We start from the raw sequence: 69040 nt of genomic DNA on the forward strand, positions 1-69040 counted from the left end.
CCGACTATGCGCACAATTTCCGTCCCCAACCAAATAAAATTCATACAGTTAAACTCCTAATAATTTTTTTTTTTCTCCTAATAATTTTTTTTTTTTTTTGAACTATACTAACCTAGATATCAGCCAATAAAAAAATAGGCTTCAAAGGAAACCAGGGGAAAACCTTCTCAATCAAATCCAACACATCCTGATTGTCGATGAATTCAATGTAGCTCCAATTTATTTCCTCTTTGCTATACTCTTCCTGCTCCATCTTAAACACATGCTGAAACAAGTGGAAAAGTTTAAATTCTAGTTCACCATCAGCGTAATGTAAAAAACAATTACAAAGCTGCAGACCTCATTAAAATGTTGCTGAAGCTTTTCATTCGCAAAATTGATGCAAAACTGCTCAAAACTATACAAAATGAATGTGTTATTAATCAAACAATGAATAACAATGATGGTACACCAAGATTCAAATCAAAAAGATCAACTGTGATCACAAAAACAGTTCATTTTGAGTTGTTAAGCTGGGTAGGTACTTGATTCAAACTCTTAGAAGACCAGAAAAATACTTTTCTAAGCTAAAAGGATGCATGAGGAATATAAAATTAAAACGAAAAAAGAAGCAGTGTAGAGTACTTTATAGCTGATCAACAGTCAAGTTTCAATTACAAGGGTGGGAACCATGCAAGAAATAAAAATTTCTTCAAGCATCAAGATCTCATGCTGGAAAGAAACTCAAAGCACCATATAGAAATACTGAAATACAAAGACCTACTACGTCTATTTTCGCCTCTTCAAAAAAATATATATACTTTTTGAAAAACACGCTGATAACTTCCCATCGAGACCCAAGATAAAATCATGTATCTATTACCATTAGCAAGTATAGAAAGATATGTACTTTGGTGTGCACTATAAATAAACTTAAAGATCTATACTTAAAAATAAAGCCAGCAGCCCTAACACGAAAATCTTTGAATATAAGCAAAAAGAAAGTTACACTAGGCTACTTAAAATGCTCAGGTACAAATTAATCACAATAACCTGAGGCAAATAAGCTTAGGTTTCTAACTCAAAATGGCATACATAAGTCCCACAATACCAAATATTTTTTCAAAGAGAATTTAACATTCAATACCAATCTCCTCTCTCTTGATGTATAGTTTGGCTCTTGATTAATTAAAGCTATTCTCAGTTTTTTATAAAAAAAAAAAAAAAAAGAATGCATATCAGTTCCATGTTTAGAGCCACAGATTGCAGGATTGCTTCACTTCATCCAAGATTTCCTAAAGTCTACTGATTCAAAATATTTCACACCATTTTTCACTTACTACATCATGCTATACAAATTGAGATCTTAATCAAGAAGTTCCCCATCAAAACAGATGCCAGTACCAAAATATATTACAATTATTGAAGGTATTTGGCAAAAAATAGACAAAGTAAACAAGTAAAGAGGAGAGAATATAGCTAGTTAAACAAAAAACCTTCTCAACATTAAAATGTCAAAAACTTGTAAGCTTAAAAAACAAATGAAATGAGCTCTAATGAGAATTTATAAGGTTCAAAACAAATGAACTTTTTCATTTCACATTCAATGCACCATGAAATGAGTATTTTCAAATAAATCATAAGGCTGATGGTGAAACTCAAAATGTAAGGAAATAAGATTAAGGGTAAGGAACTACCTATTGTCCTTAAAGCATTCAAAACCATAAATGTCCAATAACCCAATTTGAAATTGAGAATTTGGATCTTGTCCGACAGATCGGTTGATCTTATCAACAAGCCTGAAACAAATGCCAATACATGAAAAGTATGTGATTTGGTCATAATTTGTGTAAAAAGTCGATAAAAATTGAAGTTGCAGTAACTATCACACCAATCAAACAGACGAGCGTAAACAGTCTTTGCCAATGCATCTCGACTAGCAACGGCACCTTCACAATCTAGCGCTTTGACAATAATTCCTTCATGAGTATGAATTGAACGAGTACAAAGGGCTGAGACCAAGAGGTTGGAATTACACCTAATTGTGAGAATGCATATTTAGCAATCCGAAAAGCAAGTACATCAAGAAGGAAAGTGAACATCAATAACAATGAATTAGTCATTCATATTAACATAAAATTCCTAAAAGAAGCAATAGATTGTAGTCAAACAATTCACTGATGCAAGTCCTAAAAGTGATTGGAGAAACACATGTAACACAATCATCCAAATTAATCACAACTATCAAACCTTAATCATCAATTAAACTAAAATGAAGTAGCAAAAATTGAAGGGCCTAGAGGCTGGGCAGAATTTTGGGCAAGCTAAAGGCTAATGGGTTGCAATGGCAATAGCTAAGAGAGTGTTGATGCTTGGGAAGAAGCAAACTCAACCGCACTAGGAATTGGGAAATGGAAGGGTAGTAGGCTTGTGAAGTAGCAAACCAAAGAGATTTCCCAATTTTATGTCCAAAACTGATAATTTAGTGTCTTATAGATCTTTGAACTTTCAATTTAGTACTTGACCTATTAAAAAAAAATTAAATTAACAAATCTATTATATACAAAATTAAAAGCAAGGTTTCTATAAAAAGATAGGCAAAAATAACTAACAATTGAATTTAAAATATTGTAATCAGGTAGAGTGTGATAAGTATTTTTCAAGCTTCCCACAGTCACCTACATGAGAAGATTAGAAGCCACCCCTAAATGAAAGGTAGACTTTTCATCCTTCAAGATGGAAGAGTCGTGTTCTTTTCCAGGCAAAAACTCAATGTTCCCCAAATGCAAAATTGCAGCCAAGGTACGAAAGATAGCTTCCTGACAAGATGATAGAACCAGAATACAATAAGAGATTGTGCCTTGTATAATCTACCGTGAAAAGACAAGGAAAACTCGTACTGTTATATTCCTTTCAAACCTGATCCTCATGGCTGATACCAACTATATCCATTGCCCTCCTTGTCCTAATATACTCCTCAGCATTGCTCACTCCATCTAATTCATAGGTCTTGCTTTGATTTAAGTATCGAAAATGACTTGGGTGGTCTAACTTGTACTTCTCTGCATCCTAGACATGAATACACAAAATATATATACATTTACGGAGAGCACACTAAACATCAAAAAGCATGATATATTGTTGATACGATATTTATATTAAGAAAACAAGCATAATAGCAGAGACATTAGAGAAGAAAACATAAAAAGATAGACAATGCTAAACAACAGAATGATAAGAGATACAAGGAATGCGGGAAAGGTATTACCCTGCCAGATGCACATAGCTGATAAAAACAATGATAGTTCCTCTCAGGGTTCGTAATTTGCACAACACGAGAACGTTCTAGAAGATAAGTTCTAATTGCAGCACCCGATATTCTACCATTCGTATCAAACTGAATTTCAACAAACTTCCCAAAACGACTGCGATCAAAAGAGAACAAAACAAGTATTTAAGTAAAAACAACTTGGGTTGAATTAAATTAACACATCAGCAAATAGCATCAAAACAGTACAGTCAGACTAACAAGAATTGCACATAAAGCCTCTAATTATTCACATTATCCATGTATTGGAACTATTCTGTTCACTAAGATTGGGAGCTATACCATATGCTTTTTCCAAATAACTTCAGATAAGTAAATGTCCCCATCATTCAAGATTATATAGTTTTTATCCAGAGTTAGCCTTCAAGCAGGGTTTCCCCAAATAGAAGCAATCAACAGAAACAAGCACCAGGGCAGTGAAGATATTGCATTGACAAGTTATAAGAAAAAGTAACAGATATAACTAAGATAGGCAACAAAACTATGATATACGGGGAAAAAAAGAAGAAGAAGAAGAACAAAAGAACAAAATACACAATAGCAGCAAAGTACTTAGTGATCTGGCCTTTAGCAACATTGCATTCCTATTCATGTGTGCATGAAATTAAAGAGAATAAAACAGTACATCTCTTCGACAACAAATAAACAGTAGGTGATGGAGAAAATCTAACAAGGTTTCAAGATTTAGGAGGCTGGTTGTGACAGACTAGTATGATGTAGCAGGGTAAAGATTCACAACCAGCAGAGTCTTCTTCAGAATGGTATAGCATAAATGATACTCGGCCAAATGATGGTTAGAGAAAAAGTAAATAATAAGAACAAGTTCAAGAAAAGATTTTCCACCTTGAATTATCGTTTCTAACTGTCCTTGCATTACCAAATGCTTCCAGTAAAGGATTTGACTGCATGGGGCAAAAATTGAACGCGTTGAAACCATGAGGAAAGCCAGAACTAACTGAGTATTATTACTATGATTTGATGAGGAAAGCAAACTTAATACAGTACAAATACATCAACCCCTAGAATTTTAACGTAAATGTGCAATTTATAATTTTGGAATGAAAAATAAAATGATGCAAAATCAGACTTACTACGTCCATCCAAAACCTATTTGATATTTAACATATCTTCTTCGCAACAAAAATCACCGGTAAGGTAAATAAAACTCCCCTCCAGAACAAATAAAAATAGTAAGATTATTGTGATTACATATAAATCTTTACCAAAATGGAACAATATGGAATTGGACTGACAGACAGGGACCCTTACTTCAAGAACTTGTTGCTCAACAGTTCTGTCATTGCCAGACGCTCGACCTCCAACAAATGTAAGATACTGCATAATCAATTTTGTTGTCTCGGTTTTCCCTGCACCACTCTCTCCACTGACCAATATTGACTGGCTTCGACCCTCACTAATCATTGCTCTGAAAAAATGAAAGAAAATAATTGAGGGCTTCATAATGCTCCATCATGTGAAAATTGCTGATGATGCATTAGAAACTGCAAAACACACATACGCATGCACACACACACACATATAATCCGGGTATCAATTAGATTGATTTCCCTACAACTTGACCTACCTATAGGATGCATCAGCAACTGCAAAAACATGGGGGCTCAGTTCCCCAAAAGGTGCTCCCTTGTACTGCTCCATCATGTGAACATTGTATAGATGGGGAAGCTTTGTGAATGGATTAACAGCAATCAAAATGCTACCTGTGTATGTCTAACAGAAACAAAAGACAGCAAATATATGTTATATATTATATATATATTAATTCACAAAAGGTTTTACAATGATGCCAAAATATATTAACTTAAACAAGGCATCTGAAAAACTACAATGGCAGATTAGAGTAATTTGTCCAGAGTAGATTCTTCCATGATTCTGGATTGACAGAACTTGAACATTGATGACGTTGTAAACACTACAAGTAGCAAATATTTGAAAAAAAAAAAAAGAAAACTTTCTTTCACTTTTAGGCTTTCCTGCTCTTTTAGCATAAACCTTGCCCTATAAGCCAATATAAAGCCGAGCATGGCAAGTAAGAATATGGCCCCAAATAACGTTGAAGGCAATTCTAACAAAACCACAAACCGAAAGAAGATTCAAGTAGAAAGCTCTATATTTCAAAATTTAGAATAATAGTTGGAGTTCAATCACATTGTGATCGAAAGAGAAACAGAGCTATATAAATGAATTTTCAAAAGTAAATTGGGAATCCAACATTTATCAAAGATATAAGTATTTCAATAGTCATGTCCGATGACATCTTAGCAAATAAAAGTCATGCTTGTCAAACTCAAGCACTAACATCATTCCGCGGATGGAAGAGATGCTAACTCTGTGGTCTTAAGTCATTAAATCAAAACAGAAATCACACTCACATGCCAGACAGGGGACTACTGAGAAGAAAATACTCAAAGAACCTTCAAACCCAATCTCTTATGTGACTATTACTCCTTGTGATAAAAGAACTAGCAAGTTAACTTATCGTGAATAAATTATAGCTAACTATACATTTAACCATAATTAATATCCTAAAGACAAAACTCATACTAACAACTGATTAATCTACCTATCAAAGTACTGCTTAACAACATCTTACATATATGTCATTGAGAGAATATCTTCTTCGAAGATTATAAAGCACCCCAGGCTCATTCAAATAGGTCAACTTCGTCATATCATCCACCCCTCCATGCTCGTCCTCATCCGCATCCCTCGGCAAAAGCTTCTCAGGAAGAGCCAAGACCTACAGTTAACAAAACAAAAAGAATACAATAAGAACATCATTTCCTACCGCTTCAAAAACCTGAAAAGTCGCACAATAAAAGGATGTGGAAGGAAATCACCTTCTTTCCAGTAATAGTTGCAACTCGAGCTTGTTTACCGCCGAACTCGATGACTTCACCAGCCACCCAAGCAGAATCCCTGTCTTCCACCCAAACCTTAGAGCCCTTGCGTAGGCTCATTTTTCCGGTTGCTAAAGTGGAAACGTGAGCAGAAAGAATGCAAAATCAAAAGGTTTGGTAGAAATCAAATTTGAAATTGAAACCCTAAGAACAGAGAAAAGAGAAGAAGATAGCGAGACAGGCAGAGAGAAAACGAAGTTGCAGAGGCATTGTTTGGGTTCCCGCTCTAACAGGTGTGTAGACTTGAGTCTCTCAAAAAAGAAACCCCAGAAAAAATTGAAATGTTAAACTGAGCAAGATATTTATAGCGTTACCGACACGTCACCCCCCCTTTTTTTTTCTTTTCTTTTTTTATTTTATTTTTAACCGCCGTTTCACTTAACGGCTCGCTTTATCCTCCATTTCTCCCACTATTTTTACGTTGAAAAGATTTACTTTCTTTAATTACTTCAAAACGACTCAGTTGAATTCCACCACGCGCCACCAGGGAGCGTCTTCCCCGCCAAACTGATTTTTATGTAAAGTAGATTTTGAATTTTTGAATTTTTGAATTTTTGAATTTCTGAAATAATTCTATTTGTACTTTTTCAACCTACCACCCGTTAAAGAATCTGTCTCATTCTCAACCATGTCTCGCCCAATTATTGTGGGCATACAAATTTAGGGTTTAGTGTTTAAGCCTTTCGGTTTTAGGCCCAAAGCCAAAACGTCTTCGATATAATATAATTAATATCTTTGACTTATGAACGTGACGTCTTGAATTGTGACGATGACAAGATTACAAGTTGCAAACATAACGTAGTTATTTAACAATGGTAATTCCTTACAGTTAATAGCTGCTACTGATGAAAACGAGGTATAAAAGTGGTGATGATGTACAACTCTGCAACACGAGCACAGTTTTTTTCATTCGCAAACTGCATAACTCTTCAGGTAAATCAAAGAGTTCTTATACTAAAATCAGGGGTCAACAACATTCTCCTAGAGCCTCGATCGTCATTTGCTACATAAGCTCAGCATTCAAATTAATGGGTATGTGACAGCTCAAGTCTACGCTACTAGATATTGTCCTCTTTAAGCTTTATTTTTCAGATTTTCCCTTAAGGTTTTAAAAACGAGTATGCTAGGGGAGGTTTCCACACCCTTGTAAAAAAATGTTTCGCTCTCCTAGTTGTCATTCACTCCCTTCTGTAACTGATGTGTAACTGATGTGGAGTAAATTAGCCTTAGTGTATAATTTTTTCTTTTTCCGACATAAGCCATGCCTTACTTGGACCGGGCCGAGTAAATGAACTTATACTGGGCTCATATGTTGGGCCATCATTCTTCTTTGGGCCGGGTCGAATGGATAAGAATGGGCCGTAGCTTCGAAATCACGGCCCAACTTGTGAGAGATAGAGAGAGAAGGAGAGAGCTCTGGTGTTCGCTTCTGCATCTCTCTTCAATCCTTTTATCCTCTTCTTCCTCGGCTAGCTCTCTCAGAGACGAGCAAAGCAAGATGACTCCAGACGAGTCGTCGGTTCTAAACCCTAGACGAAGTTCCACGGCTTTTAGCTTCTTTCCAAATTGCATATCGTCGTTCTCACCGGCATTTTCTCAAACACCTTTTGGAGCGTCCAGGAGAAGGCACGTCGATTTTGTTCCACCATGTAAATTTCTTCGCGATCTCCATGAGTCTTTCGCGTTAACTGCTGAAAAGTGCATCGTGTTTTTTCACTCTTTAGCTTCCGAGAATCCGTTTCTCAATAAATTGATGTCGTTGTCTTCTGAGTTACAGAGTTTTCATCACCAGGTAAATAACTGCAAATTTCATGCTACCAACTGTATTTTGACGGTCTCGCGAAATTTGGATTCGTGCTTGTAATGCTACCTTCTCTTGCACTTCCATCCGTTTGTACAGTTTGATTTTCAGCTAGAATACGACCTGCTGCTTACGGTTAATTTTTCCTGGGGGTTTCGATTTTTCTAATTCGGTACTTCTGTTGAATTCTATTTCAGATCCATGGTTTGAACTCCAGGAATTTCCGAGCTCTCTCCAGTCACAACTTTGCGGCAGTTTTGCCTGGGGATTCGGTGGCAGGACTTTTGGTCACGAATGGTATTCAGAATTTCTTGAGCATCTACAACACACTGTTGGTCGTCAGGCTAGTTTTGACTTGGTTTCCGAACACACCTCCCGCCATTGTTAGTCCACTAAGGTAACTCTTCCTTGTTTTTGACATTCCTATAAAAAAAAAAAAGACGATAGAAGATAGACGCTTTCACAATGATTGACTGTGAACCTGGAATGAAATTTCTGAGCTGAACATAGAAGTTGAAAGTTGAAAGTTGAAACTGTATGTTGTTTAAATTGTTAGTTCTACTGATCCAACTCATATTCAAATTCACATATACAAAACTACTGATTCAGTCATATGTCATCTTATGCTTAAGAAACATATCTTAAAAACTCTTCTGTCAATCAAATATTATGGATAAAAAAGCTGAAGAAAAATTCTTTCTTATATATTAGAAGAACAATAATTAGTTGTTAAGAACTTTAGAACCACTTTTTCTAAGGTTCGGAAAGCATCTTTTGTCGAAATTTTAAGTATTTAGTGCTGGTTTAGAACGAATTTTTAAGTGAACGGTTAGAAAGTCATTTCAAATAACCTCAACCTCATTGATCCGACACTGACAACAATCTTTGTGTTCATGGGTATTGCTCCGCGACTGCCCTTTGTTAGTTTGTGTACATAAAAACAGTTGTAATGTAAAATTTGGTGCTAATTGTCATGGTTTGATTCTCTTTCAGCACGCTATGTGACCCATATTTGAACATATTTCGTGGGATTATCCCACCTCTTGGGGGGACACTTGATTTGTCTCCAATATTGGCATTCCTGGTCTTAAACGCCTTTACCAGCACCGCCGCTGCTCTTCCTGCCGAACTTCCAGTCCCAAATTCGTCTCTCGCAAATGCTACTCCTTCAAAAGGCTCATTTGATCTTACCTCATCCCAAAAGAAATGGATCAGAAGGCTTCAGGGAAGTGGGGAAAATAAGGCTGATAGCGCTCGATAGCCCTCGAATTCAGGTTTGTATCAGTTCATTCAGCTCAATTCATTTGAAACTGTGACACTTTCATGCTTAAAAACCTCTCTGTTGTAAAGTGCGGTTGATGGGATTACTATTTTGTGCCACTTCTCTTGATTTTGTACTGTAAATCTTTTAGTTGAGTCATTTGGTGAGTTCACTTTCTTCCATCTCCAATGTTCAAGGCATGTGATGTGCAGATAAGAAATATTTTTTTTAAAAATTGCATGTAAATTTTATATTTTGTAGAATTTTCACACTATTTGTCTCCCCTGATTTTGTTCTATTTAATCCATTTCAATTTCGGCTAAATTAAATAAAAACAAAAAAACAATTGAAAGATTAAATATCCTTAAATTCAAGAATTTGAGCATCTTGAATAAGCCTTTTTGAGACTCATAAATTTTAACAATTAAAAATTTTGTATTTTAATAGAGTTAATCTAGCAAGTTATGGCTTTTTTGTGTTGGGCGCCGAAACCGGAACAAATGTACTCACAGCACCAATGAACACCAAGATATTTACGTGGTTCAAAGAGAATAAGTTCCCAGAATAGCAACCAAACACTAATAAACAAAGTGTTACAAGTGAATAACTCACCATCATACACCAATATGTCACACAAAAAATACAACGTGACATACAAAACTCTCCCAAATTCCAATATCATCAACCTCTAGATAAGCCCATTATATACGGGCAATTGTTTGGATCATCAAAGTTATGGAATTTGTCACCAAACTCTCCCAAATTTCGATATCATCAACCTCTAGATAAGTCCATTATATACGGACAATTGTTTGGATCATCAAACGTTGTGAAATTAAATAAGATTAATATTAAAATGGTTACAAATTTAATAACGAAATTAATAATATTTTTATGAGAGTTAATGACTAAATTAAAAAAAAAAAATCAATGATAATTTACAACATTTTGTTCTTTAGGGATGCTTCTTAATTGTGATACATGTTCAAGCGTAAGACCATTTAAATAATATTATTTGATTAACATTTTCTAATATTGCTTTAATTCGTATATTTAAAAAATGTATTATACATCGTAAAAAATGATGTATTAAGATTTTGACAGGCAATCCTAACCCTATGTTATAAAAGTTTAGAACTTTAAATGACAAATATATTCGTATATGAATTCATTTTTGTCCTTTTTTTAGTCCAAGGAGTGTTGTTCAAATTACAAATTTTATTATGAATTTTAAATTTTAAAAATTGATTGAATAAAAAATATACTAATTACTTTTTAAAGTTTGAAATAAATAAATAAATAAGGAGAACGCACGTTGAGGATAAAAATAGGATCAAAGAATTACTTCGTTAATCCACGGTTACAGATCTTTTATAATTTGGTCACGATCATATTCTAGGGTTTTACGTATTTAATCCGCAGCAATCTTGAAGCCGCCGATTCCATTGTTTTCTACTTCTTTGCTGTTCTGGTTGTTTCTCTGGCAGCGCGGTGTGGCTTAGACAGATTTATATCTGCACATTTTTGCGTAATTTCGACATCGGGGTTCTACATTCTAATGTTTCTACACTAATCAAGCATTGCGCGATCGTCGCGAGTGCTAGATCGCTTTCGGTAGCCGATGGGGTTCCCTCGGCAGTGGTGGTGGTGGTGGTGGAGGTTTCGGTCGCCGTCGAACGAGCTGGTCACGGGATCGGTATATTTGTGTTGCTGCGGTTGAATCTTTGCGCTCCGTCGGACTTAGCTGTCTCAAAGTGAGTTCAAATGGTAATTCTTTTGGATTCTGGACTTTCAAAGTTAGTTAACAGAGCATCTATACTTTACTGATGTCGTTTCATTTGCAAAAGTGCTATATGATTTAGACCTCCGAGATTGTGATTTAAGTAGGATTTTGTGTTTCACCCATGGTTTTTCAGGGCTGAAAGGAGTAAAGGACGTGGAGATGACCTATCTGATAAACCGTTAGGGCAAGTCCCCTAAAGGTCTAGAAAGTAGAAGGTCAAGGGTCACTCTGCAACAAGTTCTCTCGGGTCTGTAAGATCCACATCAGTATTCATGGTAAAGGTATGGAAACCTCTCTCTAATAGACGCGTTTTAAAATCGTTAGATTGACGATAATAAGTAACGGGCATAGCGGACAATATCTACCAGCATGCTTAAGCTGTTACAAATGGTATGAAAGATAGGCATCGGGTGGTGTGCCAGTGAGGACGTTGGCCCACAAGGGGGTGGATTGTGAGATCTCACTTCATTTGGAGAGGGGAACGAAGCATTCAGTTCGTGAAAACCTCTCCCTAACGCTTTTCGCTTTTTAAAATCTAAAAGTGTGAGGGGATGATACGTTTCGTAAAAAACCACTATAGAAAATCAAAAGGTACTCCATAGATAATGGAATTAGGCAATACATTTCAAATTCCCAATTGAGTAGATACAATAGTTCATCAGTGATTTTCTGTTCTTCTTTTTTTTATTAGTTAACAATGATTGATGAATCTTACAGTGAATTTTATCCTTAATTCGTAAATTCAAGTTGCATTCCAAGTAATGCTACAATTCTATGACTGACTTCACATATGAGCATATATGTCTCCCCTTCGCCTTGCTTGGTGGGCCTCGGGGAGTTATGTATTAGTAAAATGCTCACATGAATGCCATTTGGAGTTTGTCAGGCTTCTTGTGCTTCTTTTAATGTGCTTGGAGTTTGGAATATTCACCAACATTAGTGCTGAGGCTGCTGTTCTAGTACTATATGAATCACTATACTATTCGTAATTAGTAGATATGCCCATTCTTGCATTATACTTATTGATCACAATTTTCTTTCATAATTATTTGTACTTAATTGGAGTCCCTTTCTTTAAGATTGCTTCCTTTTGTGGGCTTTGTTTTTTTGTATATATATATATATATATATATATATATATATATATATATATATATATATATTTTCTCTTAATGAAAGTTGGTCTTTTATTAACAAAGAAGAGTGGTGTCACTGTTGATGAGATTGCTTAGATAATTTTAACATTTTTTTGTTGGCTTTGGGCCATAGATCCTTTGCGGTCTATTGTTTTATGTAAAATGGTATGTATTCCCAGAATCTTGTCATCTGGTTAATGAGTAGAATCCTTCTTCTTTTCATGGGAGAAATAGGCTTTGGTTTGAGTTATAAATGAGTTTGAGAACCACTGTGTATTAGGCCAATGAGATACCTAGCGGTGCCCTTGGAGGATAATTGGGCTTTTTTTTTTTTTTTTTTTTTTTTGGGTAATTTGTCTTAAAAATACTCCTCATCTTTTAAAAATTTCAATAATGCACCTAAATATCGTTACTCTTGGATGGAAACGGTTGGTATTTTGTTTCAAAAATACTCATGAACTTTTAATGGTGTTTTAAACATTCATTAATACGTACTTTTTTAAAAAAAAGTTCAACAATATACTTGTCGTTAGTACTATGTTTAAAAAATACTAACGATAGAAGTATATTTTAACCTTTTAAAAAGGTTTAAGAGTATAATGAAACTTTTGAAAACTTATTTTGAAACCCTTTTGAAAGTTCAAGGGTATTTTTGAAACAAAGTATTAACGGTTTTCCTCCAAAACTATCGGTAAGGTTAACCTTTTTTTAAAGTTCAAAGGTATTATTAAGACTTTTTCTCGAAAGTTTGGAGTATTTTTGAGACAAAGTATAAAGTTTGATAGTATTTTTATGAATTTAACCTTTCTAGAGGAAGAGGTGCACAAGTCGAAATGGAATGCCAAGGAATGTTTGAAATTAATCATGGAACTTCTTTTGAAGCATGATATTATGGAAAAGAACCGTAGTGCTTTTCCCATGAACATGAATCCAAATAGTGTGAATGTTAATGACCATTTGTAAATGTTCAATGGACCTTTAACTCCACACCTTGGTTCTTCATCATGGGAATATGCAGTTTTGTTAGTAAAGATTAGAATTCTGATCTGAATACTTTCTGTGGCATTTGACATTTAGTTTGGCTGTCGAAAACGTTGGCCTCGCACTACTGAAAGTAGTAGTAGTGGAAGGCTGAGTAATAGATAAGGGGTGTCCCAAATTCTGAAAGAAACTCCCTCTCTGTTGTTTTTGTCTAAGATTATTATTGGGTTGTTGGTATCTTGTTTGTGCAATGCATTTATTTATATATGTTGTATTACAAAGTGGGTTGCGTGTTGTTACATACCTTTATTTGCTTTTCTTCACTCATTATCGTCTCCATTTACTCTTTTTATATTACTTCTAATGCTAACATATTGGTTTCGTATAGGGGTCGGTTTCCTTCTTCAAGAAACAACCACGTGTGATATAAGAGGTTTTTTTTCCTCTTCTTCAATATTATGAATAAACCACGAGGGACTTAGGACTTAAATATTTTAACAAGTTTGTACGTAGTAGATAAGTTTGAGTTAAAATGTTTGGGTTTACTGCACAAAAGAGATACCCGTTGAGAATTCGAGTCATAAAAACAAATATGTATATTGCAAAATTTGTTTATTGATTTTTATTTTTATTTATTTATTTTTTTTTATAGTTCAAATTAGTCTTTATGATCTAATATGATATCTAAATGTTTAGCTTTGCCTCTACAGTAACTCAAGATTATCACAAAGTAACGTCACATTGTATTTGACCATCTTAGTTCTCCCAACAACACGATCTCTCGTGCTTCTACACTTATTGGGAACTTTATTGTGTTGAGCTTGGACCTTTCGTTAGGTTAAAACAAAGTTATTGTACTTTATCTATTAAAGTGATTCAAACAATTATTTGGATCTATTGGAACATAATAATTCATATCGGATTTTATGGCGTATGTCTATTGGGCTTCTATTGATTTAATGGTTGTCTAATGGAATTTATTGAACTATTACCACCCATTTTAAGATTATTCGAATAAGTATCGTATTCTTTCTTTATATGATTCTATGTTGCACAATTTTCTCCCCAGAATAGTTTATTTTTTGAGATTAAACTAATTATTTATTTAGTATTTAAACAGTTTCAAAATATTTGTAATAAATAGTTCATGTTAGCAAATTTAAAGGTGTATTTCTAAAATGTGAAACTAACCCATACATATAACACCAATATGGAGAAAAAACAAAATTACAAAATTAATTTCCTCTGGTTCGTTTTCTTTTCTTTTGCTAAAATTTAAAAAAGAAAAAAAAAAGGAGACATGAACATTTTATTCGATAATAGTATAAATGTTTATTCCTACCGTGTATCACATAGTTTTCTTTTTTTGGTTATTTATTCCTATCGAATCACATATTTATTTTTCTTTTTTTGGCTAAAATTCAAAGAATAAAAAGTAGACACTAACGTTTTATTCGTATTAATACATTATATTTTTTTTCTTTTTTCTGAAGGTTTGATTCTCTTAATAGTATAAATGTTTATTCCTTGCACATGTCATTTTTTTTAGCTAAAATTTAAAAATGAAAAGTAGACATGAACGATTGATTCTCTTAATAGCACAAATGTAATTAGTTAAAATTAAAAAAAAAAAGTAGATAAAATTAAAAAAAAAGAAAAAGTAGATGTGAACATATGATTATCTTAATAGCATAAATGCGTATTTATCGTGTTAATACATCACATCTTTTTTCTTGGGCTAAAATTTGGAAAAGAAAAACACAAAATATTTGATCCTCTTAATAGCACAAATGTCTATCATATCTTTTTTCTTTTTTTTGCTAAAAATTAAAAAGAAAAGGCACCTACAAACATTTGATTCTCTCAATAACATAAATATTCATCATCGAATAAAACATCATACAATTACATCCAAAAGGAGAATGATAAAAAAAAAAAAAAAAGTCAAATCAACGACAGAGTTTTGCCGGTCACTAAACATAAAAAGTCCTACTGCTACTTAACCTTCATAAAAAGGACTCACTGGAATACTCCCGACCATTCTCCATGATTAGGATAACCAAATAACTAGGAAATACGATGGATTCTTTTCGATAAGTATAGAAATCAATCATTTGAGGCTCATTCATTTCTATGAGAATTAGTGGAAAACGAGAGAAGTGAACTGAGTCAACAACAATTCATTTAAAATAAATTCTCGAAAATGCACTATATCAACTTAAGTATAACTCAATTGATGAATCTCCTATGTGTATATAAAAGTGTATTATGATTTCCAATACAAATTTTCTTTTGATTTAATCTATATTCTTCGTGAAAAAAGCAACCCACTTGCACTTGGAATTGGAGAAGTGAAGCACTAAGAACCAAACCATTCCAAGTGCGTTCGTCCATATCTTTAAATTTTGATCTCGAAAAAATCGCATCCCTCTTTTAAAAATGATACGATATCGTCTACTTTAACGATACTTTTACTTTCAATCTTTTTTCGAGAATGTTAATAAAGTTACATCAAGGTCAAATAATCTCAAAACTCGAGATCAAGACACTGTAAGAAAATATAAACTAAACAAGCCACGAGAAAGAAAAAAAAAAGGCCCAATGGCTCGTAAGTGAACATCGATAACTATTTAACCTCTAAACTTCAAAAAAACGCTTAACAGATCACTGAAAACTCTCAACTTTGTATCAATAGGTAATCTATTCTTAAAATTTCAATTTTTTAAAATTTACTAGCCTACTAGATATCAAATAGATTAGGACTATGTTCACGGCTCTAATACGGATCAGACGAACAAGACGACAACATAGCGGAAAAGCACGAACGAGGGACCTCGCTTTTCGAGACATATTTTTTTTTGGTAGGGTTTGGGCCACTTAGGCGTCCTTTAAGTGAATTGTGGATATAATGGAAGTAAAAGGAAATCTCACATACTTAGAATTGTAGTGGACAGCACCAAGCACGCCTCATCCCTCCCTCTCGCTTTGCCTAATGATTTACACCTCAAAGTTTTGTGCACTTACGTTCTCAACTTTTCTTTTTCCTTTTCTTATTAGTCCACCCGAGCATAACCCAACAAGTTAAAACATGTCTCTCGATAATCTGTGGGACCACCCGCCCCAAACACAATGAAGAGTCCTCTCTTAAACGAGAAACATGGTAGCTAGTGAAAAGAACTAAATAGGGCCGGGAACAGAGATTATATTCCCATCCCGTCCCCAACTTTGCCAAATCTCTGTCCTGCCCCTATTGAATTTTCACTTCAATATCTGTACTTATTGGGAATGAGGATTGAAATTGTAGGCCGGGACTGAAAAAGCTTCCCTGTTCCCGGTTCGTGGACATCTCTACTTTCGCTTGAATCAAATATACAAGAATGCGAAAAATATTAATGAATTTGAAAGATTCACGAACCAAATCTTCATAATAATTCTCAACATCAGGTGCATCATCACCAAAGTGTTACCGACAATAATATAAAGGAATAAGAACACAATTAATCCCTTAAAAATGATTGACGTTTTAAAAATGTTTTGACTTTGTGCGTTGGAGCCCACAATAGTGTATTGACTTAATATCCTATCCCGTTTGTTTCAATGCTAAAAAATTCTTGAAAACGATTGAAACGAAGCCGCCCATCTCCAAAACAAATATTTAAAAAAATTCAATAATATCCTTAAAATCCTTAATTTTTAAAAAAATTCATTAATACCGACAATTTAAATAATTCTTCAGCTACCAACAATACTAACTGCATGCACGTTCTCGGATGCTCTTATAATACGAAATCGTGGAAAAAGCTATACTTTTATAAGAAATCAACGTACTGTCTTGATGTCGGGAGCTTGTAACATTTGTCAAATGTTAAGCGCTTACACGGTAAGATTGAGACGCTACAAATTTTTAACGTCTTCTCGTTTAACCCTTTTAACACTGTTCCTAGTTCCCGAGCTAACAAGCGAAGGTTGAATCTATACTCACTTACCCGTAACCTAATATCTTACAAAAATATCTTTCGGTTCGATTTTTAAATACTAATAATTATTATTATAATAATAGGTAGTTAAAAGTGGAGTATCCAACAAAATTTTGGTAGTGGAGTCACCCCACGCTTGCAAGAGCCTTTCTCAATCCAATCCTAACATCCCACAATCTGTAGCAGTGGAACCAACACAACATATTCCTCCACCTTTTCGGAGGTCGGATATTAGATAACGTTCACTTATTAAAAAATTAAATAGGGAGGTGAAATTAAAAAAAACGTTAATATAAAAATCGAGTTAGTTAAACCTGAAGTACAAGAATACGAGCAAATGATCGTGAACGTATTCTCGAGACACGTGTTCTTTACTTTATGATTAATTGACGAGACGTTTTATTAGGTTTTAAATGGACGAGGTATTGATAAGTGGTTTCAGATAATTTCCGATTGATTAAATTTCCGAGGTGGAAATATAAAAATGGATGTGATAAGATAAGGAATCATTACAAGGGGAGTAAGATTCGGATTACCTTGTTGATCGAATATCTCAAGGCAAGAACATTGTTTGAGATTCGAATCAATCATTCCACAAGTAAGATTGATCATCTTGAGCTTGAATGATTCTATATACAACCTAAACTACGTAGAATTGCAAAGAAACTTAGTCATTGGTTAAAGAAAAGCACAAAGGCTTCTTTACTGTATTTTCCAAGTCTTTATATAGCCTCAAAAGAAAATTACTGAGTTGTAACATTCATACTTAATGGGCATAATTAATCATTATGTAATTGTAACCTAAAGTAAATTAAAAGTCTTAAAATAATGAAATACAATAAATCTAAATTATTCTAAATTGTAATCTACACCGCATGAATTGAAATATCTTTTGATAATTTCAAGAATATTTTCTTCACGTTTTCATTAAAGCATATCGTATGATTGATGTATCTGGGTTAGGATGACAATTAAAAATAAATAATTAATCAAATAAAAACCATTAAATTCGAGTAATTAAAAAAAAAAATTGCTACTATAAAAGGATTCTCACAAGCATCTCAAAAAATCCCGCCCAAAACTTCCGCCTCCCTGTTTCATAGACTCTCTCATTATATTCCCATTTTCCCCCTTTCTTGCTCCGTAAGGCGATGGGTCCAGCAGTTCTGAGTTCACACACCAATGGCTTCTCCAAATCAGTAGATCGAAACTTCGAAGAGAAAAACAATTACATCAATGGAGATTCTTCTCATGAATCGGTAATCAATACTGTTAATGGCAACGATTGCTATTGGTTCGAGGAAATCATCGACGAAAATCTCAAATGGTCTTTTGCTCTGAATAGGTATTTGATTTCGCTAATTAACTTCCAAATCTCTTCGTATTTCTCCGTTCTAATTCCATCGCCGATTCATTTGTAAATCCGTTTCTTCTCTTCAGCGTTCTGCAGAAAGGAACCAGCGAGTTTCAGGATATTGCGCTATTAGATACCAAGTGTTTCGGAAAAGTGCGTTTATCAAGTTTCGATTTCCGTTTCTGTTCGGCGATTTTCTGCGATTCGTGAAAATTTTCAATCGGATTCGTTTTTTCTTTCCTCGTTGTAACTGTATCAGATGATCTGATTAAGATTTGTGAGTGTAGGCTTTGATGATCGACGGGAAGATGCAGAGCGCTGAAGCCGATGAATTCGTGTATCATGAATGCTTGATTCATCCCGCGCTATTATGCCATTCCAAGTGCGTTTTCCTTTTGCACCATTATTTGTTCACATCTCCAAATTATTGGTTAAATTAATAAAAATATTAGTAAACTTTTTTTCTTTTTTTAACACCTCAAAAAAATTTAAAACTATGATTATTTTATATCAAATACCTTTCCACTTTTAAATTATTTCAAAAGTACATTTATTTTTTTTTATACAGTTTAAAAATATCTTTATCTTTAATAATATATTTAAAAAATATCCATAAATTTGTAAAAATAGCATTGACACTCTTAATTTTTATTAAAAAAATTAAAAAAATTTTAACAACGAAGACTATTAATTTACCACTCATTGATTTCCTCGTACTAATGGTAAAACAAAAAATTTGTTTTCTAAAAGTTAAAGAGTATTAGTGTTAATTTTTAAATGCAGTATATATCTTAATAATAATAATATTTTTAATTGTATTTTTTAAACCATGTTTTTTTTTTCTTTGGTAAGGATGTTTTAATTTTTTATAAGATAAAGTTGGAGTATTTTTATTAATAATACCAAATGTTTTTAGTATTTTTATTAATTTAACCCAAATGTTTTTACTTTTCTTTATTATTAAATGAAACATACAATAATATGATGAATGGAGGATCCAATCTCCCTCTTGCCAACTAAGAAAAGTTCAATAACTTTTTATTTTATGAATAGTTCTTTAAAAATTTCACGATGATTTGACCATTTGGCTCATGTTTTTGTTTTATTCCTTTTTTCCCGAGATTAATTTAGGAAAAGAGTGAATAACCAATAGAAAATGAATTTATACCTTTACCTTCTCTTAAGAAAAAGAAATTTTAATAATCGTATGATAATGTGAATTATGGCTTTGGAATTAACTCAATATTATTATAATACAATTATTTATAGCCCGAAAACTGTATTCATAATGGGAGGTGGGGAAGGATCAGCAGCCAGAGAAGTCCTCAAACACAAATCAATAGAAAAAGTTGTCATGTGCGATATTGATCAGGTAATATTACTCGAACCTCTTTAATGTTGTTGAACAAAGAAAAAAAGAATTATTACTAAATTTATTTAATTTTGATTGGACAAAATCTATGTGTTGTTTGCAGGATGTAGTGGATTTCTGCCGTAAATATTTGACTGTGAACCAGGAGACATTTTGTCACAAAAAACTTCATCTTGTAATAAACGACGCCAAGTAAGTTAATTAATCATTTATTTATACGTAAAATTTCTTTTAAATTTTCATTATAATTTGAAAACATAAACTAAAAGAAAAAGACTTTGAAAAGGGCGGAATTGGAAAAGAGAAAGGAGAAATATGATATAATTATAGGAGACCTAGCAGACCCTGTTAAAGATGGGCCTTGCTACAAGCTCTACACCAAATCCTTCTACCAGGAGATCGTCAAGCCAAAGCTCCACGACAATGGCATCTTCGTAACTCAGGTTTCTCAACCTTACTATATATAAACTGCATTATTCATTTAATTTTTTTACAATATAGTTTTTTGATAACTCTAAGGTTTGCAGGCAGGACCAGCCGGAATTTTCACCCACAAAGAGGTTTTTACCTCCATATATAACACAATCAAACAGACATTCAACTGTAACTCTCTCTCCCTCTCTCAGTAATTATGAATTTTAACCCCAACTAAGATTAGTTGAACTCCTCTGTTTCTTGCTGCAGATGTGATTGCTTACACGGCTTACATACCATCTTTTGCTGACACATGGGGATGGGTTATGGTATGAGATATTTAAATTTAGCGAAGTCATGTCTGTTGTGAATGAATTTGACTTTATGTTGTTAAAACACAGGCATCAGATCATCCTTTCTGTATAAAATCTGAGGAATTGGATAAGAGAATTGAAGATAGAATCGATGGGGAGTTGCTCTATTTAACTGGTCCTTCCATTGTGTCCTCCACCATTATCAACAAGATGGTTTCTTTAGCGTAAGTTCATGCAACTTTATCGAATATCATTCTCAACCGATCCTTCATAGATATTTCAAAACTACTATTGAAATATAAATCTGTCGTTAAATGGAAATTAGGATATGAAATTGTGTGGTTATAGCTTATAATTTCACTCTCTTCTAGGTGTCTACCATTCTTGTTTGAGATTTCTGTAACCGCTCAAGTTCACTCCTAGCAGATATTGTTTTCTTTGGATTTTCCTCAATGTTTTTTAAATGGGTATGCTACATAGAGGTTTCTAAACCGTTATAAAAAATGTTTTATTCCCCTCTCTCACTGATGTAAGATCCCACGTCGGTTGGAGAGGGGAACGAGACATTGTTTATAAGGTCCTTAGGAGATGTGTTTTAAAACCGTGAGACTAATGATGATACGTAATAGGTCAAAGCGGATAATATCTACTAACGGTTGACTTGAGCTGTTACAATCTCATTTTCTATTCAAGATTCTAATGATTTTAAGTTGATGAGTTATTTAATGTTTATAACTTCGATTAGGTTGTTGAACGAAACTCATATCTATACTGAAGCGACTGCAAAATTCATACATGGTCAAGGAGTTGGATTCAAGCAACAGAATGGCAGGAGTTGTCGTGGTGTATAAATATAATAATTAAAGAGCTTAAACTATAACACTTTAATTATAGACATCATTAAGAAGCCCAATCAACATTTGTACTCTTTTAACTTAAATAAAGTGTTGGAGAATAGTTTTATTTTGTATATGCAAAGGTAAACACTATTGGATATTGGATTTGTAATGGATAAATGTGTTTAGTAAGCTAAAATCTTTCGTAATGGATATTACTATTACTATCAAAGTTCATCATTACTCATTTTTTAATACCAATTCTATAATCGAGAGATATTAAGATCTCAATTATACTCACATCGTGATTGTCTTGGCACTCTGTAGCAGCGAAAGTATTTATACCGTTGCCTCTCCAGTGAATCATATCTCGCCATTATCAAATCTAATTAAGTTGAAGCGATCCATCTTCTAAATGAATTGATGATGAGTGTAACAACTCAAGCTCGCCACTCGTAGATATTATCTGGTTTGACCCATTACATTTCGGTGTCAGTCTCAGTTTTAAAATGCGTCTACTAGGAAGAGGTTTCTACTCTCTTGTAAGAAATGTTTATTCCCCTCTCCAACGTGGGATCTCACAATCCACCTCTCTTGGGGTCACCGTCCTTACTGACACACTATTTGGTGTCTGACTCTGATACCATTTGTAACAGCTAGAAGGCCACCACTAGTCGATACTGTTCACTTTGACCCATTACGTATTGTCGTCAGCCTCATAGTTTTATAACATGTCAGTTAGGGAGAGGTTTCCGCACCATTATAAGGAATATTTCGTTCTCCTCCCCAGCTGATGTGGATCTCATAATCCACCCCTTTCCGAGGCCCAACGTCCTCGCTGACACACCGCTCAGTATCTGACTCTGATACCATTTATAGCTGTCGAAGCTAGATAGGGTTTGTATTGTGGAAATTTTTCCATAGAAGACATATTTTAAAACCGCAAGACTAACTACCATAGACCAAAACGGCAATATCATAAAGGCATTGTAAATATGGCGGTTATTGCGTGGTCAGTTTGTTATTGTATTGTCCGCCAAAAAAATAAAAATGCAAAATTCAATGATTTTCCAAATTGTTTTGGGTATTGGGCCGTTAACAGCTTATCGGGCAGCTACGCTGCTGGGCTTTTAAAAAGCCCGCGGACGATATTGCAGGGGATAAAATGGATTAGACGCGATCTCCTCGAGGGGAAAGGATCGTCCGAATGTCCTATCGTCAATGGCGACACCAACCACTCCTTCGCTAATTAGTTCGGAGCAGTTCAAATCGTTCACTTCAATCCTTCCGCCTCTGCCGCTGAGATTCACCGGCGCCAAAGCTAGGAATCAATGGCGAGTGAGGTGCGCATTGTCCTCAAACAATTGGCGGGAGAGCAGGCGACTGTTCTCCATCTCTCTTGTCTTCTCAAATTTGTTCCTGATTCCTCACCGTATGTGTCGTTATGTTCATCGAATTATATGTCGTTTATGTTAGTGCTGCTGGATGGACAAATTCGTTGAGTACAGTTTAAAATGTTTTCTCTGCAGATGCCTCTGCCGGAAGCTTTCTGGACAAATACGTGAAGAAGTAACGATCGTTTGATATTTGTTTGAGAATTTCCCTGTCTGCTGAGGTTCATCGAACTTATTCTGATGCATTCTATTCAGGAAAAAACTGGATCCGCTTGAAGTTTATGTTCCAGCCGTCATATTGACGCAGTTACAAATCAAAGACGTCGGTAATTAAGCAAGATATCTTCTACGTCCCTGTATTTTTTGGACTTTGTGTGCATTTTATAAACAAAATTTTCACCGTTTGTGTGTAGGCTTGATCCGCGGTTCAAAATTTCACATGTAAAAGCATACGTGTTTGTTGATATCTACGCAATTTTATGTAATGCTAACTGTTTTTTCTTATCAATCGCAGGAAAAATTTTGGAAAGTAGTAAACCAGAATACGCGACATGCCGATCTCTCTTGCGTTCTGGAATTGCATCATCACTTCGCGTAAATATTCGAGCAGTAAGTTGAAAGCCTTCTGCAATTATTGCATATTCCTCGATCTTTCCTGCTCTTTCAAATTCCCGTACTCCATTTGACGTCGTAGAGTTCAAGTATTCCCGTTTTCCTTTCCGTACGCTGTTGTCAAATTTATTACTCAATTCTGTTAGCTACTGTTGTGAAGCATGTTGCTCAATTCTGTTGAAGAATATTTTGAAAAGAAGCTTGATATCAAAACAGTTGTTGCTAGGATCAGACTCCTGCAATTTTAATCCATCTCTATTTTATATATTTGTTGATGTGTTGCTCGCCTAGGAGAAAAGTGTTTGAGAATATATTGATGATAAGATTGAATTTACTCTGATCTATCCATTAAGTTTTTAGACTTCGCGGTAATAGAATGCATGTGCTCGTTTGGGCAAGCTTGCCTTATTTAAACTGAATACATGCATATGTAGTCCTCATTGCTATTCTGATATTTCATATTGGATGTTATTTACAGCAATACTGTTTATTCTCGATTGCATTTACTTCTCTTCAGTTATTTACGTTCGTGAATTCTTAAAGAGTTGTGGAAATTTTTGTTTCAACAATAGGTTGCACAATATGCCTTGGAGGATGGAAATGGAATCGTTGCGTTTGACAATGTTGATCAATGTCTCAGGTTTTTGTTAGCCTTTTTTGAGTTCAGAGGAATCTGATTTTGAGGATAATGTCAAATTCAGCCTTAAAATGATAGCTTCTGCTGCTTGTGGTAGTTTATGTGATGTGAGGGACTTGTTATTACTTTATTCTGAATGTTATGGCCTGAAAATCCATCCGAATCTTACACTTTTTGCGTCCATTAAATGTTCCATTTCTAACTTTTGTAAACATTTGAACTTGTAAAGAGCCCTGGAAGAACTTGATTCTTCCCTTTTACGTGCCACAAGAAATGATCGGGGAACCTCAATTGAGTCGATGAAGACCAATATTGACACTGCCGTCCTTGCTCTAGACCGGTAACCTACTTTTGATTCATTAATAAGGAACATATATGATCTGGCATCTCATTTTTCATTCAAGACTTTCTAAGTTTGGATTTGTGTTCTGGAAGCCTGAATTTCTGTAGTAGTCTATGTGGGGATTTGCAGAGAAATGGATAATAAAAGCGTGAACTTACATAGATTTTGTTGAGTTTCCAAGAGGGTAAGTTTAAAAACTAAGCTTATAATCTATTAGTTAAGAACATATTCTTAGGTAGTTAAATCGAGATCCGTGTTCATATTATGACATACAGAGCACATCCTTCAGGAATCAGAATGTTTCAGTGTCTAATCGAGACCATATCTAATCCCACAACTATTCAATATCTTTTATGTTTCTGAACAAAGCTGCTAAAAGTCTTCCTTTATTACAGGCTCCTTCAAACTGTTCCTCCTGATGTCCTGGCTAAAGGGAAGGCTATTGCTGATGCTTATAATACTCCAGAAGAGGAAGAAACCGAAATTGCAGACCCAGAACTGAAGCAGTTGGAATCAATTTTATGATATAGATATCCAGTAGAACTGAGGATTCATCCCAACTCAAGCAATCTTCTTTAATGTGAGTATTCCATTATCGAAATTAAATGTGTTAAATAACAGTAATATATTTACGCATATTTGACACCCTTAACATATTATTTAATTTATATAGGTCCAGTTTGATGAGGTAATTGTCTTCACTCTTCTCTTACTTTTTTGGTTTTGGAAACTTTTAATTGTTCTCATTTGTTTTTTCATTGTTAAGCTTTTAAGTTGTTTTTTCGTTCGAAATCGGTATGGAAGATTTAGAATAACTTAAGTTTGTAACAACCTATGCTTAGGATTCAAAATTTAGATTTGACTACCATAGAGTTTTTATGATTGAGCCACCGAAAAGAAGGGTACATCTTATTGGTCTGAGTAGTACCTTTCAATTTTTCAAGTCTTTCTTAGTCATCCTAGTCTCAAGATCTTTATCATTCTGATATAGTCTCGGTTCATTCATGTACTCTTCATTTACGAGTGTCACATGCCCACCAGCTTTCACCTTAGTTCGTCCTATATAGGTAGTAACTTTCAATTCTTTTAAGCTTTTTTTAGTCATCCTATCCTCAGTATTACTCTCGTTCGAATGTGATCTTCCAGTTTTAACTCATAGATACAGGAAGGAATAAATAGGAAATGTGATAGAGAGGCGTTCAATTGAACGTTTACATTACATTTTTAGTTATAAAACCAACCTTGGGCCGACTACTTATTTCTTCGGCCCATTAATAACGTTGGGCTTGAACAAGCCTTATACGGAAAAACACTCTTTCCTTATTCTTTCTTTAAAGCATACGGGCATTGCTATATGTACCTCTCTCTACTTTTTCATCATCTAACAGCCCTTGAATCTAAATATTATCACAGATTTACTCTCTTTTCACTAATATTAGATTAAACGAGTTACTAATCTATATCTCTCTTTTATATTAGTGAGCTTAAGTTTGTTTAATATTTTGCTAACACTGACTGTCAAGAAATAAAAAACAATGGTCCGAGGACGGAGAAATTTCACAAATTATATGTTGGTCGAGAAACAAGATGACCTTCAACAAATGAGAAGAATTGCACACGAGTTCTTATGCTTAAGATGGAGGTAATCGTTTATCAAGTTTGCAAAATTTTTAGTTTAGTAGATGAGAAAGCAGTCGATCTTTATAGTATTTATAATAACGTATTCATATGTTTGATTTAGATTCTCTCGTTAAGTTGGAAAAAAAAATTATTAATACTTTCAACTCATACACTTTATTTTCAAATCTAACAATTTTAATATAAAATTAAATTATATATAAATATCTATATATAGGTATCCTTTGAATTTAAAAGAGATTTACATAAGATTCAAAATAAAACAACATAAATGTAAAATAATATTCTTTTTATTACCAAGATTGCGTCAAATCGCTTCTTTTTACCATCTTGTTGAAAAATTGGTTGAAATATACATAAATTAATATTTCAAATTATTTGAATATTTTATTGAAAATTAAATCAATGGTTTTTGTTTTTTGTTTTATTATTATTATTTTTTACTTTTTGGTTTTGAGCCTCTAACTATTATTGAGAAGATGATGAGGAAAACTTTGAGGGTTAAGAAAAGGTAATTATAGTGTAAAAAGGCAAAAAAGTTTGAAAGGAGTAAAAAAAAATAACGAGGATGGTGGAGGGTATTTTTGACTTTTAAGAAGGGAGAGTGCCACGTCATCAGGGTAATGGTGGTGAAGAGGGTAGAATTAGAATAGTTGATGATCCCAATGAAGGGTCCTTATATTATTATTATTATTATTATTATTAGTTTCATTTTCTGCTTTCTCTTTTCCCTACAAACTGAAATATTCTCACTATGCCAAATTCAACCCCCTTCATTTATTTCAAATTTTCACTTTTAAAAAATGTTTTAACATTAAAAAAACATTTCCAATAGTTCCTTTTTTTTTTTCTTTTTTTTTTTTATTGTTCTTTTGGTTCTTTATTGAAAATCTTACCCATTGACTAACATTTGTCTTTGTGAGTAATTTCTAGTTGAGTTTCAAAAGCATTCTTGAAATCCTAGGCAGTTTTGAAAAATATGAACATTGAGTTGTTTTCAAAAGTGCTTTTCAAAAACCAAAATATCAAACATAGTCATGTTATATTCACAACTTCAATTTTTTGTAATTAATTATATTCAACTTATATTTTTTTTCAATTATAATTACTTTAGATACCAACCAATATGCTCGAAGAACATATGCTTCCCTTCCCCAAATAAGTTTAAATTGTCACTGATTGGCCAAATTCGTCGTGGAAGAAGGATGAGTCTTCCTATTGAAGACTTAAATATTGTACGGTAGCTTTCAAACATTTCAATGAGCTTGGTAGTTTAAAGATTGCCAACTTTAGCTATAAATTTACAGACATTATATAATTTCAAGTATGATAAGAACGAATAAATAAAGCAACCAAACTATGAGTGCAAATTAATTTCACGTCTCAATAATTGAAATCGAAAATAAAAATAACGTTAGAAGTCTGCCTCCCAAACAAATAATTCAATTAAAAAAATGGTCCAAAAATCAGAGAAATTATGATAATTTCAATAGGTTAGGGTCCCAAAACTGAGAAATTTTCTACACCTTCCCTTCATTATTCCTCTCAATCATTACTGGTCAAATCCTGCAATATGTACCCAAAAAAGTCAACACATGAATAATACCTCTTATTTTTATTTTTACATGAAAAGATTCAATTGATTGGATAATTATTATTTACCTAAAAGGTTACTCATAGGAACCTTTTCTAGGATTAAACAGTACATTCATTTCCTTTGTCATTTTCTTGGCTAATTAATTTAATCTTATTTCTTTCTTTCTTTCTTTGAGCTTTTAGTTCTAAATTTTAATAATCTTTTAATTTATTTATCATTATTTTTCATAACAATTTTGCATGAATTAATAACATATACTATAATTGACACTGATTTTTCAATAATTGTTTAACATAAAGTATTTATGAGTCTCAATTTATTGCTTCCTACGCTTGCCGTTTTTTTTTTTGGTAAATAAAAATGTATTTTTATTATCATATAAAATAAATTATAAATTATACCAATTATGTTTTTAGATTTGAAACGCTCTAATTTTACTTTTGAACTTGATTTTTTTTTAATAAAATACTTTTGTAATGAATTTGAGGTTGCCGGTGAATTGTTAATAATAAATTTAGGAGGCATAAATACGATATTTTAACATTGATGTGTAAATGTTAATATATGTGAATTATTTTATGGTCTAAATTTTTTATAAGTGGATGATCGGTAAAAATTAAAAATTTAAAAATTTAAGGAAATAATTGAAACTAACTAAAACAATTTTATTGTTGCTTATTAAATTTTAATTTCTAAAAAATATATGTCGTATTAGCATTGTAATATAGAGATATTAACGATCAAAACTAAGATACAAATTCAAGGAGAAAGATTCAAATCTCCGACATGGATATAGTTAAACGGGAACTTACATATTTTTTTTATATTAAAAGTTTAAAATCTCCACTCACGTATGCATTCTAAGAGATAAAACTAATATGTTAGCCACCCTATGTATTTCCCTCTCAAAACTTATTATTTTCATCTCATATTATTATACGACTTTATTATATTTGTCTCATATCATCATACGCCTATTTCTTATCCTTATCTAACTATGTAAGATCGAGAGAGAGAAACTAAACATTTATTGTAAGGGTGCAAAAATAGTACACTTTTTAAAAACCTTGAGCGGAAGTAAAAACCCTTTATGCTATTAAAAATGGTATTATAACTAGACACAGTCAGTGTGCCCTTAAAACTCATTAAAGTGAAAACCCTTTAGGTTATTAGATACGTTCATGTGCCTTAGAACTCAAATAGAACAATATCTATCTAATACCGTTCAAACTTAGCTCTAATAGAACAAAACAATAAACATAATTTCTAAAATATTAAAAAGGAAGATCAAATATATATATATATTTTTTATCATTATTAATATTAGTTTTCTTGGTAACGCAATGTTGAAGGAAGTGAAAGTCCAATTCCAGAGGAAGAAAGGGAAAGGAAAGCACAAAGCTTTATTGTTCTTCACTTTCTCTATTCCCATGGCTTCATCTCTCTCTCTCTTTTTTTCCCTTTTCTTTCTTTCTCTGTTTCAGTTCTTACGCCATTGATGAACAACATTAAGCTTTCATCCTTCCAAATAACCTTTTCTTTTCTATTAATTCACTTACAGAACACAATACACCAATGTAATTCAATCTAACACTGCACTCATAATAACCCCTTTGAAATCGCTCGATTCTTTTCCACGTGAGTTGTTTCATACACCGGAAGTTCTTCGCCGTACCGCCGTTGTCCGATCATTTCCAGATGATCCAGCTCGAAAAGATCCGAGCTTGAACAGCTTGCAGTGTCGTCGTCGTCGTCACCGCCGTTTTCGATCTGGGTCGGAACGAACTCTTGATGATTTCTTGTCTTTTTATGGAGTTCTTTTAATTTCCTGCTCTTTTCAACGAATTGGGATTTTAATTCTTTTTCCTCTGGTTTTTGAACTGCCGGCCGGCCGATTTTCCAGGCGGTCGGAATTGACACCGGCATTAGACTCGATCCATCTTCTTCGTCGAAAATGACACTAACTGGACAGAAATGAACCGTTCTTTTTGCCCCATTTCCTCTCGATGAAGCAGAGTTTTTGCTGAGACACGATCTTGTAAATGAAGAAGCCGACGAACAGGTCGATTCTTCCCCTGTTTTCACTTTCTTCTCCGTCCCCGGCGATTTCTTAGACTTTCTGGTATTTCCGGCGGTGAAGAGCGAGTTAATTAACCCGGCGAGTCGGACCCCCGGAGAAATTGGTTGCTTCACTTTCTTCAACCCACTTGATTTTGAATTTGGTAATTCATCGAACTCACGGTGGTTAATTTTTCCATGAAACAGAGTCTTTTTTCTCTCTGTTTCCGGCAACCGGCTGCAGGCACCGGTGCGAATTGTCTTGAGCCTCGACGACGTAAAACAGGACGAAAGGGCAGAGGATTTTGTTCCAAACGCCGATTCGGAGTCGGAAGAAGAGAAGCCGCCGGAGCTGGAATCGGAAGAATTGGAAGTTGAAGTGAAAAACAGAGCATCGCGATCATGGTCGAAATCGTTAGGCATTTTTCTGCACGATTCTTTCTTTCTGTAATCGTCGGCTTTTTCGTCGATTCTCTTCGCCATCCATTTCTCGATCATGCAAGTTCGCCGGATATTAACCATTTCTTGGTCTTCAAAACCTCTGGTTTTGCTCTGTTTTCTCGCCGTCGACGTTTCTCTGTAGAATTTCGTCTCGCCGTCGGTGATAGATCGGTAAATTTGGTCGAGAAGAGTGGAAGAAAAAGATGGGTTTCTGTGTTCATACTTATCCCACTTCTTCATCGTTAAATTACTGCAAATTGCAATGGTTTTCTAGAGAGAGAAAGAAGAGAGAGAAGAGAGAGAGGAAATGGTAGGCGTTTGAAGAAGCAGGGGACAGGCAGATGCCTTTTATAGACGGTTGTTCGGCGCGTGGAGTATACGCCATGCCAGCTTGTCATTATCGACGTGGCAATAGAATTCACTTTTTCCATGTTCCTAAAATGTCCCTCCGTAGTTCGAATTTAGAGCCGTCGATTCTGTTGGATTTAAAATTAAATTTAAAAAATTAAGCTTAAATTTTTATTTTTTAAATATTCAATTTAAAATTTTCGTAATTTATTTTTATCTTGTTTAATTAATTATTAAACTATTAACTTATAATTTGGATTAAAATATGAAATATTCAAAATTTAAAATTCAGTTATTAGTGATAAAAATTAAAGTAAATAAATGAGAGACAACTTCTTATGTCTACTAGTGGTGAAATCCGTAAATTCACTTGTACGGATAAGTTTGACCCAATTAAATTTATTTTATTGTCATTATTAAATAATAAAAAATAAAATATTTTCCATTTATATTTAATATATACGGTATATGTATTAATAATTGTTTTAAAATTTTTGAAAAATAATAATTTTATTTAAGTGATTTTGAGCTGATTTATAATTAAATATCTAAATTACATATGAAAATTTCAAATTTAATAATTATTAACTTAGGATTTTAATTAATAATAAATAAAAAAAACGAGGGATGAGAACTGAGCCCATTTCAACCATTCGTGCCACGTATGCCTTATAATTATTATATATTAGCCGTTACTTTTAATCTTATTTTAATAATAATAAAAACTTTTAATCGCGTGTTATATTATAAAGTTATTAACCTATTATAATAATTAATCGAGTTGCAAGACTTTAAATGTGTGGTTTATAGACATCTGGACCATAATTAACGTTCATTTATATAACAAATTAATGAATTGTAATTAAATAATTTAGATATACTTTATAGTTATAATAATTTGTTAGGTACATAAGCAACTTTAATGTTCCATGAAAAATAACTAATTAAATATTAATATAATTTATAATAATTAGATAAGTGCAGAGTGAAGTACAATTGTTAATGATTCATAAATAAAATAAAATATAATTTTTACATTTATTTTTAGGGTTTATTTGGTAGGGTAGGCTTTATTTACATCAGTAAATTTTCTTTTTTACCATGTTAAAGATTTGATTGGATAAAAAGGCTAAAAGGAAAGGCTGTCGAGTGGGCAAAGTAGATTGAAGTTATAGATAAAAAGAATGGGTGAATTTTAACCTAATCGACGTTCGTGTTTAGAAAATTTACCGAGTTTAAAATTTCGATTATGCAGACACCTAATTGAAATTTTTTTGACCCATTTGATTCAAACCATTGCAAATTATGGTATCTATTTAATTTTATTTTAAAAAATAAAATCAATTGTGATTATACGTGATCACGAGATTAAAACAACACATGAACACTAATTTCAGCACGTCACTTTAAACGAGAGTTAGACCATTTGATAAACGAATAACTGGGTCTAAACACTAAACCCAGATATGATATACGAATTTTTTTTCGTGGGTTAAGGAATTGAATACGTTTATGATCTACTGAACTATAGTCGGATCACTGATTTTTGTCGGTCAGTCTAAATATAGGAATAAAGATAGACGAGACAAACCTAAAATGAAACGTGAATACGAAAACCCTAGAAATCGAGCATAGAAACATGGTGTTTAAAGGGAGATATGATGTGCCACCATTATACTCATCAAGATCACATGGGTTCCAATGGGGCATGATGGGCTCATCCTCTCTAAGGCCAATTCCTTCCATTTTTGTGTTTATTTTAGGCATAAACCATAGGTGGCTTCCACTAAAGCTCTTTAAACCATGCTTTCTTTAGTTCTTTTTGTGTGTACTTTCAAAGTTTCAAACCCTCTATGCTTGTAGCTATTGATTTGTGAAGGGTCTTAAGCAAGATGTAGGACCAAAGACCAACCCTTCGAATTAGCCATGTGTACCTAAAACTCCTCGGTTAATAAATTATTGCGAGATTCGAGGTCGGTCGGAGAGAGGAACGAAACATTTCTTATAAAAAATATGGAAACTTCTTTTTAGTAAACGCGGTTTAAAACCGTGAGGTTGACGACGATATATAACGAGTCAAAGTAGACAATATTTGCCAAAAGTAGGATTGGACTGTTATTGGAGTGTGTGAGAGAGGACGGTGGCCCCTAATGGGAGTGAATTGTGAGATCCCGCATCGGTTGGAAATGGGAATAAAACATTCCTTATAAGGGTGTGGAAACGTTTTCCTATTAGACGCGTTTTAAAAATCATGAGGCTTACGACGATACATTACGGGCCAACGTGGACACATCGGTTGGCTTGTGCACTTACATAGGGTAAGGTAGTAAAGTCTTTTGTTTGTGGAGTGGAGCCAAAAAGAGGGGTGGGTCCGGTGTTGGTTATGTAAGGAAAAATTTTATTGGTCACTCATTTACTCGTAATCGATTTAAATTTTTATCAAAATTTTAACATGACCCGACATTTACTAAATTTCTCCCTCGTCTCATATCTCTAGCCTCTCTCACAAGATCGACATCAATCACTCCTCTTCCCACAATCGACTTTTTCGTTCGATCATCATTCCTCTTTATTCTTCGTTGTAGCAAGGTCGATCGCTCATGCATAGGTTTCATGTAACAGCTCACATTTAGATCTTGTAATCGATTCTATAAATTCATCTGTCTTCATGCATTGGTCAATTTACAACGACAACACAAACCCACAAATGACAACAATTTGATCTCACAAACAGCAACGAGCGACTAGTTTCTCCTTCTACACGTATTTCTACCGACCCAGAACACGATCATCCCTATTTTAATCGTAAACCTCTATAATTGATCAGATATAAATTACGTCAAAATCAGTTAGGTATCCTAAAATTTAATAAAAGAACCCAACAAAAGCATAGATATTATTAAAATTAAATATAAAATGCAATTAATATATACTCCCTTGCTGATTTGGAGGAAAAAGAAACGGTAAAATGACGTCGTTTTGGTGGTCCACCTTGTCTCTTCCCTTTCAAATTTGTTGAATGAAATAATTTTAACTTATTCAAAATAAATAATTGACGTGACAAAGCTTCCAAATAAAATAAAATAAAATATTAAATAAATAAAAAAATCTCTACCATTTTCCACTACTTAATGAGACAAATTTATAGATTACTTTATCATTGTCTCAATAAATCCATTTTATTAATTGTAGGGTTCAGTTTCAATAATACACCCAAAATAATTACCATAATATTATTATTTATATATGTTTAGGATAGAATTTTCGTCGATGTGAGACTTTCATCATCCAACACCTCCCCTTAATCGAGGCTCGACTCCTTTTCTTTTGGAGTTATTTGTTCGACATTTGAGGATTTACCAATCTATTGTCACAACTAAGTTTAGGGCATGACTCTCTGATACCATGTTAAATGAACACGATTCTTCACAGTGGTATGATATTGTCCACTTTGAGCATAAGCTTTCATGACTTTGTTTACAAACACATGATCATTCCTTAAATTAGCGGATGTGAGAGATTAAAATCTAAATAAATTTATGAAAATTTTAGAAATTTTAATGCTCGAGACAACAACCAGTAAGTACATTTTGTTTTTTTGACCTACGAGAACATGACTTTGATGGTAGAGAAGGAAAGAAGGAAAAGAAAAATACATTTATTTATTTATTTGTACGATTTTGTAAGAACATAAATTTGTTTTAATTTTCTTCCTGAACCACGAAAAGTGGTAATCCAAAAAAGAGATAGAAATGTCACATAAGCTTACAAAAATATTTAATAACTGCCAAATCACTGTGTACTTAGTCAACTCACGGTCAAAATAACCTTTAAAATTATTAGTTTTAATTATCCGACATAATTATAATTTTTATTCGAGTTAAATTAATTAAAAAAAGATCTAGAAAATATATTTACGGTTTAAAAAATACTTATAAAATTTTAAAAATAATATTAACGTCTTTCATCTTTAATTTTTTTTACTATTAATATATGGACGAGAGATGTCTGGTCTAAATTTTCTTCATGTTACTTGGAAAGACGGTAAATATATTTTTACTAAGGGAGTGAATTCGATTGCAGGTAAAGTAAAATAGAGATGAAAAATGTAAAAAAAAGACAAAACATAGTTGGGGTTTGTGAGAGGGACCAGAGATTGGATCCAGCGAGACAAGAAAGCAGAGCCAAAGAGAAACGAGCCAGGAAGGCTTTGGTAATGGCGCCCGCTCCTCGGGATTGGCTAACGACCCGGCACTCATTTATTTACCTGTTTGTTTTTCTTCCAAACAATAGGTGAAAAATTATTTTAGATTATTATTATTTTTTTTTTTTTTGCTAAATTAGTGAAATACACATAAATTTTTATATTTTGTATAAAAATATTTACAAAATTGATTATTTTATTATTTGATGAAAGCAAAATATAATAAATTTTTAAGGAATGTTTGTTCGTGATAATTTAATTTTTTAAATAGTTGTGAGAAATAATTTTTTAATATTTTATAAGTTCATGAAAAACATGGTATATTATAATATAAAACATGTTCATAAAAAGGAGTGAGATTCTATAGTTAGTCAATACCTACGGTCAAACATTCAATGTTTGTAGTTAAAATAAGCCTGTAGTATTTTTCTTTTAATATAATTTAGAGCAAAAAATAGTAATATGTAACGCTCAAAGCTACCAAATGTTGTCAGCTTTAGCTTGTTATATATCGTTAGTCATTTGGAGATGTTACACATCATTTATAAGAAATGTTTCGTTTCCTTATCCAACTGTGGTATCTCACAATCCATCTCCCTCGGAAGCCTAGCGTTCTCACTAGCATGTCGTCTAGTGTCGTAATAGCCCAAGCCCACTGCTAATAGATATTGCTCGCAATGGTCCGTTACATAGTCTCACAAATTTAAATTGAGTCTTCTAAGGGAAGATTTCTACCCCTTAAATGTTTGTGAGATTGCACAATTCACCCACTCCTTAGGCACAATACATCCCTTCCTTGGGACTAGCAAGTTTGTTCCCTCTCCAATCAATATGGGATCTCACAATTCACCACTTTCGGGGGCCTAGCGTCCTCGTTAACATGCCGCCCGGTGTCGTAACAACTCAAGCTCACAACTAGGAGATATTGTCCACTTTGGCTCGTTATGTGTATCCGTTAGTCTCACATAGGGAGAGCTTTTCACACAATGTTTCGTTCTCCCTTCCAATCTACAAGAGATCTTACAATTCACTCAGATCTCACCATTCACTTCCTTGGGGGCCACCGAATTAGTTCCTCTTCAACCAATTTGGTATCTCAAACGCTCTCCGTATATGTGTATATATATATATATATATATATATATATCTTTATTTATTGTGGTCATTTTTTAGCATAAACAATTTGAAATTGGCCCTTTTTTTCTGAACCACCTTAAAGCATCGGATGAGCAGCAGATGCTTGGGTTTTACCACAATTCAGATTCAAGAAAAAACGAGCCCGATTGGCCTATTAAAAATGACCCAAAATCCTCTGCAAAAGCGGTGGGCCAATCGCCAAATTCAGATCCCAATGGAGACCCAACCGCCTTCCACATCGGGATTTGAAACCTCTGATCACAAACAACAAACACAAAGAAGAAAAAAGAAGCCTTCCTCCACAAACCAAGTCATCTTTAAATCATTGGCATTGGCATTGGCATTGGCATTGGCGCTGGCGTTGGCGCTGGCGTTGGCGCTGGCGTGGTGTTTGAGGCTCCGCCACGGGCCCCCCACCCCCACTCCCCCAAATACGTTTCTGTCTTTTCGCATCCACTTTAAAACCCTTCACTCCCATGGCGCCTCACAGAGCCTTGCCTCCACGTGCTGCAACATGTGGCTCACCCCATTGCCTTGTCTTCACGTCTCTGTCTCCTTCACGTGCCCCTTCCCTACCTCTATTTTCCTTCCACACCATGCCATTAGGGAGCAGCATCAGCAGCATCAGCAGCACACTCACCCCCCCTTCATTTACATCAATCGCTTTCGTTCCTTCTTTCTCATTGTTAACAAAACGTATATCTTGATTTTTGGTTAATTAAGCCGACCCATCACTCATTAATGTGGGCGTGGCCTATGGGTTCGGTCGTTTTCTTCACTTCAAGTCGGCTACACATTTCATCGAACAGTTGGTGTGCATGTATGTATGTGTAAGGAATGGGTTCAGGGGGTTTAATTTCGCCCTGAGAAAGCAAAAGGGATGACAGTTACAAAAACAGCGTCGTTTTCATGTCGCCGTCTTTGTAGTGGAGATGTCGGAGTCGGTTGCGCCCATTACCCAATCACCCATCTCATATCAACTCACCTGCCATAGTTATCTTATAATTTGTCGGGGCGGTTTTTTTTCCGCTTAAATTGATGCCAATTTAATTTAATAAAAAATTAATTTAAATACTATTGTTGTGTTTCATTCTTAATCAATAATTTAATTATTTTACATAAAATTAAATTATATATATGCCTCTATTATTAATTATAAAATTATTAGACAAATCTCATATGTCTAATAAATCTGTAAATTAAAAAAAAAAAAAGAAGCTGAAATAAATTAAAATTTTATTAAACAAAAAATTAAAAAATTAATTTTTTGACATAAAATTTAAACATTTTTAACCTTGAAAGACATTAAATTTAAAATTTATTTTTTAAAGTTTATAGACTTGTAATTTGACATTTTTCTCGTTTATTTTTTAATTTAAAAAATTAAACTAATACACACATTGTATTTTGAAATCTCAAATTTAATATTTAAAATTTACCTCTATTATAATATTGACAAAATAGACACGTCATATTTACAAATCATTAATCTAATATATTTGGATTAAATTTGATAACAATGATGGGAGATTTGCACAAAGATTTTAAAAATTTTAAATATGAGAAAATTTAAAAGTTGTAAATACAAATAAATAATTTATGTATTATAAATATTTAAAAATCCGTAGTTCAAAATGCTTCACTTTTGGGCTCCAAAGTAGCCGAGCCCACAAGGATTTAGAAGAGGGTAAAGCAATGCTATGGCTTTTAGCCCAGCCCAATAAGTTTCCAATGGGCTTAACGGCCCATCTAAACTTGTAATTTTGTAAATTTAGGACTAACTAAATTTAAAATTTAATTTAACACGCATATAATAATATAATAATAGATGAAGTATATCAAATATTTAAATGATGATGTAATATTTATTTTAATGCGACTATATAAAATATTAAAATCGTTGGTTATGTAATTTAAAAGGTTAAAATAATTTATAAGGTCAATATTTACATATAAATCATCAAATTAAATATTTTTAATATATTTTTTTTATTAAGCACAAATAGTTAATTATCGCTAACCAAAATTAAAGATATAAAAACTAGAGTAAAAAAAATTAGAGATAAATAACTGCAGTAAAATTTTAGGCAAAATAAAGTAAAGTAAAAAATTACTAATTAACTTGGTCTCATTTGGTAAGAATTTTATGTTTTAAAAAATTAATTAATTTTTTTTACTTAATGTGATTTTTACATTTTTCAAATGAATATTAAAATTATTAGTCAAAAGTATATATTTTTTTAATAAATGATTATTAAATGGCAGATTAAAAATTTCTTCGGATCATTATCAAATATCACTGTTTTATCAAAAGTATTTTATTGAGAAAAAATTATTGGGAGGACGTGGCCCAATTTAAAAAAAGAAAAAGAAAAAGAAAAAGCAAATGGGGTGGGGACCAGCTGCCACCTCAGCTTTGACTCACAGAATTCATCTCCGGATTAAATTTTGCGGGACCTCCCCTAATCCATGTTGTCCAATCAGGTTTTACCGCGTGGTTAGTTTTAAGGGCTCCATTTCCCCCTTTTTTTATTTCTGTTTCCCGGCCCAAAATCCTCCGTTCCGGACTTTCCCTCTTTTTATCCATTTCATTTAATTTTACCTTTCTCCTCCGGTTCAAGTCCGCGTTCATTTCTCTTTCTCTCTCTTCCTTCCACTGTGTGTCGTCGCTCAGAGGTCAAATATTTGGCTGTTTTTTCCCTCCTTTTGCTTTCCCTTCTCTCTTCTTCCTCGCCATGCCTCTCGATCTGTAATTCATTTTCTTCTTTTCTCTTTCTCAATTCTTATCCTTATCTACACACTTCTCTGCTCTCTTTATCGCACTTCTGGAGCTTCAAGTTCTAGTTTCTCAAGGTAAGAGTTGGTAGGCTATGGACGGGGGTGCTCCGTACAATCCACGTACCGTGGAAGAGGTGTTTAGGGATTTCAAGGGCCGTAGAGCTGGTTTGATTAAGGCTCTAACTACTGGTGAACTTTTATTTCATTCTCCCTTTTAAATTGTTTTCACCTGTTGTCCTTTTGGTTTTCTCTGCTTCATTCTGCTTCGTGTTATAATAATTTTTGTTTTTCCGTTAATTTCGTCAGATTTTTACTATTTCTGCTCTTTTGGTTGCAGATGTTGAAGAGTTCTACCAGCAATGTGATCCTGGTTTGATTTTTCGCTGCTTTTTTACGTTTTTGAATATTAGTATGCATTGTCGGAGAGGATGCTAGAAGTAATGCGTAGGAAAAGTGGTGTCTACTAGGAACTAAATTTCGATGACTGCAAATATAAATAGCTAATAAAATTTATCGATTTTGATGTCTGGTTTAGTTGAGAGGTTTCCGCGGCTTATTTTCCTAAGCCAGTTTGTCATTAATTTCCGTGTTTCTTTTGTCCTTTTATTTCACCGCCTTGTCTGTAAGCAGTGCATGTGTGTGAAGCCTTCATACTTTATAACGTAAAACAGAGCACATGTTTTATATGGTAATGCAAGGATTTAATTATCTGGCCTTAAAGGATGAAATCTGTAGTAATCTTGTCGTATAATTTTAAAATGTGTAGGCTTATACTGTTCAGATATTCTAATTTCAGCGTGTAAAAAATCGTTTGATACATAATCTATAACAGTTAAGAAAGAACTAAACATACTACTTTTAACACTTTTTTTTTTCTTGAATTATAACCCAAATAAGGAATTGTTTGGTACATCGAATCATAACCCAAATTTTCTTAAACTTCACATTTGCCAGAGAAAGAAAATCTCTGCCTTTACGGATTTCCTAGTGAGCAGTGGGAAGTCAATTTACCTGCGGAAGAGGTGCCTCCAGAGCTTCCAGAACCTGCACTGGGTATAAACTTTGCTAGAGACGGGATGCAAGAAAAGGATTGGCTATCCTTGGTTGCAGTGCATAGTGATGTTTGGCTGCTTTCTGTGGCATTTTATTTTGGAGCTAGGTTTGGATTTGATAAGACAGATAGGTATGTGTTCACTGATCTGCCTTCGTTATTCTATGTTAATGATTCATGCATAGTATATTTTAAACTGGTCGTAGGTTGTAGCGAAGGGCTGGGCATGAGCTTCAACTCTCTCTCTCTCTCTCTCTCTCTCTCTCTCTCTCTCTGTCTTTTATTGTCTTTGAGCAGTTCTTAATTTAATATTTTGTCCAACTTTTTTTCATTTCACGTGCTCTTGGGAAACTGTTTTTCTCTGCCCTTGAATTTCTTATTTCTTTTCATGATGATGATAGGTTTTGCAACCCCATACATGCTTTTCATGATCTAAAGTTCTATAATGGGATTTTTTTGTGGGGTGTTATATTTTGGTTATTGTTTTAGATTGAATTGGTATTAGCCAATCTCTTTCTTATAAGGTTTTATTTCAAACTATAATTTTTTTTCATATTATATGTTTTATACAAGGAAGCCCAAATACATTTGTGATTGCTCAATATGTGTTTCACACTTGTTGAATATATTGGACATGCGTTGGTTACTTGTCTAACACATGACACACATGAACGCTTGTTGAACACATTGGATGGACATATTTGAGACAATTATTTTGAGCACTTCCTTTAAGTGTTAAGCTATTTATTTGTTATTCTATTAGGAATTCTATTAGGATAGGTATATTAGTAATTAGATAGGGAGGTGGGTATGGAGTTTGGTTATAAATAGAGGGAATGAGGCATTACTTTGTGGCGAGTGAATTAGGGCCAGGGAGAGATCTCAAGAGGGAGGGTGTAACTATCTTGAATTACCTATATTGAATTTCTTTAGATATTGCAATATCTTTGATGTTTTCATATAATTTCAGTGTTTGGATGCCTAACATTTTGTTTGAAACTAATCAACCATACAAGCAAATATGGACAAATTTTGATCGCAATGCGTTCTTTAAAGTGTTTAAGCATTTAATGATGGTCGATTTTATTTCTCTTTTTCTATTCAACGTTGAGTCATTTGGAAACATGTTTAGTTGGTTCTTGATTCTTTTGCTATAAGACATTGCATCCTTAATGCAATATCTATAATAAATTAACTTTCTACATTGTACATTTCATGACTCTTTTTAAACAAAAAATTCATCACATTTATATTATCTTCGAAATGAAAAGACCATACAATGTATTTTTTTTTATATAAAAACATTAAAATATAGGATATGTTCAAATATATTTTAATTTAAGTTATAAGTTTAGTCCTTTAACCTTTAGGTTGGTGTCTAATAAGTCCATGAATATTAAAAGTGACTAATAAGTTCCTAAACTTTCAATTTTGTGTCTAATAAGTTTTTGGGTATCTAAAAGGTTTTTAAACTTTCAAGTTTGTGTTTGTAGGTTCTTGACCTATTTGAAACACCTAAAAATTTATGAAATTATTAGACTCAAAATTGACAGTTTGGACATTGTTAGATACGAGTTCAATTTTCTATATAATAGATTTATTAACTTTAAAAAGTGTTGAGTATATTAGTAATAAATTAGACACAAAATTAGAAGTTCAAGGATCTATTAGATAATTTGAAAGGTTCAGAAATCTATTAGACTCAAAATTTAAAGTTTGGGATCTATTAGACTCTTTTTTAAAATTCAGAGGCTTATTGACACAAACATGATAGTTTAGGCACTAAACTTGTCATTTAACCTACATTCTGAAAATTGTAAATTTTATTAAGCATGCTCGTGTCCTCATTTTATAGAAAATGATTGCACAGTGTTATGGCATGCCATGGTGTCATAGGCTTTATCTTCCTACTATACATGCTTGGTTTTCCAAAGGAGTTGCTCTCTTGACCGTTTTTAGGACTTGCAACATTCTTTGTAAGATGGATACTGTTGTACTCTTTCATTTTTTCAATGTAAGCTTGGTTTTAATCAACTATGGTTTGGCCGTAGTCATTTGTGTCAGTGAAAAATAATCAATGTGAGGAAATGTGTTCAAATCATAATGGCCGCCTAACTTGGATTTAAAGTTCTATCAGTTTCCAAGATAATTTAATGTATTGGAGTTAGATGGTTGTCTTCATTTTGGCTCCATTTTGGGCTGTCATTTTGTTGGTCGGGGTTGCTGGTCTTCTCTTGACTTTCTTGTATTCTTTCATTTTTATCTTGGTCATAGTTTGGTTCCTGATGAAGTTTCCATGACTGGGGATTCAAGTTTCTGTTGCTTTTGTTGCAGGAAGCGTCTATTTAATATGATAAATGATCTTCCAACAATATTTGAAGTGGTGACAGGGACAGCCAAAAAACAAGTTAAGGATAAATCATCAGTTTCAAATCATAGCAGTAATAAATCTAAATCAAATCCAAAGGTTTGAAAGAATTTTTTTATCCTGCTTTCTCCTGTTTTTTAGTTTTTACTAGCCAATTCGGCTTAAAATGAGACACAAAACTGCTGGTGATTTTTAATTGCTCTAATGGTTTGGCTGAGGTGCCTGTAGAAAACCAGTCGACCTGCATATCATACTAGAGTATTCTTTGATTACTGGTTCTCTTTGCTTAGTATGTGTTTCAATCCATGTGGGAGGCAACTTATTAATTATATTATTTGGCATATATTTGCAATATACAGCGGAGTTCCGAACCTCAAATAAAAAGTGCGAAAGCTGTTCAATCGAAAGACGAGGATGAGGAAGGCTTGGAAGAGGAAGACGAAGAAGAACATGGAGAAACACTTTGCGGAGCTTGCGGAGAGAATTATGCATCTGATGAGTTCTGGATTTGCTGTGACATATGTGAGAAATGGTTCCATGGGAAGTGTGTCAAGATCACTCCGGCAAGGGCAGAGCACATTAAGCAGTATAAATGTCCATCTTGCAGCAACAAGCGAATCCGACCCTGATGTGTTTACACGGCACGCATGGTGTAGGTATTTGCAACAACCTCCCCTCCCTCCCCAAACCAAAGGAAAAAAAGGGAAAAAAAAAGAGAGGAAAATGAACCAAGAGATAGTCAAATGTTGCTTCCCTTAGGATCTCAGTGTAGACCACTAATTGTGTATTAGGATTAGTTTAAACTTTAAATTAGGACTGTGGTTAGGTTGGAAATTTACATTCTATGTTATTTGTGGACAAACTCCTTTCTGTTTGTGTATTGTATGAACTACTTGTATTTTGTATGTGGTATAATATGTTACTGTCAAAAGTTTATACTTGTCAGGATGCCTATCTCCATTGTACGTGCCGTTGGGGTCACGAGAGAGTTTTCGTTCGCTTCGTGGGTTCACTATGTGTTAAGGTTAGTCACTCTCTCATTTATCATCTCAATACCTATCTCTATTAGGAGGCTTGGAATTAAGAATTAGGCTGAACATATCCTACTCAAGTATTTGTAGACTAGTTTGCTGCTTACAATTAACCATTTAAATCACTTACCACTAGGCAATATTTTAGATACCCAAACGTGAGGTTGTTTGGAGTGTTCTTTAAACAATTCTCTCGCAGATATCTTATAATTGATGGCTTCTGTTCTAACTTGAAATCATTATAATTGACTAGAAAGAAGAACTTTAGTTGTTCTAGAAGTAGGCTGTTTAATAATGTAAAAATAATCAGAGAAAAGCATACCTAAAGTGTTTTTTATAAAAGTAGGCTGTTTATTGAATATTTGTTTTTGTTAACTCACAATTACTTTTGCAAACAACTTTGTTATGTTTGATTATATTTTCTCTCAAGTGTTTTTATGCAAAACTTTGTTGGGGTTGTTCTTAAATTTAAGTATTTATTGGAGTTTGTCACCAAAAGTGATGGATAGTTGCGGGTCATTGGTCCTAGTTGTTGATCGTTGGTTGCTGGTTTTGGTCCTTGATCACCAACCACTAGTTGCTAATCTCGATCCTTGGTCACAATCGCTAATCATCAGTCCCGATCATTGGTGGTTATGGTTGGTGACCAGCACTGGTGATTGGTGATTAGCTAAGAATCGTGATTGGCAACAAGCGGCTAGGGACCAATGCATGGGATTAGTGACGAACGATCAAGATCGAGACTGAGGATGGTTGCTGGTCCTTGGTTGCCAAACCCAATTACTAATCACTAGTGATTCGTGACCATATCAATTGAGATCGAGGATCATAATCATCAGTGATCACTTTGACGACGGTGTTCATTGTTGGTTGTCAAATCCAATAACTAGTTCTTGGTATCGATCCTGACCATCAGTTGCTGTAATAGGTAGTGGTCGTCGATTATTGTCAATCATCAATCCCTTATCTCGTTTGCTAAAGTTCTCACTAATCTCTATGATTGGCCACCAGCCCTTAGTAACCGATCATCACCAATTGGGCTCAAGTTTCAAAACTTGCTATGAGTGGCTAGTGGTTGGGATTAACAACCGGAGGCCAACAACTAGCACCATAAACTGGTAACCAACAACCACATTGATGATCGTTGCAGAAGTGGTAACGATCCATAGTTATTGGTCGTCAACCTGATTGTAGATGGTAATCATAAATGATGGCTATTTATCTTCGTAATTTAAATATCTTATAACATTGTCTTTTCCTTCTAAGATTTGATTTCTAGGGTTTAATATTTTTCTTTAGGTGCTTGTCATGATGATGCTCATCTCATCCCTATAACGAGTCGACAAACCATTGACTTGAAACAGCTTCCATCCCAAGAAGCCACAAAGCCATCAAACGCAACATCTTTGAGCGTCCAAATTTGACCCCTAATTCCTAATTTTGGTGAATGCCAAACTGCTTTGACCAATCAATTTTCAAAACCATCCAATTAAAAAATGAACCACTTGGCTCTAATAATTGACCTACATCCCATACATTCATGCACTACCCACCTCAATAAAGTCATTATTCAATCCTTCCCAAATTTCTTTCTTTGTCCGTAGAATGATCTAAAATTATCAACTACATGCAACAATTTCTCGTTTACAAGTTGGGCACTAGACTTTCTAAGAATCACAATGTTAAGCTATGAACATGTGAAAACATGAATCAAGATGTCGATGTATGGATAAAAATTTAATACCCAACAGAGTAACGATCCTCCAGAGCAGATGGTACATGTAAGGTTGCAAAGAAAACGAGTACTATTTGTTCGAAAACTATTTTTACGTATCTGAATCCAAAAAAAGAAGAAAAGGGCAATTACCAAATACATATAAGACTACAAACAAGAATCGAAAAACTAGAAACAAGAACATTCCGGCCAATTTTGAAACCAAAATGTATAGAACTTGAAAGAGTTATAATTGGGTGATGCAGCCATTAAATCTGTTCGGATGGGACTGGGTGCTTAGTAGACTTATTCTGTCGAGAATGAACGTAGAAAAGCTTCCCAATCAAGAACAGACCGATTGAAGAAGTTGCCACTATGGCCACCAAAATGGCAATCAAAAAGATGACGGAGTCGGCTCCCGACGGAGTACCGGAGCCTGAGAGTTTTGGTGCTCGTGGAGTGAAGAACCTAATGGAGTATCCATAAGTATAAGCCATGGAGCTCACTGCAATCCACATCGTAACGATCAAAACCCTCATGAAAATGCGTTTCTCCGGCAACCCAGTGATTATCATCAGAATTGCAATTAGGGAAGTCATGAATCCCACTGTGTTAAACACCAGAAACTTATTATAGGTTCGTAGGTGTTTTCCGGCGAATATCGACGTTCCGGCCGGCTGATATGGGTTCCCTGAGGCTTTGTCGTCTTGCCAAATGCCACCTGGAGGGTTGACTCCGGCTTGAAAAGCCATTGTCGCTATTAGTGATGCCACCACCATTAGTGAATCTTGCTTCCTCAGCCACTCGCTTTTCTGGTTAAAGAACCACCAATCTCCGTTGTGGAAGACGGCGGAGAGAAGCCATTTCCAAGATTGAGTCTTTTCCGTTTTGCTGACACAGGAAGAAGGTGAAGAAGACGACCGCGACAACGACGACGGCTTCTTTGGTGTGGTTCGGATGGCATTGGCAGCTGTGAGAGTCTCTGCGATGTCCATGTCCTTTAGATCTCTATGGCTTTGAGTTAGAATGTCCAGAGCTGTTAACCCATTTGAGGTTTTGGCATTTACTTTGATTCTTGTATGGTTGATTAGATACTCCACAGCCTGCAATTACAGAACCAGATAAACTAGTTTGAGTTTGTGTCGGCTCGTAATTTTTCGAGACCACAAAGATAGTTAGAGATGTCTATTTGATCCGTGGGACTAGAAAGGTCCATGTTACTCATGAGCAGGACCAGTTTCGAACGGATAGGGATTCTCCATTTAGATTTAGACTGAAAATGGGGGAGTGAGTGGAAAACATTTTTTTTACCTGATAAATAATTGGGACACAAGGACGCTGAGCTTGAAGGAGGTGGATTGAGGGGTCCCACATCGATTGGAGAAGGGAACGAGTGTCAGCGATGACGCTGGACTCGAAGGGGACCTCACATCGATTGGAGAGGAGAAGGAAACACTTTACCCGGGCAGGACTAATTTCAAACTTAAGGAAGATTACCTATTTAGATTTAGAAAGAGAACGGAGGAGGGAGTGAAAAACATTTTTTACATTATAATTAAATGGAACACAAGGACGTTGGTCCCGAATAGGGTGGATTGGGGGTTCCACATTGATTGAAGAAGGGAACGAGTGGTAGAGGAAGCTGGGTCTCAAAGGAGGATCATGTCGGTTGTGGAGGAGAAGGAAACACTCTCTATAAGGGTGTGGAAACTTCTTCCTAGCATACGCATTTTAAAAACGTAAGCGTGAGAGGGAAAACCCAAAGATAACAATATAGGTTGTGAAAATTGAGAATGAAATAGGTGACGAGGACGAGAAATACTAATTAATTACCTGAAGTTGTTTCATGGAGACGGCAAGATGGAGGATAGTGAAGCCATAATCATCCTGAGCATTAACAAAGTGACTATCATCCACAGCCACAGTTTCAATCAGCTTCTTCAGCGCTTCCACCTGGTTATACTTCACACACAAATGCAACACCGTTCCGCCGCCGTCCACCGCCATCCGAGCAGCAGCCGGTCGGACACGGACGAGCTCAGCCAAGACATCAAGCCGGCCTCTAACGGCGGCGAGGTGGATAGCGTTCCGGCCATCTTGGTTGCAGACAAAGCACATATCAGCATCAACTCGCAGCAGAAGTTTCACAATTTCCACAAACCCTTCGGCGGCGGCCAAGTGGAGGGCGGAAAAACGGCGGGAATCCAACTCCTTAGCCAGCTGAGGCCTTCGCTTCAGAATCTCATCCGCAAATCTGACGTGTCCAAGAAGAGCCGCCACGTGTAGAGGCGTCTCGTTGAAGTCGTTGAGGTTAACTCTGGCCAGCAACATAGGATCCTGTCGGAGCAGCTCTAACAACGTTGTTACGTTGCCTTCAATGGCGGCTTCGTAAAGCCTCTTACTTCCATTGTCTGCGGCCATTAATGAAGCTTATCTCTTTTCTTCTCCGATGAGTTGCTTGTAGATATATATGTATATATTTGGCTGTATATATATATAAGGAGCGGAGCAGCCATGGATGGAGCTCAGAAGAGAGTGATGAGGATTCGTTGAAGTTTCGTTCCAAGAATAGTTTCATAAAAAACAAATGGGGTTTGAGTGTTCAAATTTACCTCTTGATTCCAAACTCAAGCCAATGCCTAAGTCCTTCAATCTAATGACCAAATCCATATTTTAATCCTTATAAAGGCTCAACTTGGAAGAGGTAGGGGAGATGGGCTCCGCCACATCGGTTGAAGAAAGACCGTACATATGAGACCCCATATCCGTTGGGGGAGAGGACGAAATATCTTTTCAGAAGGGTGTGGAAATCTCTGACTAAGTTTTAAAAATCCTGAACCAAACTTGAAATAGAAAGCAAAAAAAATGACAATATTTATTAGCGGTAGACTTTGGCTATTATAAATGATATTAAAGTCTGACACTCGGCGATATACCAGCAAGAAAGATGAACGCCGAAAAAGAGTGGACACAAAGTGTTGTGCTAGCAAGAATACTGATCCAATGAATGGATTGGGAGGTCCATTGAAACCCCATTCGCGGCCAGCGGTTTTAAAAAGCCTAACTAAAGCTGCAAGAGGAACCGTGGGAATCTGCAATTATTTGGACAACTTGGACAACTTGAACAGCCGACAAGACAACTCACCAAAATGAAGGGTAGAATTTTGAGAAAAATACATTTTTGCTCTTAAATTCAAGTTACATTTTTGTCCTTTCAGTTCTTGAATTTTATTGATAATTAAATCTTTCAAGTTTGGGATAATTTGGTCTTTTCCTTATTTGGTGGGTTATAGTTTTTTACAATTTAAAATAGTTGTACTTAACGGTGTATATGGATTAGATTGAGAAAATCTTTGGTTGACTCGACGGTCAACTTAAATAGAGTTTATAATCCAGTCCAACCATTAATGGTCCATGATTTTATATGAGCTTGTACTAACCTAGTTGTTGGCTTGATGAAACCTCTTTGTCTCGATCAATTTTCGAGAAATATCACAAGTGTTTGGTATTTGTAAAAAAATTGGAAGTAGAAATAATAACTTTATCAAACAAGATTAGAATAAAATATTGGGTTGTGAACGATTTTATGTTCAAGTTGCCTTGCATAACGATTCCAAGTCTCGGTTAGGTCAATGACTAAGTCGGTTAAGTCACAGTGTTCTATGAACCACGTGACTTATAGAATTGGTTAACATCATAAGAATAAGACTCTTAGACGAGTTGGGTTCGAAAAATCATTGAAAGAGACCACGATAAATATAATTAGCCATGCTTTACCGAAAAAAAAAATCAATTTTATTATATCCCACCGTCAATTTTATATGACGGTTGAAGTAGGGTTACAACCCATTATGAGTTGAGACTGAGTCTCTAATTCTTTGAAACGGTGGAAAGATATTTATCGTTACTGAATGCTACTCAAGAATACATTTGAAATCTCATGGCAAGATATCGTCCCACATTGTTTGTAAAGAGGATGGTACCAAGCTGTCGTCAACCCTCTCGGCGGCGTCTGGCAAGAGAATGGTACCCATATCAACAACTCAATCATCTCCCGTCCTCAAATAGGTTAAAATTTGGAGTCGATTCGTATATATCAATTCGACCCGTCCAACCAACCTGAAAATAGAGTTGGTACCTAATCCAACCCTACTCTGAAAATTAAAAATAAATGTTTGATATTTGAGTTTTAAATAAGTTAGATTTTTTTTAAATAATAATAAAAATACCCGACAACCTAACTTAACCCGCCCATTTTATTTTTCAGTTGGGTCAGTTGTGTTGTGAATTATGTTTGGGTTATTCGGGTCACCAACCTAACTAAACCAGAAATTTTGGATAGGTTAAAAAAATTTCTCTAACCCAACGCGTGTACACCTTTAATTTCGACTTAGACACACAAAGTGTGGCTCTGATAACAAGTAGTACATTTTCAATCGTGTGTCATCGTGATCTTGACACACTTGTGAGAATAGGCCAATAGTTAAATTATAAATTTTGTCTATAAAATTTTAAAATATTAAATTTATAAATTTAATCTTTAAATGGTTATATTTTAAAATTTTACGAATTTACTAACATAAAATTAAATTTTGACATATTGATTAATTATAAGATAAAAACTTCAAATTTTTAAAAAACAAAATAATTCAAAATCCACTTATTGGTTTTGGTAAACAAACGATGACTTGAGCAGTGGTTTTCGCATTGACTGAGGTGGCGCAGCCCTGGAAGCCACGTGGTTGATTACGTCAGCATGGTGACGTAAGGCGATCCAACGTTTCATTCCCGTCCGTCAGTCCGCCGGGGAAGGAGTATGTTTTTTTTGTTGACTTTTTCAAAGCAGTTAATAATCTCCTTAAAGAATTAGACAGAATTTTGAATGGTGGGCCCCATCTTCTGTTGACCTTGACTTTTCTTTTTACTGCTTAAGATTTAGTGAAAATTGACTTTTTAGTTTTTTTTTTCCTTTTTTTTTTGGTAATTATTTATTGAAATTATTTACTGATAATTGGTGACTAACGAGCGGCTAGTGACCAAGACTTGGGATCAGCCACGAATGATCGAGAACGAGATTGAGGATGATCACTAGTCCTTGATCGCCAAACTCAATCACTAATTTTTGGTCTCGGTCCAGATCATCGGTTGCTAGTAATAAGTGGTGATCGTCGATAATCGTCAATTGTCAGTCCCCTACATCAGTTGCCAAAGTAGTCACCAATCTCTACAATTGGCTACCCGTCCCTAGTCACCAATCATCACCTATTGGTCCCAATCCTTTGTTACCCAAGTTTAAAACTTACGACCAATGGCGAGTGGTTGGAATTAACAATTGTTGGCCAACGATTAGCATCATTAACAATTGTTGGCCACCAATGGCGACTACATCGATCGTCAACCGCTAGCCATGGGTGGTGGTCACAGATGGTGCCTATTATGGAACGAAGATATTTTAGTAATTTCGATATCTTAAAAAAGCGAAAGGAGATTCATAATCTTCGAAAATTTTATTTCTAGAGTTCATAAATGATGCTTATCTCTACGACGAGTCCGCAAACCATCGACTTGGAACCATTTCCATTCCAAGAAGGCACAAAGTCATCAAATGCAATATCATTAAAATCATAGGTTCGTTCAAATTTTGGTGAATGCCAAATACGTTTGACCATTCAATTTTAATTTCAAATCCGCTGAATTAAGAAATGAATCACTTGGCTCTAATATATTTCCGGACTACCCCACATCAATAAAATCATATGTTCGTTCAATCATCCATGATGGTTAATTACACTCAATAATTTCTCGTTTATAAGATGAGCAAGACACTTTTTAATAATCACAATTTAAAATTTAATAATATAATGAAAACTATTAAGAAAATTTATAGACATCAAACTCCATCTTAATTCTATAAAAAATATTTAAAATATTAAAATAACTGAATATATATTATTATTCCTATCATATTCATTATTTTTACGATATAATAACATGTGAAAACACGAATCAAAATATCGATATATTGATAAAAAAGAAATTTAATATCCAATAAAGTATCGACCGTCTGGCTCAGAAAATTGTTGGATGAAAGTCCCCCGTCGGATGATTTAGGGAATGATCATGAGTTTCAGATTAACTTGTTGATCGAATATCTCAAGGCAAGAACATTTGTTTGAGATTCGGATCACTTCACAAGTAAGATCGATCATGTCTTGATCGAATATCTCAAGGCAAGAACATTGTTTGAGATTCGAAAGATTGATCATAAGTAAGATCGATCATGTCTAGCTTGAATGATTTAATAAGATTCAGATTAACTTGTTGATCGAATATCTCAAGGCAAAAAAGAACATTGTTTGAGATTCGAATCTGTCTCAGGGCAAGAGCATTGTTATCTCAAGCCAAGAACATTGTTTGAGATTCGAATCACTCTACAAGCAAGATTGATCATGTTGAGCTTGAATGATATATAATACAACATACATGGCGAGTTTAACATTCTTACATATATAATACAACATACCTGCCGAGTTTAACATTCTTACATCTTACACATATAATACAACATACCTGCCGAGTTTAACATTCTTACATCTTACACAACTTAGGCTTAAAATAGACAATATCATATTACTGTAAAAACTAAGAACTTACACCCTTAAAAACTAGGAACGAGAAACAAGAACATTACGACCAATTTGGCATTAGATTTGTTGGGATGGGTGTGGGTGGTTAGTGGACTTCTTCTGTCGAGAATGAACGTAGAAGAGCTTCCCAATCAATAACAGACCGATTGAAGAAGTTGCCACAATGGCCACCAAACTGGCAATCCAAAAGATGATGGAGTCGGAGCCCGACGGAGCAACGGAGCCTGGGGATTTTTGTGGTCGTGGAGTGAAGAATCTAATGGAGTATCCATAAGTGTAAGCCATGGAGCTCACTGCAATTCACATCGTAATGATCAAAACCCTCATGAAAATGCGTTTCTCCGGCAACCCAGTGATTATAATCAGAATTGCAATTAGGGAAGTCATGAATCCCATTGTGTTAAACATCAGAAACTTATTATACGTTTCTCGGTGTCTTCCGGCGAATATCGACGTTCCGGCCGGCTGATTTGGATTCCCTGAGGCTTTATCGTCTTGCCAAATGCCGCCGGGAGGGTTGATTCCGGCTTGAAAAGCCATTGTCGCCATCAGTGATGCCACCACCATTAATGAATCTTGCTTCCTCAGCCACTCGCTTTTCTGGTTAAAGAACCACCAATCTCCGTTGTGGAAGACGGCGGAGAGAAGCCATTGTTGAACACTGTCATAAGTCCTATTCTCTAGGACCAAGACCTATTCTCAAGGTCTTTTTTTGGCTTGTTAGTTTATCTTTAGGTTTAGCAGAAGGCTATATAATGCCATTCTTTCTGCTGTTGAAATCATTAAGTTTTGAGTGTCATATTGTATGTCTTGAGTAACTTTGGTGTTGTGAGTACATTTGTTCCGCTTTCGGCGCACAACAAGTGGTATCAGAGCCAGGTTGTGGTATTTGGGGGTATTGTGAAAGTTTGGGCCTCATCGACCATTAGACGTGCTCACAATCGTGTTTATTCTCTTGGAAATCAGTTTTCAAGAATTGTGTTTTTGAGTTACATCCAGATTAATTATTGCAAATGGCCGAACCATCACGACGTGGATCGAGAGTGTGGAGTTCCAATCTCGAAGTAGAAAAATTTGATGGAACCAATAATTTTGGTGTTTGGCGAGGCGAAGTTAGCGATTTGCTGGTCATGCAAGACCTCGATGTTTCTCTCCAAGAGGAGATGCCTGAAGATATGACAGAAGCAGAATGGACAAAATTAAATCGGCAAGCCTGTGGAATTATTCGATCCTGTCTTGGCAAGGATCAGAAATATCCATTTATGAAGGTTACCATGGCGAAAGAATTATGGGACAAGCTTGAAGCGAAATATATGAGGAAGAGTGTGGAAAATAAACTCTATTTGAAGAAGAAACTCTTCCGTTTTGACTACAAGGAAGGTATCTCAATGGCTGAGCATTTGGATGATTTTAACAAAATCATCACTGATTTGCTCAATCTTGATGTTAAGATTGATGACGAGGACAAGGCGTTGTTGTTATTAAACTCTTTGCCGGAATCCTACGAGTTTTTAGTAACAACCCTACTACATGGAATCACTAATATTGATTTTGAAGATGTTTCAAATGCCTTAATAAACAATGAGATGCGAAAGAAGGAAAAGGAGACGTATCAAAGCTCTAGCTCAAATGTTCTCACTGCTCATGGAAGAACTTCTACCTGGAAAAGGAACGAATGTGGAGAGTCTCGATTAAAGTCGAGAGGTAGATCTGATAATTGGAGAAAACTTGATAAAAATGAGTGTGCATATTGTCGACAGAAAGGCCATTGGAAGAAAGATTGTTCGATCTTAAAAGAGAAGGGGTCGAAGTCCAATGTGGTTAAAGATGACGACACTGATACAGATGATGCCTTGACAATCTCCCTATCAGCCAGCCAAACCATTGAATGGATTCTTGATTCTGGGTGCTCCTATCATATGTGTCCCAACAAAGAGATGTTTTTGGACTTCAAAAAGTTCAATGGTGGAGTTGTCTATATGGGCAATGATAGTACTTGCAAGATAATGGGAATCGGCTCAGTACAAATCAAGATGTTTGATGGGGTTATACGAAAACTCAAAGATGTGAGGTATGTTCCTGACTTGAAGAAAAACTTGATTTCACTTGGCGTTTTGGATGCGAGTGGTTATCGCATCATTTTGGAAGGAGGGAATTTGAAAGTAGCTCGTGGAGCTTTGGTGGCAATTACAGGAACTAGAAGAGGTAGCATATACTACCTCAACGGAACCACAATAATTGGGCATGCTGCTATGGCAAGTTCGAAAGAACAAGACATATCGAAATTATGGCACATGCGACTCGGGCATGCTGGTGAGAAGGCGCTTCAGACATTGGTGAACCAAGGAGTCCTTAAGGGTGCCACAACTGGAAAAATTGATTTCTGTGAACATTGTATATTTGGTAAACAAAAAAATGTGAAGTTTGGTACAGCTATACACCAAACAAAGGGTATTTTGGATTATGTTCACACCGATGTATGGGGTCCCACAAAGAATGTCTCATTGGGAGGAAAGAGGTGGTTTGTCACCTTTATTGATGACTACTCGAAGAGAGTTTGGATGTATCCCATGAGGCACAAAAACGAGGTTCTCCAAATCTTCCTAGAGTGGAAGAAAATGGTAGAGAATCAGACGGATAGGAAAATCAAAAAGCTGAGATCAGACAACGGGGGAGAATATACTTATGATCCATTCCTTAAAATATGCCGAGATGAAGGGATCGTTCGACACTTCACTGTTCCTGGTAAGCCACAACAAAATGGAGTTGCTGAGAGAATGAACCAGACATTAATAGAGAAGGTTCGATGCATATTGTCTCAAGCAGGATTGAGTAAGGCATTTTGGGCTGAGGCTCTCAGTTATGCAGTTCACTTGGTGAATCGTTTACCTGTTTCTGGAAACGGTGGGAGAACTCCGCTTGAGGTATGGTCAGGTAGTCCTGTTAGTGATTATGATAAATTGCATGTGTTTGGGTGTCCTGCTTATTATCATGTGACAAACTCAAAATTGGATCCTAGAGCAAAAAAAGCCAAGTTTATGGGCTTTAGCAAAGGTGTGAAGGGCTATAGGTTATGGTGTCCAGAAACAAGTAAAATTGTTAATAGTCGAGATGTGACATTCGATGAGTCTGGAATGTTTTTGCAGAAAATTGAAAATAATGACGAGGCATTGAAGCAGGTGGAGAAGGTGGTGTTCTCTCCTGATGTGGATACTCCTACCGAAGAACCTATTGATCAGGTAAATAATAACTTTGATGTCTTAGAACAAAAAGAGCAAAGTCTTGAGGAGCAAAGCCTTGTGAATGAAAGAGTGGAGGAACCTGAGTCAATCGCCAAGAATAGACCACGAAGGGTAATTCGAAAACCTGCAAGGTTTGATGATACGATAGCATATGCTTTCTCTTTGATTGATGGAGTTCCTAACAGCTACAAAGATGCTATTCAGAGCCCGGATAGCTTACACTGGCAAGAGGCTGTGAATCAGGAGATAGCATCATTGGAGATAAATCAAACTTGGGATTTGGTACAACTTCCAAAAGGTAAGAAGGAAATTGGTTGTAAATGGGTTTTTGCAAAAAAGGAAGACTCTTCTGGTATACGTTATAAGGCTCGACTTGTGGCTAAAGGTTACGCACAAAAGGAAGGTATTGATTACAATGAAATTTTCTCACCTGTGGTAAAGCATTCTTCCATTCGAATTTTGTTGGCTTTGGTTGCTCAATTTAATCTTGAGCTTGCACAACTTGATGTAAAAACTGCTTTTTTGCATGGAGATTTGGAAGAAGAAATATATATGGCGCAACCAGTTGGTTTCCAAGTAGTTGGACAGCAACATTTAGTATGCAGATTGAAGAAATCTTTGTATGGGCTGAAGCAATCCCCTCGCCAATGGTATAAAAGGTTTGATCATTTCATGGTAGAGCATATGTATACTCATAGTCAATTTGACCATTGTGTGTATTATCGGTGTCTCGATGATGGATCGTTTATCTATTTGCTCTTATATGTTGATGATATGTTAATTGCTTCAAAGAGACAGATGGAGATTGATAAGCTCAAAGATGAGCTTTCTAAAACATTTGAAATGAAAGACTTAGGCAATGCAAAGAAAATACTTGGAATGGAGATAGAGCGAGATCGGAAAAAAGGTACAGTCTGGTTGACTCAGTCTCAATATCTACGCAAGGTATTGTCAAGATTTAGTTTGAATAATTCAACCAAACCCGTTAGTACTCCACTTGCTCCTCATTTCAAGCTTAGTGCTTCCATGTGTCCAAGTTCTGATGATGACAAAAGGTATATGGAGAACATCCCTTATACAAATGCTGTTGGTGCGTTGATGTATGCTATGGTGTGTACTCGACCTGATCTTTCACACGCTGTAAGCATGGTGAGTCGTTATATGCATAATCCTGGTAAAGAGCATTGGCAGGCTGTAAAATGGATTCTTAGGTACATTCTTGGCACTATTGATGTTGGTATTAAGTTTCAAAAACAAGAAATGTTTAATCTTGACAATCGTGTAGTTGGTTATGTGGATTCTGATTATGCTGGTGATTTGGATAAGCGACGATCTACTACGGGTTATTTATTTACTATGGCTGGGGGACCTGTTTGTTGGCGTTCAACATTGCAGTCTACTGTTGCATTGTCTACCACTGAAGCAGAGTATATGGCAGTAACAGAAGCTTTTAAAGAAGCTATTTGGATGCATGGTTTGATCAATGACTTGGGTATTTTGCAGGAACATATAGATGTATTTTGTGATAGCCAGAGCGCTATTTGCTTGTCAAAAAATCAAGTCCATCATGCTCGTACAAAACACATTGATGTCCGTTTTCACTTTATTCGAGAAATTATTAGCAAAGGGGATATTCGGTTATTAAAAATTGGAACTGCTGATAACCCTGCTGATATGTTGACAAAGGTGATCACTCGTGAAAAGTTCTGGCATTGTTTAGATTTCATCAACGTCGGAAGGGAGTAGTGTGTTGACATGGTAGCAACCAAATTAGCTATCAACTTGGAGATCTTATGACAAGGTGGAGATTGTTGAACACTGTCATAAGTCCTATTCTCTAGGACCAAGACCTATTCTCAAGGTCTTTTTTTGGCTTGTTAGTTTATCTTTAGGTTTAGCAGAAGGCTATATAATGCCATTCTTTCTGCTGTTGAAATCATTAAGTTTTGAGTGTCATATTGTATGTCTTGAGTAACTTTGGTGTTGTGAGTACATTTGTTCCGCTTTCGGCGCACAACAGCCATTTCCAAGATCGAGTCTTTGCCATTTTTCTGACACAAGAAGAAGGCGATGAAGATGACGGCGACGACGGCTTCTTTGGTGTGGTTCGGATGGCATTGGCAGCTGTGAGAGTCTCTGCGATGTCCATGTCCTTTAGATCTCTATGGCTTTGCGTTAGAATGTCCAGAGCTGTTAACCCATTTGAGGTTTTGGCATTTACTTTGATTCTTGTATGGTTGATTACATACTCCACAGCCTGCAATTACATAACCATAACCGAGTTTGTATCATCTCGTAATTTTTCAAACTCAAATATCAAATATTTACAAATCAATAATACACATTATTAATATAAGTTAGAAATGTCAAATATCCTTAATATTCATAATAATTTCAAGAGTAGAATTGAGTTGTATTCTTATTTCTTGTTGCTTAGGTTGACCAGAAAAAAAATGTCAACTTGCCAACACCCAAAATTTTGGTCTCCCAAAAATTTAACCCACCTACTCTCTCTATATATATATAATCTAATTCAACTGAATCTTTATAATTTGGATTAGGTAGTTCGAGTTATCGAATCATATGAAGCACCCTGAGTTCTATTCTTAGTTTCACTGGTCATCTACAAACATCATAGCTTAACAAATCAAGATATATTCATCATACTCGAAATGTTAGGTGTGTTAGGATCGCACAACAACACACACTCGATCTAGATGAACACAAAGAACAAATAGAGGAAATGCAAGGAGAATATTGGCCGAAGGTTTTATATTGATGACTACAGATATGTATAGCAATAGAGAATACATAAAATATGGAAAGTATATATATATATATGGGTTAGCTTCCTATATATAGTTTTACTAGATATAACCATCTAGTATATATATAACTATCTACCATATATATCTTTATTAGATATAGCTTTTTACTGTACATAGCTATTTACACATTTTACTCTTCGTATCATTTAACAAATATAGTTTCACCATGTATAACCGTTACTAAGCTATAAATAAGTAACATGCTCCATGTGCTCACTTTTCACCTTACAAGTTGAATTTAATAAGAAAATAAAATTGAAAACAAGTAGACCCGAATATTTTACTCGAAAAACAAGAAGAAGAGACTGGTTTAGTACCAAGGTACGCCACTTGTTTGTTTAAAATATGTTGTCCATAACTCATAACTAGGTCTAACTTCAGTTAATTATTCCATATGCCAACATGTGGGTGATTTTATGAAACACAAGTTGTAAATGAAGAAACCACTTGATGTTCATGTTTATGTGTATAAAATGCATACTAAGTTAGGTCTATTTCAAGTTCATTAGCAATGTCGAGCACGGCCATACAAATGGAGCTTGGAAATGAAAACAATAAAGAAGATGAGAAGAAGAAGAAGAAGAACACCACCGGGGAAAGGGATTTTCTAATGGTAGCAACAACGTTCATTGCAGCCATGGCTTTCCAAGCTGGGACCAACCCTCCCGGCGGCGTCTGGCAAGAAGACAAACCCAAAGAGTTAGAAGCAGGCAAATCCATCATGGCTACAAAATCCCCCTCTCAATTCCTCAATTTCATGAGCGGCATGACCGTGTGTTTTGCATGTTCAGTGCTGCAGCTCATGGTGTTGCTCATGAAGTCCCATGAACGTTTGACGGTTTGGACGAGCTTCATGTACTTCACGATGGGAACCGCGATAGCATCCATGGTTGTGGCTTATTGGTCCTCTGTAAAAGCTTTGACACCCGACACGCAGATGTCCAGTATCATCGTTATGCTCTCTGTTTCTCTTGGATTCTCCGTTGTGGGACTCCCACTTGCATTGTATATTGTACGGAAGAGAGTTTCATCTTAAACATCATTTCCATTGCTCTTTCTGGATTTTGTTAAGTTTGAGTCAATAAACCTCCGTCCGAGTTTCTGACTTGGTCTGTAAAGTCAAAGCTCGGTCCGAGTTTCTGACTTGGTCTGTAAAGTCAAAGCTCGGTTGGAGTGTCTGACTTGGTCTATAAACTCAAAACTCTGTTGGAGTTTTTGATTCGTGAAGTTATAGCTCATTAATAAAAAGTAGTTTCTCGGAGTTATTTATTTTTTTATTTAATTGGTTTTTCAAATACTTAATTTGTAGGAGTTCTTTTGTTTTTTATTCGGTTGTTGTTATTCTGTTCTCTAATACACCATAAAACTTCCTATGAAGCCTATTAAGCCTTCGAACAGTCTCCCCTTAATCGAGACTCGACTCCTTCTAAGAAGCTTAGTACACTATACAGCTTCCCCTGAAGCTTATGGAGCCCTCAAACAACCTCTCATTAATCGAGACTCGACTCCTTTTAAGAAGCCTAGTATACAATAGAGCTTCCCCTAAGGCTCATGTAGCCCTTGAACAACCTCCTTTTAATTGAGACTCGACTCCTTTTAAGGAGCCCTGGAACAAAACACACACTTTGTTCGATTTGAGTAATTTTTTTTTACTACATGAGGCTCACAACTTTTTTGTTCGACACTTAGAATTCTATTGACATACCTAAGTTAAGGACAAGACTCTAATACCATGTTAGAAATCATGAACCCCTACTAGTATGATAGTGTCTACTCTGAGCATAAATGTAAATAGCTATACATACATACATACAGTAGATAGTTAAATCTGGTAAAGCTGTATATAATAAACTGAACTATATATATATCACTTAAGTTAGGTAGAGTTTTGAAGATTAATTTCTGTATTCTCTTTGCATTTTCTCTATCTTGTTCTTTGTGTTCATCTCGATCGAATGTGTGTATTGTTAAGCGATCCTAACAACAAGCTCTCGTGGTTTTGCCTTCAGTTTCCCCAAAAGGCCCCTTGTCGATCCATAAATCCATAATCTTTCCCTTAATTGGATAGAGCTATGTACTATAACACATCGAAAGTCTATATATTCAAGTGGGTCTCAAATCCCGAGAGCATTCACATGCTATGGAGAAAATCATATCATGGGCACAAAGATAAAATACTTTAAAAATCATTCCGAACATTTATGAACTTCAAACATTTTTAATAAACATAAAACACTCTCGAAATTCTTAAATAAACATAAGTTATCGTGAAAATAATTTTTCTATAATATTAAGTAAAATAAACTATATAGACAAAAATATCACATCTCAATCATATATATATATATATATATATATATATATATATATATTTTGGATAAAAATTATTAATAAATATTTTACGCTTATTTATCATTTATATTTACATTATTATCATATATATATATATATATATATATATATTTCCTTGAAATTATAAAACCCGGTCGGTCGGCAGCCGGCCTAGAGACCACCAATAATTTCGGTTTATTTTATTCCTTTAAAAATTTGTCCACCTACGCACATTCCAACTAGCCAAAATTGTTACAATAATTTTCCCAATAGAATTTGATTAATTACTCCCCAAGTACCTCAAATCTTACAATAAAGGCGACTTTCTCGTCTTCATGAGTTGTACTGTCTTGTCGTATCTTAAATGGCTTCGACCATCTGGCTTCACTATAGCTGCTTACTCTCTCCTTCTTTGACACTTACTCCATATCAACATTCTTTACAAGGATGGAAAAATCTCTCTCTACCAAACGAGTTAACGTCAGAGCTTGAGTTATTCATTGCTACACCCTTTTACAAGCGTTAGAAACTAGATCCAAAGATGGTTTTTTTTGCAAGTTATTCATTGCTCATTGTCATCAGTCTCACATTTTTTTAAAATGTATTTGATACTATTATAAGGAATGTTTCGTTTCTCTCTCCAACGAAGGTGGGATTTCACACAATGTCGATCATGTAATCATTTTGGGACGAATTTTGAAATTTTCTAGGCTCTCTACCAATACCCAGTTAATAAAATTATCCAAAAAAAACAAAGAACAAGAATCTGGTTGATTCTATATAGCCCATCATCAAGCTTTGCCATCCCTCAATAGAGAGCATCAAATATGTCGCTATACATGACAAACCTAATTAGCAGGCGGCTGTACGAAGCAGCACACAATGGGGACGTAAACCCCTTGCAAGACATCCGCGACCGATACCCATTGCTCCTTATGGGCGGCACCCTCTTGGACGACCCATACGACCTTCTCCCTGAGCCCCCACTTCAAGTGGCTGCCTCTTTTGGGCACTTTGATTTTGTGGTGAGGGTGTTGGAATTGGAGCCTGCATCAGCCCACCACTCCGACCGCCAAGGCTTGTCGGCTCTGCACATGGCGGCTGCCAATGGGCATCTCAATATCATTACGCACTTGCTTCAATTTGATTCGGAACTCTGCTTTCTGTGCAGTAATGATGGCAGAAATCCTATGCATTTTGCGGCTATGAATGGGCGGCTGCAGGCCTTGCGGCTGCTGGTCGGAGGAATTGAGGGTAGATATGATGTTAAGACCTTTCTCAATGCTAAGGATGATCTTGGCTTCACTCTCCTCCATCTTGCCGTTTATAATCAACATCTCGAGGTAATCTTTGAAATGGATTCAAATATATACAGTTTCCGTTCCATTTAGTTAATGGGAAGAAATCTAAATCCACCAATTATAGATATTGTCTACTTTGACCCGTTACTTACATTCGTTAGCCTCACGGTTTTAAAATGCGTATGCTAAGAAGAGGTTTTCATATCTTTATAAGTAATGCTTCGTTTTCCTCTCTAACCGATGGGTGATCTCATAATCCACCCTCATGGAGGCCAACGTCCTCGTTAGTACACCATCTGGTGTCTAGCTCTGATACCATTTGTAACAGCCCAAGCCCATGTTTTAAAATCTCTAGCATTTGTGCATTCAACTTTATAAGGGTGTGGAAACTGTGAGGCTGATGACGAATCATTTGGGCAACGAATCATTTCTTATAAGGGTGTGGAAATCTCTCCCTATCAGACGTGTTTTAAAACTGTGAGGCTGATGACGATATGTAACGGGCTAATGCGGACAACATTTGCAAGCCGTGGACTTGGACGGTCTTTGCAGTTAAAATGAATATCTCTAATGAAAAGTAATATCCTAATCCCACCACTAGTAGATACTACTATCTATTATCATCAAACAATATTCAGGGCAGGTCTTCGCAGACACATTTTAAAATAGTGAGGCTAATGGCAATACGTAACGGGCTAATGCAAACAACATTTGCTAGCGGTGGGCTTCGACTGTTATATCTTTGTTCAGGGCAGGTCTTCGCAGTTAAAATGGATATCTCTAATGTGAAGTAATAGCTCAAACCCACCACCAGTAGATATTGTCCGCTATCAACAGTCCAAATCCATCGCTAGTAGATATTATCCACTTTAGCCCGTTACGTATAGTCATTAACCTCACGATTTTAAAACATGTCTGCTAAGAAGAGGTTTTCACACCCTTATAAGGAATGATCTGTTCCCTTCTCTAACTGATGTGAGATCTCACACTTAAAGAAGTGGTCGGTAAGTTAGGAAGAAAATAAAAGCGACGCCGTTCTTTTGCAGATAGTTCAGTACTTACTCACCTTAGAAATCGAGGTGAATGCTTTAAATTCAAAGGGGCTCACACCACTAGACCTGCTGTTGGATTGTCCCATGGTGTATCCAAAGAGAGTGAGGACGGCCAATTTCCTCCGTGGCCATGGAGCCGTCCGCTCATCGGCGCTAAGTTCGACAACCTCCCAGGAGATTTGGGCCAGAAAGAAGGACACTTTAATGGTGGTGGCATCCCTCATCGCCACCATGGCCTTCCAAGCCGTCGTCAACCCTCCCGGCGGCGTCTGGCAAGAGGATGGTGCCCATATCAACAACAGCTCGGTCACCAGTCATCAAGCTGGAAAATCGGTAATGACACTTACAATTCTGAGTTTTTAAGGAAAAAGTTCGTTGACAATAAGATCCAAACCGTTAAGATGTTTTTCCGACAAAAACTTAGTCATACCAAACATTATCAAACGAACATGGACCGACTACTTAATTTAAAACATAAAAAATGGGTTGGGTTAGTTTTTTTTTTTTTTTTTTTTTTTTTTTTTTTTTTTTTTTTTTTTTTTTTTTTTTTTTTTTTTTTTTTTTTTTTTTTTTTTTTTTTTTTTTTTTTTTTTTTTTTGTCCCGACTTGTGTTTGGTGGAATTTTTTAAAATCGGACAATTTTTAGTCGATTCGTAGGTCAACCCAACCAACCCGAAAATAGGATTGATACCGAACCCAACCCTACCTTACTTTTAAAATTATTATGAAAATGAAAAATATTTGACATTTGTAACCGATATGACTGATGCGTTGTGAGTTGTGAATATTTAGGTTTGGTTGAAATTTTGGAAAACTAAAAAATTTGAGTTGGTTCGTAGGTCAACATGACCAACCCAACCATCTCGAAAATTCTTTTAAGATTATTATGAAAACTAAGAATATTTGACTCTTGTAACTAATATCGGTGATGGGGTCTGAAATGTTTGATATTTGAGTTTTATTAAATTTAAAAACGTAACATGTATTATGGATAAATAAGATTTTTTTTAAAAAAAAATTTAAAAACAACCCGACAACGGAAATCAACCCACCCCTCTAATTCTCAAGTTCGATTACGTTGTGAATTATATTTGAATTACTGGATCACCGACCCAATCAAGTTAAAATTTGAACAATGAAATGAAATTGGTTTGAGCAGGTAATGGCAGCAAAAAGCCCAAAACTTTACGTGTTCTTCATAACGTTTGCGTCGTGGGCGTTCATATTCTCGCTAATGGAGTTGCTCCTGCACGTCAGCAACCGCGTCTCCAACAGCGGCATGGTTTCTGAGGCCTTGATTGTTTACGCTAAGTACATGTCCACCCTCTCCCTCGTCGCCACTTATTCGATATCCGCGGCGTTTTTGACCGCCTTGTCTGGCCAAGATGCTGCCGGCTTCACCTTCTTGATATCCATCACCGCCATCTTCGTCCTCCTCTATTTGTTCTTTGTTTTGAGATATGGCTTCCGTAAAAGGCCTTCTCCTTTGAAAAAGCCCATTACTTTTCCTCCCCCTATTCCTCCACAATCATAGGCTTCTCGTTAATTAACGTAGAACTTCAACGATCTTCAACAACGACCATTATAACAGCTCGAGCTCACCGCTAACTGATATTGTCTTATTTAGACTTTTTTTTTTCAGGCTCGTGGTGGGCTTGGACAGTTACAACCATTAAGTAGCAAATCAAAATAATAATGGATGGCAACTTGTTATAACTCTCGTGGGCTTTGGTAACCCGAAGCCATGGATTGGTTAAGATTCACGAAGTTCAAGTCATACCCAATTCTTACTTGACAAGAATTCTCGAAGGGTATGGTTTATCGAGCATAGTCGTTTAGTACAAATCTAGTAGAAACTGGCTAACTCTATTAAGAGGATATTTTGCCGTGATAATTAGTTAGAATATATCTTACATATTTAGGGAGTTGTTAGTATAGATTTGATTAACCGTATATTTTATTTATTTACCAGATTTAATTAGATATATATTTTTTCTATTTTTAGGTATTAGTTGATAGTTTGTATCCTATTTAAACGTGGTAAACCTGAATGAAGATCATACTTTCGATCCCAATTCTATTTCTATTTCTCATTCTTAACACACTCAAAATCAAATGGTTACCGGTGAGATTAATAGATGGGCGCTAGCCTAAGTCAAATCTTTAAATTATAAATTTTATATTTTAAAAATTTATGAATTTACTCACCATTAAATTAAATTTTAATAAATTAATTAATTATAAAATAAAAACTAAAATTTAACAATAAAATAATACAAATCTTTTATAATGTAATCCACTTATTGGTTTTGGTAAACGATGACTTGAGCAGTGGTTTTCGCATTGACTGAGGTGGCGCAGCCGTCGTAGCCACGTGGTTGATTACGTCAGCATGGTGACGTAAGACGATCCAACGTTTTATTCCCGTCCGTCAGTCCGCCGGGGAAGGAGTATGTTTTTTTGTTGACTTTTTCAACGCTGTCAAAGAATTGGACGGAATTTTGAATGGTGGGGCCCCCTCTTCTATTGACCTTGACTTTTCTTTTTACTGTTTAAGATTTACTGAAAATTGACTCGGGAATAGTTTTTTTTTTTTTTGTAATTATTATTGCTAACAATAACGCAATTTATGATTATAAAATTTTATTGATATTATTTACTTTTATCTGAAATAAAAATGAATTATGTTATGATTACGAAAATACCCTTTTTATAAAAATATACAAAAGCTTATTAATAAAATTTTAAAAATCTATATTTATGGTTTTATTTTTTAAAAAAATTAGAAAATAATGTTACCCATTTCAAAAAAAAAAAAAAAAAATCAATTTTTCAATATAATTTTCAATTTAGAGGACAAAAAAATACATAATTTCCATTTTGAAATTGAATGGAGTTAGGGTGTTGTGGGACTTTGAAGACCTGAATATATGAGACCGGACTCGGGACTATGTTTTATTAACGTAACTGCAAATATATCATATGAACTTGAACATAACAGGGCTCGGGACTACGTTTTTTGTAAGTATTGATTTAGTCGTACGTTGAATTGAATCGTTGTCGATAGCCTAATGAAGGGGTTGGTGGTAGGGAGGATAATGATGGTGAAGTGAAATGAACACATTTTGTTCAAAAGTGGACTCAGAGTCATCTGTTATGGCATACCCCACACAAACTTCATAATCTAGACTTGATGGTCTTCATCGTTCATTATATTAAGCATTAGCTTCGAAGCTTCCTAAGTTTGGAGGAAGCTGCCTATCAACCTGAACTCAGTTCATACTTTTGCTATTAAGTCTTTCATTAATATCTGAAAATTTGAATTCAAATTCAAAACCAAAAACTGTCTACTTTGTTTTTGCTTCTTAGTTTCCAAATGTCTTACAATAGTAACCAGCACCTTGATAAGTCGGAGAACGATCTTCCCGAGCAGCCGGGGTTCGAGTTTACGGACTGGATGTTCGATAGGTGGCTCGATGAAAACTCTCCACCTCTGGTCGACTCGGCGATGTACCCGGCTTATCAGTCAGGGGAGATTGAGGAGTTTGATGGAAGCACAATTCAGCAAGGAGAACCTAGCAGTAGTAAGCATAACTCTTATTATTACATTTTAGTGATTGTAACTATCGCATGTGTAGAAATCTCTCCCTAGCAGGTGCGTTTTAAAATCGTGAGGCTGATGGCAATACGTAATGAACCAAAGCAGACAATATCTGCTAGCGGTGGGTTTGGGCTGTTACAAATGGTATTAGAGCTAGACACTGGGCGGTATGCCAGCGAGGACGCTGGAGCCCAATGGGGTGGATTGTGAGGTCTCACATTGGTTGAAGAGGAGAACGAAGTTTTCCTTATAAGGGTGTGGAAACTTCTCCTTAGCAAACGTGCTTTAAAACTGTGAGGCTAACGGCGATACGTAATGAGCTAAAGCGGACAATATCTGCTAGCAGTAGGCATAGGTTGTTACAAATGGTATTAGAGCCAGACACTGGGTGGTGTGCCGGCGGGGACGCTGGGCCTCCAAGGGAGGTGAATTGTGAGATCGCACATCGGTTGGAGAGGGGAGCGAAACACTCCTTATAAGGGTGTGGAAACCTCTTCCTACTAGACGCGTTTTAAAACTGTGAGATTGACGGTAACACATTATGAGTCAAAGCGGTAATATCTGCTAGCAGTAGACTTGTCCGGTTTAGATTTGAGAGGCTGTGGCCTAATGAATGACCCTTAATGGTGTTAGTAGGAGACAATGGGAGAGAGAGGGAAGTTAGAGAAAGATTTGCATTCAAGACCAAATCAGAAGTTGAGGTTCTGGATGATGGTTTCAAGTGGAGGAAGTATGGAAAGAAGATGGTGAAGAACAGCCCAAATCCGAGGTAAGAAAATGAATTCTGTCTAAACATAAACATAACATGTTTCATTGTTAATCCGGTTTGGCTCGACCATCTACGAAATGCAGGAACTACTACAAATGTTCGGTCGAGGGCTGCCCGGTGAAGAAGAGAGTCGAGAGAGATCGAGAGGATCCAAAATACGTGATAACGACTTACGAGGGTGTTCATACTCATGAAAGTTCTTGATTTGTTTATTTTTACACCAAATCTCCCTATGTTTAATAAGAAAATCCTTGTAATAAACTATGAACCAAAGTTCTAGCTTCAATACGTTGATCTTGTCTGGTCTGGAGCACTGTGTGGAGTAGAGGCCCCATACCAAACAACATCATATTCACTGATATATATATCTAAAGATCTTTTTAATGAATCTATATCGAATCCTTTCATCGGGCCAACAACTGGTTCGTAGTCTTGTAAGTGATCTCTAAGTTGCACCATGAGAGCCACCACAAGCTTGTTCCCAAACAATCTCAGCTCTTTGTTAGAGAGGTTCCCACCTCCTTATAAAAAATGTTTCGTTCCCCTCTCTGACTAAGGTGGGATCTCAAGATCCATCCCCCTGAGGCCAGCGTCCTCAATGGCACTCCGCCTGGTGACTAGCTCTAATACCACTTGTAATAACTCAAGCTCACCGCTAGCAAATATTGTCCATTTTGACCCGTTACGTATCACTATTACGTCGTTGGCCTCACGGTTTTAAAATGCGTCTACTAGAGAAAGGTTTTCACGCCCTTATAAGGAATATTTTGTTCCCCACTCTAACTGCTGTGAGATCCTACAAATACCTATGTCTTAATGTAATTTATGATCTTAGTTTGATTTGGTTGGATTCGTGTCGTGCCCTGCCTTATTTTTGCATGTCCTTTCATAAACCGGGAAAAACATGAAAAAATAGGAAAAAGAAAGGAACGAAGTCTTGGGTTCTGTAACAGTGGCTCTTTTCAAGTGGGAATGAGAAAAGAACCCCACCATAGAACACTAACTTTTCTATTAATCTGCTGATCTAGTTAGTTGAATCTATCCACGTGAGATCCCACCTTAGTTGGAGAGGGAACGAACTATTCTTTATAAAAGTGTAGAAACTTCTTCCTAATAGACGCGTTTCAAAATCGTGAGGCTAACGGCGATACGTAATGGGTCAAAGCGGACAATATCTACTAGTGGTGGTCTCGGGCTATTATAAATAGTATCAGAGCCAGTCACTGGTCGGAGTAGGACTAGACCCTCTCCATAGTAGATGCATTTTAAAACCTTGAGGGAAAGCTCTGAAGAAGAAAACCCAAAGAGAACAATATTTACCAGCAGTGGGGTTGGGCTGTTATAAATGGTATCAGAGCAAGACATCAGGCTAGGTCTCCAAAAGGTGAATTGTGAGATCCTACGTAGGTTGAAGAGAAGAACGAAGAATTCCTTATAAGAGTGTGGAAACTTCTCCCTAGTAGATGCGTTTTAAAACTATGAGACTAACGATAATATGTAACTGGTTAAAAAGCAGACAATATCTGCTAGCAGTGATTTGGGGCTGTTACAAATGGTATCATAGCCAATCATCGGATAGTGTGCGGCATTGGTCGAAGTAAGGCTAGACCCTCCCCATAGTAGACACATCTTAAAACTTTGAGGGAAAGTCCGTAAGGGAAAAACCCCAAATAAGACAATATCTACTAGCGGTGGGGTTAGGCTATTACAAATGGTATCGGAGTCAGCCACCAAACGATGTGCCAGCAAGGACGCTAGGTCCCCAAGGAGGTGGATTGTGAGATCCCATATCGATTGGAGGGGAAAACGAAGCATTCCTTATAAGGGTGTGAAAACCCCTCCCTAGTAGACGCATTTCAAAACTACGAGGCTGACGACGATACGTAATGGGTCAAAGCAAACAATATCTACTAACGGTGGTCTCAGACTGTTACAAATGGTATCAAGGCCAGTCACCAAACAGTACGAGGCACTGATCGGAGTAGGACTATACCCTCTCTATAGTAGACGCGTTCTAAAACTTTGAGGGGAAACCCATAATGGAAAGCCCAAAGATGACAATATCGGCTATCAGTGAGGTTGGGCTGTTACAAATGGTATTAAAGGCAGACACCTAGCGTTATGCCAGCAAGGACACTAGGTCCCCAAGGGGTGGATTGTGAGATCCCACATCGATTGGAGTGTTTTAAAATAATAAAGATGACAGCGATACGTAAGTGATCAAAGTAGACCATATATGCTAGTAATGGATTTGGAGTGTTACAATCAAGTGATTATAATTAAAGTTCAGATGTTCTTCAAATGAGTTACAGCTCAAGTAGCAAAACGCTCCATAACAATGGTGAAATGAAACGAGGAGAGATCGAAACTGAATTTCAAAATGCAGGCATATTGATTCTAAGAACAGTGAAGAACAACTAGACATGATTTTCAAGTTCGTAAAAGCCTCAAAGTAAATAAA

The 69040-nt window shown here is 35.4% G+C and overlaps 9 protein-coding genes and 1 long non-coding RNA gene across 14 annotated transcripts in view; 7 read left to right on the plus strand and 3 right to left on the minus strand.

Annotated features, from left to right (window-relative positions):
• LOC111462475 (myosin-15) overlaps window positions 1-6498 on the minus strand; it is a 26268-nt gene extending 19770 nt beyond the window's left edge. For both annotated transcript variants that reach the window (XM_023106058.1, XM_023106057.1), the window contains exons 1-12: window positions 6169-6498; window positions 5922-6068; window positions 4893-5038; window positions 4577-4733; window positions 4151-4209; window positions 3248-3404; window positions 2899-3048; window positions 2662-2798; window positions 1871-2017; window positions 1677-1778; window positions 340-397; window positions 164-265 (exon numbers count right to left, since the gene is read on the minus strand). In XM_023106058.1, coding sequence (XP_022961826.1) covers window positions 164-265; window positions 340-397; window positions 1677-1778; window positions 1871-2017; window positions 2662-2798; window positions 2899-3048; window positions 3248-3404; window positions 4151-4209; window positions 4577-4733; window positions 4893-5038; window positions 5922-6068; window positions 6169-6288 — 1482 coding nt within the window. In that variant the 5' untranslated portion in view covers window positions 6289-6498. The remainder of the gene's footprint in view (window positions 1-163; window positions 266-339; window positions 398-1676; window positions 1779-1870; window positions 2018-2661; window positions 2799-2898; window positions 3049-3247; window positions 3405-4150; window positions 4210-4576; window positions 4734-4892; window positions 5039-5921; window positions 6069-6168) is intronic.
• A 1148-nt stretch (window positions 6499-7646) lies between these two features.
• Window positions 7647-9530, plus strand: LOC111462476 (ylmG homolog protein 2, chloroplastic). The gene is made up of 3 exons (XM_023106059.1): window positions 7647-8020; window positions 8227-8426; window positions 9023-9530. Exons 1-3 carry the CDS (start codon window positions 7727-7729, stop codon window positions 9288-9290), a joined length of 762 nt encoding a protein of 253 aa, XP_022961827.1. The 5' UTR covers window positions 7647-7726; the 3' UTR covers window positions 9291-9530.
• A 1106-nt stretch (window positions 9531-10636) lies between these two features.
• On the plus strand, window positions 10637-14124 carry LOC111462477. The gene is made up of 4 exons (XR_002713744.1): window positions 10637-11057; window positions 11207-11354; window positions 13579-13623; window positions 13901-14124. It is a non-coding gene; the product is annotated as an uncharacterized LOC111462477 (long non-coding RNA).
• Window positions 14125-18219: 4095 nt separating this feature from the next.
• LOC111462336 (thermospermine synthase ACAULIS5) lies at window positions 18220-21689 on the plus strand. Its single transcript, XM_023105848.1, has 10 exons — window positions 18220-18512; window positions 18608-18674; window positions 18809-18903; window positions 19791-19893; window positions 19997-20085; window positions 20180-20336; window positions 20421-20496; window positions 20578-20636; window positions 20709-20845; window positions 21367-21689. The coding sequence occupies exons 1-10, from the start codon at window positions 18319-18321 to the stop codon at window positions 21470-21472; spliced, it is 1083 nt and encodes a 360-aa protein (XP_022961616.1). The 5' UTR covers window positions 18220-18318; the 3' UTR covers window positions 21473-21689.
• A 948-nt stretch (window positions 21690-22637) lies between these two features.
• LOC111463014 lies at window positions 22638-25144 on the plus strand. Of its 2 annotated transcripts, XR_002713809.1 has the most exons (8): window positions 22638-22889; window positions 22987-23026; window positions 23107-23177; window positions 23366-23460; window positions 24036-24103; window positions 24330-24440; window positions 24839-25023; window positions 25117-25144. XR_002713809.1 is itself a non-coding variant. In XM_023106850.1 (7 exons), the coding sequence occupies exons 1-7, from the start codon at window positions 22679-22681 to the stop codon at window positions 24966-24968; spliced, it is 726 nt and encodes a 241-aa protein (XP_022962618.1). In that variant the 5' UTR covers window positions 22638-22678; the 3' UTR covers window positions 24969-25135. The 2 variants fall into 2 exon arrangements, 1 of the variants encoding a protein (XP_022962618.1); XM_023106850.1 differs by having other exon boundaries at window positions 24839-25135.
• A 3880-nt stretch (window positions 25145-29024) lies between these two features.
• On the minus strand, window positions 29025-30488 carry LOC111462655 (protein BIG GRAIN 1-like A). Its single transcript, XM_023106326.1, has one exon. It carries the CDS (start codon window positions 30415-30417, stop codon window positions 29278-29280), a length of 1140 nt encoding a protein of 379 aa, XP_022962094.1. The 5' UTR covers window positions 30418-30488; the 3' UTR covers window positions 29025-29277.
• A 7974-nt stretch (window positions 30489-38462) lies between these two features.
• LOC111462656 (PHD finger protein ALFIN-LIKE 4-like) lies at window positions 38463-43008 on the plus strand. 2 transcript variants are annotated; one of them, XM_023106327.1, is made up of 5 exons: window positions 38463-38833; window positions 38982-39014; window positions 39599-39827; window positions 42030-42162; window positions 42423-43008. In XM_023106327.1, the coding sequence occupies exons 1-5, from the start codon at window positions 38737-38739 to the stop codon at window positions 42690-42692; spliced, it is 762 nt and encodes a 253-aa protein (XP_022962095.1). In that variant the 5' UTR covers window positions 38463-38736; the 3' UTR covers window positions 42693-43008. The 2 variants fall into 2 exon arrangements, with proteins under 2 accessions (XP_022962095.1, XP_022962096.1); XM_023106328.1 differs by having other exon boundaries at window positions 38466-38833; window positions 42030-42102.
• A 1782-nt stretch (window positions 43009-44790) lies between these two features.
• LOC111462653 (ankyrin repeat-containing protein ITN1-like) lies at window positions 44791-47417 on the minus strand. Its single transcript, XM_023106324.1, has 2 exons — window positions 46642-47417; window positions 44791-45911 (listed from the first exon to the last, which is right to left on the minus strand). Exons 1-2 carry the CDS (start codon window positions 47227-47229, stop codon window positions 45078-45080), a joined length of 1422 nt encoding a protein of 473 aa, XP_022962092.1. The 5' UTR covers window positions 47230-47417; the 3' UTR covers window positions 44791-45077.
• A 13278-nt stretch (window positions 47418-60695) lies between these two features.
• LOC111462984 (espin-like) lies at window positions 60696-63743 on the plus strand. The gene is made up of 3 exons (XM_023106813.1): window positions 60696-61199; window positions 62309-62542; window positions 63369-63743. The coding sequence occupies exons 1-3, from the start codon at window positions 60696-60698 to the stop codon at window positions 63741-63743; spliced, it is 1113 nt and encodes a 370-aa protein (XP_022962581.1).
• Window positions 63744-65468: 1725 nt separating this feature from the next.
• Window positions 65469-66956, plus strand: LOC111462657 (probable WRKY transcription factor 50). Of its 2 annotated transcripts, none has more exons than XM_023106330.1 (3): window positions 65469-65793; window positions 66444-66579; window positions 66663-66956. In XM_023106330.1, the coding sequence occupies exons 1-3, from the start codon at window positions 65586-65588 to the stop codon at window positions 66781-66783; spliced, it is 465 nt and encodes a 154-aa protein (XP_022962098.1). In that variant the 5' UTR covers window positions 65469-65585; the 3' UTR covers window positions 66784-66956. The 2 variants fall into 2 exon arrangements, with proteins under 2 accessions (XP_022962098.1, XP_022962099.1); XM_023106331.1 differs by having other exon boundaries at window positions 65474-65793; window positions 66447-66579.
• The last annotated feature ends 2084 nt before the right edge of the window (window positions 66957-69040 follow it).

The sequence above is a fragment of the Cucurbita moschata genome, unplaced genomic scaffold (assembly GCF_002738365.1).
Source record: "Cucurbita moschata cultivar Rifu unplaced genomic scaffold, Cmos_1.0 Cmo_Scf00027, whole genome shotgun sequence".
In the NCBI taxonomy this organism is placed as follows: domain Eukaryota; kingdom Viridiplantae; phylum Streptophyta; class Magnoliopsida; order Cucurbitales; family Cucurbitaceae; genus Cucurbita; species Cucurbita moschata.

Excerpts from the sequence above, each read along its gene's own strand:
- LOC111462476 (XM_023106059.1), top strand. The coding sequence starts at position 7,727 with ATGACTCCAGACGAGTCGTCGGTTCTAAACCCTAGACGAAGTTCCACG. Across the intron at positions 8,021-8,226 it reads TACAGAGTTTTCATCACCAG|ATCCATGGTTTGAACTCCAG; the intron begins GTAAATAACTGC and ends ATTCTATTTCAG. Across the intron at positions 8,427-9,022 it reads GCCATTGTTAGTCCACTAAG|CACGCTATGTGACCCATATT; the intron begins GTAACTCTTCCT and ends ATTCTCTTTCAG.
- LOC111462336 (XM_023105848.1), top strand. The coding sequence starts at position 18,319 with ATGGGTCCAGCAGTTCTGAGTTCACACACCAATGGCTTCTCCAAATCA. Across the intron at positions 18,904-19,790 it reads GCGCTATTATGCCATTCCAA|CCCGAAAACTGTATTCATAA; the intron begins GTGCGTTTTCCT and ends AATTATTTATAG. Across the intron at positions 20,086-20,179 it reads CTTGTAATAAACGACGCCAA|GGCGGAATTGGAAAAGAGAA; the intron begins GTAAGTTAATTA and ends GACTTTGAAAAG.
- LOC111463014 (XM_023106850.1), top strand. The coding sequence starts at position 22,679 with ATGGCGACACCAACCACTCCTTCGCTAATTAGTTCGGAGCAGTTCAAA. Across the intron at positions 23,178-23,365 it reads GTTACAAATCAAAGACGTCG|GAAAAATTTTGGAAAGTAGT; the intron begins GTAATTAAGCAA and ends TATCAATCGCAG. Across the intron at positions 24,104-24,329 it reads AATGTTGATCAATGTCTCAG|AGCCCTGGAAGAACTTGATT; the intron begins GTTTTTGTTAGC and ends GAACTTGTAAAG.
- LOC111462655 (XM_023106326.1), bottom strand. The coding sequence starts at position 30,417 with ATGAAGAAGTGGGATAAGTATGAACACAGAAACCCATCTTTTTCTTCC.
- LOC111462656 (XM_023106327.1), top strand. The coding sequence starts at position 38,737 with ATGGACGGGGGTGCTCCGTACAATCCACGTACCGTGGAAGAGGTGTTT. Across the intron at positions 39,828-42,029 it reads GGATTTGATAAGACAGATAG|GAAGCGTCTATTTAATATGA; the intron begins GTATGTGTTCAC and ends CTTTTGTTGCAG. Across the intron at positions 42,163-42,422 it reads AATCTAAATCAAATCCAAAG|CGGAGTTCCGAACCTCAAAT; the intron begins GTTTGAAAGAAT and ends TGCAATATACAG.
- LOC111462653 (XM_023106324.1), bottom strand. The coding sequence starts at position 47,229 with ATGGCCGCAGACAATGGAAGTAAGAGGCTTTACGAAGCCGCCATTGAA. Across the intron at positions 45,912-46,641 it reads TCTCCATGAAACAACTTCAG|GCTGTGGAGTATCTAATCAA; the intron begins GTAATTAATTAG and ends CTGTAATTGCAG.
- LOC111462984 (XM_023106813.1), top strand. The coding sequence starts at position 60,696 with ATGACAAACCTAATTAGCAGGCGGCTGTACGAAGCAGCACACAATGGG. Across the intron at positions 61,200-62,308 it reads TTTATAATCAACATCTCGAG|AGAGTGAGGACGGCCAATTT; the intron begins GTAATCTTTGAA and ends GTGTATCCAAAG. Across the intron at positions 62,543-63,368 it reads GTCATCAAGCTGGAAAATCG|GTAATGGCAGCAAAAAGCCC; the intron begins GTAATGACACTT and ends TGGTTTGAGCAG.
- LOC111462657 (XM_023106330.1), top strand. The coding sequence starts at position 65,586 with ATGTCTTACAATAGTAACCAGCACCTTGATAAGTCGGAGAACGATCTT. Across the intron at positions 65,794-66,443 it reads GCAAGGAGAACCTAGCAGTA|TAGGAGACAATGGGAGAGAG; the intron begins GTAAGCATAACT and ends TAATGGTGTTAG. Across the intron at positions 66,580-66,662 it reads AAGAACAGCCCAAATCCGAG|GAACTACTACAAATGTTCGG; the intron begins GTAAGAAAATGA and ends TACGAAATGCAG.